We start from the raw sequence: 72089 nt of genomic DNA, 5'->3' as shown, positions 1-72089 counted from the left end.
CCTTGCCCCTGGCAGTCCTATGCGAAGTCGGGAGTGTTCTCACTGTCAGATAGTTGATACTGGTTCTGTCGGGGACGGTCAAATGTGTTCGATCTTCCTGGTCTGTCGCTGTAGGTGTCGTTTGTGTACCCCCGCCCCTGCCCTCTAGTCCTGGGGCCATTCGTCATGTCCCTCGTATCTTTATTTTTAATTAGTTCCAGAAGAGCCGGACATTGAGACTTCCAATGCCCGAATCCTCTGCAAAATGCACACTGATTATCTTCTATGTCCCTACGTCCAGAGTAGGGAGTGGACGTGCGGTCCTTTGTGGGTGGATTTCTAGGGGTAATTGATTGGTAGCTCCCCTTGTGTAGTTCTTTCCCGACTGCCACCCCTTGTATCTGGGCTATCATCACCCTTTCCTTCAAATCTTTCTTCTTTCTCTCGGTTGCCCTATCATTCTCATTCTTTTGGTGTTCGTAGTACTGAGCCATTTGGAGGATAGCAGTGGGTTTGGAGGCCCCCCAACTACTCTCGCTCGTTTGTAACTTTTGGGAAACCTCTTGTGACAGACCCTTTACGTAGTTTTGCACAAATAGGTGTTGTCCAGTTGCGGTGGTCATGTCTTGGCCACTGTAGTCGGAGAACACCGTTTCAAATCGGGAGAAGTATTCTGATACGTCTTCCTGGGGTTTCTGACGGCAAGCCGTGACTATTGACCAATCTACCTTTTTCTCTGGGATCAAGGTTTTTAACTTCTGAACTATTTTGTCCGGAAGTTCCAGTATGTCTTTTATCGGTTTCCTTCCGGGCTCTCGTCGTCTATCTAGCTCACTGAGTTGATTCCAGGTATGTCCGAACAGATCTGTGTGTTCGGCTTTCCGGATTTGCTTCCACACGTCAGCCGGCAGACATAACCCGAAGAACAAATCAATGTCTGCTAGAGTCATTATCGTTGAGCCCAAGGCTGTGCCTAATTCGGTGTAAAATGCTGTCGGGTTTTTCCTTAAATCAGGCAGGGTTTGCCTAAAGGTTAAAATATCTTGTCGATCCCATGGTTGGTAAACCCAATTGTACACAACCCTCCCTTTTACATCTGCGTGGTTGATATCATCGTTTGTTCCCTGACCTCTTGGGGGAACCCAGTAAGGGGCGGCTTCTCTGATAGGCATCATAGTGTTGGCTACTTCTAATGGGGACTCAGCCGTTTCAGGGACCGTGGTCTTAACTTCTGGTTTCTGTTCCGCGAGGTGGCGGAAGACTTCAAGCGTTTGCATGAAGAGGTCCGTCACATCGCGTTCAGTCCCATCTCCAACATCGACCCTTCTATATAGAGCCGTCAGCTTAGCAGGACCCTTATTTTGATACCTATCCTCATATGCGTTCAGGGTGTGGTAGCTGAACCGTAAAATGAAATGCCGTCTGTGGCTACCGGCATGTGAATTGTGCATATCCATCGTATATTCTTCGCTCTCTTTCCGTTCTACCAGTGTCTTTGCTATCTTGTCAATCCCATCCCGCTCATCTTTGCTCAACCTGTTTGGTCTAGCCGTTCACTGCTTGCTAGTCTCGAGTTCATCTGATGTTGTTACCAAGGTGGCTGGTGCGAAGGCCGTAAGAGCCGGGGCACTAGCGCCAGAGTCACCCTCGCCTGCACTCAGAACTGGTAGGTGCTGTGCCAGAGGCTGGCAGGGGGCATAAGGAGGGGGCATGTAGATAATCGGAGGACCTAGCAGTAACTCGTCGTTTGCCCGTTGTTTGGAGGGCATCTCCGGGTAGAGCGTAGAGGGGGTCCTAACAGGGCATTGGCCTGTCGACCCTGATTCTTGCTTTTGTCTAACTTCCTCTCTCCTTCTTATTTCTTTGTCTAGTTCCTTAGCGGCCAGGTGGGCTGCCTTTCGCAACTCTTTCCCTATTCTTGCTTCTTCTCTTTTCCTTCGTTGCTCTGCTTCTTTGCGCCACATGCCGATACTATCGAGCATGGTGGGTGTTGCCTTATTTATTCTTACAGCTGCTTCTAGCGCTTTTATTTTATGATCATCAAAGGAACCTATCAGTGGCCACTGACTTTCGGGATCCTTTTTTGTATATTTATGCCATAACTTACTATAAGCTATAGCGACTAGTCCTTGCTTAGTAAACATGTCCTTATTAGGGGTGCCTTCCAATGGAGCTGGATGGTTCATCTCTAATAAGCGGTCCGGGTTGAACCAACTACCAATTAGTGGGGAGAAGACAGGCATGACAGATTACAACGGGGGACAAAGGTCCGCACTACCTATCTTTCACTATTTGCAAAGACTAGACAGAATATTGCTATTCTACGTTGTTTGCAAACAGAGAACCTCGAAAGAACTATACTTCAAACAATCTATGTTCGGACAATCAATCAGTGGGGAGAAAAATAGGTACGGCAGATTACAATGGGGGACAAAAGTCTGCGTTACCTACCCTTCACTATCCGCAAAGGGAGATAGAATATTCCTATTCCTCCCCGTTTGCAGGCAGCGAATATCTCAAAGAGCGACAAAGCAAATACTAGTATTTCAATCAATCAAACAATCAATCAATTCGCAATTCGTCGTGTGTCACGACCTTACCCGGACCGCGTGGACAGTTTCTTGTCTTCCGCTTCCAGCGCCCAATCGTCCTCTATTCTCTGCTGCTACCGCGGCACTCCTGATGGTTCCCAGTCAGGACCATAGATCACTCGGGAGAGTTCTGCTTGGAACCAGTGAAGTTCGGATGATCGGCTGTCAGACGAGGGTCTATCGGACAGGAGCTCTCCCGATCGTTGCAGTCGTTCACTCTGTCGTCGGGACCTCTCCCACTGGATCCACGTGTCGCTGATGGGCCCCACACTTGGGACGCCAATTGTGGAAAGTCAGGAAAATGGTCAGGCAATTTAGTCGATATTTCTTAAGTAATTTTGCCCGGCGTTTAAACGCCTCTAATACCATACGAAGTTTATCAAATAAAGAGGCAGGCGCTGGAGACAGGAAGACAGGAAACAAGTTTTATTCCGACGGAGCAGAACACATCAGATCGGACAACAAGGTATCGTCTCGAGGTGCTCTCTAACAGCCTCTCTGAGGCTTGGCCTTTTATACACTGGTTTATGACATGTGACCACTCTTTATTACAATAAAGACATTGTGAAGTAATGGAAAAAGACATCCCCGGTACCCCCCCAGTTCCGACTCATTCCAACACGTGGCTACAGTAGAGGTCCTCACCCCCCATACAATAGGAGGGGGCTATCACGCAGCTGAGTGTTCCGCCGATTCCTTTGGAATGTGTGCGCCTGATCGGATCTCAGGGGGTGGGGAGGTCATGATCAATAGTAGCTCCTTTGAAGAGGGGCGAGTGCATACAGTAGTGGGCAATAAACTGTATCCTCAGGCTTAAGGGATGACCAGCGGTCCGTGCAGACAATCGGGCTCAGAGGAAGGGGTCATCAAAGGAGAGATATTCATGAAGGGATGACCAGCGGTCCGTGTGGACAATCGAGCGTAGAGGAAGGGTTTATCAACAGAGGGGTATTCATGGAAGGAAAGGAGGTGTTGGTCAGGCGCGGGGTGTGATTCCCAGCGACAGAGTCATGCGGAAGAGGAGGGTTCATGACCTGTGCATGTGAGCGCGGGGGCAGCCAGGGTGCATGGGGGATGCTTGCAGGGTCAGGGAAGTGCGCTGATGATCGATCGTGAACAGTGAGACCATGGTACCTAAAATGGCTGTTGTGTATGTTCATACGTGAGTCTGAGGAATGGGCAAGATGGCGCAGATGATGTTCAGTTTACGAACTAAAATTCCACAAACCTTCCTCCCTTTATGTGACGCACCAATTTTTTTTTTTTTTTTTTTTTATTTAATGTGATTTTATATAGCGCAAACTTTACCCGAAGGTGTCAGAGCGCTTTACATAAGAACCAGTTGCAAAACATAAGGACTTAGGATTACATGCGTTACATAAAAGATACAAACAGAAAAAATTGCAAATGTACAAGATGTAAAGTCACACAAGGAAGAGATGCAAACAGATAGAAAAATTGCAAATGTACAAAAAGTAGAGTCACTCAAGTAAGAGATACAAATGGATATACTCTAAGAGTCACTTTTGAACATCTTCTTGTGTTGACCCCCATACACTAGAGCAACCCCTGTCCCCACTAAGCAGGCCCTCTTGCCTCCCGACAACTTCTGGTGGCACTACTCACTCTGCACTCGAAAAGGCAACACCCATAGCCCTTGCCCCATTGATCTAAACCCACCCACTCGCCCACAGACCATGCCTGATTTGTAAAAGAATAAGTGCGGGGGCCCAAAGTCTTAATCAGAAACTCACAGTCAGTGCAATAGAAGGGTGAGGTACTGAACACGAAGGCCAGGGCTCGAGTCGGGGTATCACGTGCGTGGACGGCATCCCCCCACTTATTTTACTGGGTGGACGCCGTCCCCCCTGCCAAACAGCTGGACTTCACTCAGTCTTTGGCCTCTCTGGTAAGAGATCGGATCTCGTCCCAGAGAGGCCAAGCGCTTTATAAGTGATTTCAGAGTAAGCTAACACAACAGAGAACAGGCAGTGGAATCTGACCCTGTGACCCTGGGGCTGAGAGGCAGCATGAGCCACCGAGCGTTGAACAATCACATCTAAGGAGTGAGCGAGGGGAGGCAATGAACCCGCTGGTGCAAGCCACCTTTCGTGACGTTACTTCCTGTCGTGACGTCACGAAAGGTGACAGCATCCCCCCACTTCTTTTTTTAGGACTTGTGCCCTGACCAAGGCACTGTAGTCGATTGCACCTCATGCCTCTTTACTACACCACCAGATACTCCCTGCCCTTTTATCTCACTCTTTCAGGTTGTTTTTCATCCCAGTATTCTCCATTGTCACTGATCTTCGGTTTTTCTCTTCCTCCTTCTTCCACTCAAATGTTTATTTCTCTCTCTAGATGTGGCTCAAAGGCTGATGAGGACAAATAAGCTGCCAGTCCCTAAAATGAGCGTTGGTGGGTCACATCTGCAACCACCAGCTAAAATTAAGCTCTGGTTGTTTCTACCATAGACCTGGAAGTCCCTGTCCTCCCATGAGTTCTGAGCTCTTTTGGAAATAAACTAGTCAGCGACCAGCCACCCTTATCTCTACCTTCCTGCCAGGACCCCTGGGCTCTGGAGGTAAATATACCCTATAAAGGGAGGCTGCAGGAACTCCCTGTAGCCTTCCACTGTGGAGTTCTGGGTACACAAGAGAACTAGGATAAAGAATACACCAAGACATTTGGCGCTAATTACAATGGGACATGCACTATGTGTTATTTTGAGAAGAATGCAATAATTCACCCACACACAGTGAGACACAAAATATGTACATGAGTAGGCTTACTACCTTACTCAGAGTAAAACACCAGTGATTAGGTTTCATTTTTTTAAATTTATTCACAGTTTTCTATAACACAGACTTTATCCAATGGTATTTGAGCGCCTTACATGTGAACAATCTGTGTTCTAGATAACAAACATCATAAAACATCCAAAATTAAAGGAAGACACCTTTCATATCCATATAAGAACAGTGCCAGAAAAGAAGTACTGTAGAAAGCAGTCATAGTAAAAGGACCAAAGTCAACAGGAGAGAAGAGAGGCAACTGGTCCAATTGGGCTAGGCCGGTTGTTCTTAACCTGTGGTCCCGGGACCCCTCGAGGTCGCAAGAAGCCTACCCAGGGAGTCCGTGGCTGCTTAGAAAATGTATTAATATTCAAGCGATTAATGAAGTGTATACAAATAAAGACGCAAAATGTAAAATTGAAGTTGGTAGTCTCAGATTGAGTTGTGGGGGCAGTGCAAATGCATCAAACAGAATATAGTATGGTCGATCAGTAGCCTCAATTGAGGCTTCCCACTAAAATTTGTGATATCATTTTTTCATATTTGTGAACTACATAAAATATTTAATCATCTGTGTACTTGTTTTATGAAAGCTTGTTTCTGCATTTTTGTATATTGTTTTTATAGTTGAAATCCTCGAAATTGCCTAAAGCCAAGGTCGCCTAATTCCAATAATGCTTAAATGGGAGTTCACAGAAATCAAAAGGTTAAGAACCACTGGACTAGGTAGTTCGGATCAGCCAAGGCTATCATGTGACAAACCTCCTTTTAACCAAAGCTTTTGTTTTGACATTCTAGTGATGCTGTTGGTACTTGAACAAAAAGTTCCATATGCATGTGTTTTTAACAGAGCAATTCTGCCTCTGGTTGTTGTAATCAATATTTAAGATTAGTTTAGACAGCTCTAAAATAGTTTGGCCTCCATTTCTTGTTTGTATTTGCTGTTTTACATGTATACTTCAATGATTTTAGCAGATTTTCCGACTCTTTTAAAAGGCCTGGTAAAATACTGGCCTGGGGGCATCCATAATGGCATCTCCCACACTGGGACAAGGAGAGAGGACATGCAGGCCACTCAATAATTCAATGTAAATGCAACACTGTCACCCTCACCCTCTACCCCCTCCCGTGCCCCTGCTGAGAACGAACCACCGCCATTTCAGATGACAGTCAGAACAAAGAAACTCCCAAAAGTAATTGTAATTGCATTTATATAGCGCTAACTTCCCCTGACGAGGCGTCGAAGCGCTTTTTCAGCGAGTAGCACGCTACTCCGGGACCCAGAGAGGATTAGTGCTGAATTAGTATAGTGTAATATGAAATTAATTTTAAGTGGTTGATAGGTTAGTCAGTTATTTGGATTCGGGAGGATAGCAGAAGGATAGAAGAGGAAAAACGGTTTGTATTTATATAGCGCTTGTTCCCCCTGATGGGATGTTGAGCACTTTTTTTTGGGCGAGTAACACGCTACTCCGGAAATCCATAAAGAATTAGTGGTGAATTAGTATGGTGAAATATGAAAGTAATTTGAGTGGTGGATATTAGTCAGTTATTTGAGTAAGAAGGATAGCGGAGGGATAGAAGGGGAAGAAAGGTTTGCCTTCATACAGCACCTGTTACCCCTGATGGGTGTTGAAGCAGTTTTCTGGCGAGTAGCACGCTACTCTGGAACCCATAAAGGGTTAGTGTTGACAATTAGTATAGTGAAATATGAAGTAATTTGAGTGGTGGATATGTTATTCAGTTATTTGGATAGAGAAGGGTAGGTGGCGGGATAGAAGAGCGAAAGAGGTTTGTATTTATATATAACGCTTGCTACCCTGATGGGGTTTTGAAGCGCTTTTTTGGCGAGTAGCCCGCTACTATGGAACCCATAAGGATTAGTGTTGAATTAGTATGGTGAAACATGAAAGTAATTTGAGTGGTGGATATGTTAGTCAGTTATTTGAATTGATAAGGGTTGGGGAGGGGTAGAAATGGGAAAAGGTTAGCACTTGTAACCCTGATGGGGTGTTGAAACGCTTTATTGGCAAGTAGCATGCTATTCTGGAACCCATAAAGGAATTAGTATAGTGGAATATGGAATTTGAGAAGTGAACATGTTAGTTTGTTATTTTTATTAAAAAGGATAGTGGAGGAATAGAAGAGTGAAGGATTTGGATTTATTTGGGGGGGAGGTCATAGCAGTAGGAGGAGGCTTTTGGATGAGTAGAAAGGTGTTTTGGAGGTGAAGAGTGAGAGGGAAGAGTTTAGAAAGGTTTGTTTTGGGGATCGTATAGTAAAAGAGGTGTCAGATGGTGCAAGGTGGGGTAGAGTAGGGGAGAGTTTAGAAAGGGTTATTTGGGGGATCATAGTAGTGGTATGGGTTTAAGGATTAATGAGAGAGTGGATGTAGATGATATATTGATAGATGTATAGGGTGAGAAATAGGGTAGTGCATTGGAAAGAGTAGTAGAAAGAAGTTTGAGATGAGTTAGAAAGTAGGGCTCGAATATATATTGAGAGAAGTATAGGCTGAGAAATAGGGTAGTGCACTGGAAATGCTAAATTAGAAAAAAAGTGATATATATATAGATCCATAAGTACATTGAAAGTATATAGATGCATAAAGGAGGTAAGTATATGTAGATTTAAGATATTGATAGATGTACAGAATGAGAAATAAGGTAGTGCATTGGATATGCTTTTTCAGGAGAAAAGTAACAAACGCACAGATCCTAGTACATGGAAGGTACATGGATGCACAGTGGAAGCAAGTACATGTAGACCAAAGATGCACCAGATAAACTCCGGACGAGAACAAGCTTGGTATTGTAGTTTGTTCCTTTGTGTGGTTTGAAAGGTGGGTGCATGTTTGTATTTTGTGATGGTATTATGAGCTGTTGCGCTTTGACGATCTTGTTGTGCTGGTGTGTGTGATATGTTTTGGTTTTGAGGAGTAGTGAAAAGAGGTGCTGGTGTATTTGTTTCATGCAATGGATTTGGTTGTATAGTATTGTTTGTGAGAGGAGATTGTAAGGTAGAGGGGTGGTGATGTGTTTATGAGTAGAGTGTAAGTTGTGTGTAGGAGGGAATGAAATAGATTTAAGAGTGTTTGTCCTAGACTGGTTTGTTGCAAGAGTTAAAAAGTGTGGTGCCGTGCAGTGTATGTGTTGTGCGTTAGTGTTATTATGGTAGAAGGAAAAGGAGGGTTTGGTTGGACAAATGATGGAAGGCAGGTTATATGTTTGTTAGTGATAAAAAGTGGTCTGTTAGGAGTAATTAGAGCAGGGAGTGGGGAGTGTGTGTCTGGATGGGATGTAGTTATGTATGGTGTTGAATGGTATTGTCTTATAATATGGCACAGTATTCTTAAATGGTGTGCTGTGGAAAAACAGGGTAACATTTATTATAAGAGGTCACAATATTAGGGCAAATAGGGGAAGGGATTCCAAGAGAAAATAATCACTGTGTGAGACTGGTGAGAGTAATATGTTGCAACAGAAGGACTGATAGGGTGGGCTTAGGTATAAAAAAAGGATATGAACCTGAATTGTGAAGGCTCTGGGGACAGAGTTTATTAAATAAAAGTAGGTGTTTGGGATAGGGAGTGGGAAACAGAAAAGTTTAAAAAGTAGCTTATTGATTAAAATCCACTACACTAAAAACATAAAAATTCACTTTTTATTTAAATTACGATTTTTTTTAAATTAAACTATACATTGGCCGGTCCATTGTAAATAAAATAAACAAGTATTAGCATTAGCAAATTAGCCAAGAGAAATATATACAATTGGCAAATACATGAAAATATATAAATGTAAAGGCGGAGACAGTTCTTGGACTTTTACCTTTCTTGCAATCTTTTCTCTGAACTTTTCTCAAGGTTAGTCATTGGAAAGCTCAACAGTACCACACTAGATTAATAGCCTGGTTTATTTAATAGGGTTCTGATTATGATGAGTCAGGCTGGGCAAAAGACCATGTAGGATTCCTGTGTGACTAACACGGTACTCCCGCACCTAGTTTACCGGGTTTGGGAACACCGTACATTTTACCAACTCGTGATTACAGCTGGTGAAATCACCGGTGACTATCGCAGTCACTGAAGTCCAGCCTCGGGCCCCAGACCCGGAGACACATTCTCTTCTTCAAAAGGAGGAGCATGCATGCCAAATCTATTTTTCCTTTTCCACCCCCTTCACTCCCTGCCCCTTCCCCCCCCCCGAGTCAGCCCCACACGGAGGCCACTGCGCCCATTTCTATCCTACTCACAGCAGGTGGTATTTGGGAACATTAAACCGCTTGGAATAGAGATTAACTCTACAACACAAAATAGTCATAATTAACAGCAAACGTTGCCAGTATGCTCTCAATGGTATTCGTTTTTTCAAGCTTAGAATGATGACTGGCGAGTATGCCTCAGTGTGGTTGCAGGATGTGACGACCTGCGCAGCAGGTACGCGTGCCTACCGAGCAGTCCTACCTGCAGAAGTAATGAGTAATGGCAGAATTTACCAACTGCACGGGGTAGGCTGAGGGCAAGGAGATGCTACGGGTGGAGCGAGGCTCAACCCAAGAGCCCCCCTGACACTTTTCTCGGAGGGAAATGAGGGGCTGAGGGGGGAGGGGGGGGGCGATGATGGGGGTGGGGCCTTTACTTTAATGATGTCTGCAGGGCACAACAACGAGGGGGGTAAATCCATCTGAGCCTCCGAGAGCACGCTGTAGGGGGGAAAGGGGTCAGCGCTGACAGCCCCATCCCCACAACATCCCTTTGTTTTCTCACTGACCCAATTAAAAACGAAAACTGCCCCCGTCATCCTTCTCTGTTTCCAGTTTCTGTTCTTTGTGTTGAGAGCGTGTGTCAGGGTTGGAGACGGGCTGCAGGGGCCTGTGTGTAACTACCACGTCACAGGTTTCAATCCCGGCAGGCCTTTAAGGCTTTTCAGAGATCCGTCAAGTAAAGAACGCAGCCTAGAGGCAATGGGGCGAACGGAATTAATCATTTTTTTGTGTATTCTGATCTTCAAGTGGCGAAGCAAGTATAACCATTTAAGTGTCGTGCCTTCGTTCTCAATTCTGGAGGAAAAGATTCTGAGAAAAGTCTTGTGGTCGATTATTTTGAATGCGTATGATAAGTCCCTTCGCGGTGTCTTTGGTACGGGTCGGGTGTTATCAAGAGCTGAGGGAGGGGTGGGTTTCTGTACCTATGTTGCTTTAAGGACGGAATCAACAGTGGAAAGAGTTGAGCCGGTTATTGTTCGAAATATGAGAAAGAAGTAGTTTGGAGACAATTTTTTTGTATGACCTTTAGGTGGATGTCACGTGACGTCACAATGTGCGCATCTCAATGTGCCGATGCTTCTGGGGGTTGGAAGCAGTGGGCAGTGTATCCAATACATGTAACCTATCAACTGGATTTTTCCATGACGCAACCTACTGCCGTCACATAACTAGTCCTAATGCATCACTGCTTCTGGAAGGCAGGAAGAGGTGGGCCAGGGTGTGTCCCATGGCCAGCAGACCTGTCGTGTCTGAATTCTCGCCATCTTCGCAGGGCTTTCAAAGGCGGGAATGTCCCGAGTGCCCCTTGATTATTGGTGCAGCCCAGCAGAAAGGGCAGCTTTTTCCAGCTCAGTCGGGCCCCTCGTCAACACACGCATCCATTCTGTGCCCACCTCTGGGGTGGACTAGGGCGGAAAATGAAACATGTACTGATGTAAAGTGACAGGTGCGATGGAGAAAGCAGACCCTGTCTCCCACCCCTACTGGGCCGGGAGCCCTCCAGCTACCCCCACCCCCACTTAACGTACTAATGATTTTTATGCATGTCCTATTGATTCTGCCGAGAGGGCTTCCAGATCACGAGGTTTGCATTTATCGCTTCGTCTGGACAAGCTCTTAGGGAATCGGTTAGAAGCTCGCGGGACCGCTCACTCTAATTTGAGGGAAAACGTCTGCCTTTTGTAAAGTAGAAACTCTCCTCGTTTGTTTCCATATTTTATTTCATTTCTCCAAATCTTCATCTAGTGTAAGCAGCACGAGGGTCGTTTATTCATTCATATATTTATTTTCCCTCCATTCAGCAACTTGTATTGTGGCCTTGGATCATGGATGGAATCTTGCATATCCCATTAGAGTGTTGTTACCTTCTTATTGCGCACACCACAAGATGGGTATAGTGGTCAAACAGGGCAGGGCTCGAGTCGGGGGGTACACGCAGTACACGGCGTCCCCCCACTCTTTTCACAGGGTGGACACCATCCCCCCTGCCAAGAAGCTGGGCCCCACAGAAATATGCTGAACGTGTCCTGTTGTAATATTCAGACACCAGGATACGATCAGCATATGCCGTCATGGGGTCAATTGCATATTGTCAGTCCCCCCACTTCTTTTTATAGGACTTGTGCCCTGACACAGGGGGTTGGTTGTTGTACCTCCCTAGATCAGTAATTGTGTGTATCACGAGGGTGGGGTCTTCTAACCTCAGATGGTGTTTTGTGTACCTCTTGAGAGTGGGGTAATGTAGTCTCAGATGCAGTCTGTGTATAGGGTGTGCGTGGGCGTTGATGTCTCAGATTGAGTCTTGTGTGCTTCATGAGGGTGCGTGTCATTGCCTTAGAAGCAATCTTCGTGGGTTCCATTAGAGTGGGTGTTGTAATCTCAAACGGAGTCTTGTGTCCATCATGAGTTAGAGGGTGTGTTGTAGCTGGCCTCAGATGGAGTTTTGTGCGCACCCTGTGATGGTAATCTCAGAGTCTTGTGTACATAGTGAGCATAGTGTTTTAGCGTCAGATGGAGTCTTGTATAACTAGCTAGAGTGTAGTGTTGTAGCCTGTTTGGAGTCTGAGTGTAATATTTCAGTGAGTTGTTGTGGCCTGAGGTGGAGTATTGGGTATTTTGTGAGTATGTGTGTTGTTGCCTCCGATGGAGACTTGTGTATCTAGTGAGGGTGTAGTGTTGTAGCCTTATATGAAGTTCAATGCGCATTGTGAGGGTGGGTTCTTGTGACCTCAGAAGGTGTCTTGTATTCATCATGAGGGTGGGTGTTGTGTCCTCAGATGGAGTATTGTGAACATTGTGAGGGTGGGTGTTTCCGTCTTAGATGTTGTCCGTTGTACATCATGAGGGTGTAGTGGTCTAGGCTCCTTGGGGCTCATTTTGGTGGGTGTTTGTGTCTCAGTTGGAGTCACTAGTCTTGAGTGTAAGAATGACTGTTGAACGATTATATCTTTCCTCTTCAGTTTTTCTTGCTCAAAGGAATCAGCTTACGCATCTAAGTAGGTTTTTGTGTAGAATGTTTGATGTTCATGGTAGATGTATTAACATAGCTTGTGTGAGCGAGCAGACTGCGGTTAGCCAAAAAGGCAGTACTAAAGGTGACTGTAATTACATGAGACCTTTGGCCACTTTGCACCTAGGAGCAAATGTCTTCCCTGGAATAGTAGGAAAAACACTACGACGACTTGAGGGTTTTACTCCCACCAAGCTTCCGCCAGCCAAATTGGCCCATAGTATCATGCACATGCCTGCTGGCTGCTTTTTTTAAGCCATGGTACACGGTAGCTGTAGCATACCTACAAACATTGGCAAAGACAACAGGGCCTAGAGCCGCAACCTATTGGTTTTGGCAGTGTTTGTTTATTTTTGTGTTTGGGACTTCTAGGCTTTTACTACCGGTCACGACCACAAAATATAACAGATCAGACAGTCAGCTCTAAAGAAGGCAGACAGTTTGATGTATTCACACCAGTGTCCCCAATCCATTGGTTCATCGGTGTAAGGTTTTCACCAATGGAGCCAGTGGAGACACCGTCGGCAGAAATAAGAAGTCTTTCCCAACAGAGAGATAGAGTTCTCTACCACACTTTTGGCTGAGCACCCAGTCTGCCAGAACCAAAACCGTGCTCCTTTTATTCTCTCCCAGAGACACATTTTGTCCTCTAGGCAATCCCAACCTCTCATTCCCACTAGATTTCATTCGAATTTCCATACAGCACGCCCCACAAATGTCACTGTCTTTCCAAGTAAATCACTTTATTACCTCTTCAATGGTACGCATTTCATCGACCCCCCAAAAAAAGACAATATGCGTCCTCTTAACCTGTGATGCTTCAGTTTCACAAGAATTTCTCCAGCAGGCGCTCAGCCTATTGCAGTGTCTCCCACAGTTTCCTAGAGACGTCATCTTTGACAAACACTGCACAAACATGCAGTTGGTCACATATTTGCAGCAGTCATTGTCCTGCAGGGCAGAAGGTCACCACAGATTCCAGTTTCCTGTTAAGCAATCTGTCACTGACAGCTGAGGTTACCTTTGTACCACCTGTGATAAAAAAGAGTAGAAAACACACAAGCTACCCTGGTATTCTTGGAAGTGGGTAGTGACGAATGATGAGAAGGAGAAACACGAACACGCCCCAACCTTCCCGGAGGTAATGAATGTGGTGATGGAACCACATTATAAGAAACAAGTAATGATCAAGCCAATAGGCCTAGCTTTGTTGTTATAGTGAAGAGCCTCAGTTTATTGAGGGCAAAAGCTTTTTTGTGTGAGGTTAGGACTCTGTCTGCTCCTTGACTGCCATAGAAATAAGGCACATTATGAGTATAGTTATTGTAAATTAGTCGTCCGCTCAGTATTGTTAAAGAGCGGAGTGCGTACCGAAGGACTGGCGCAGATTATCAGAGTTATGCAAAGCCACAGTTTGTAAATTTGGTGATGGCAGTTCTGTTTAAGTTGGTTATGAGATGAAATCAGAGCTGAAGACCAAGGCCACGATTCTGATAGAGCCCCACTCTCACAGCCTGCCCAGTATAAAGTGTGCATCTGGCAAAGGCCGATTGCACAGGGTTCACTAAATACTGGTGCACCATTTGTGACCTACTCCGATTCATACACCCCGGAATGGGCAATAACATCCAAGAAGTGCATGTTAGTCCTCATTGCGAGATGCCCAAACATCACATGTACACTGTTTGTCCATGTGAATTGTGGCAGATTTGACGTGGCAAACATTTTGAGGCCAGAAAATCCCTGGTCTGCCAATTTGCGCCTGAGTTTGAATAATCCTGTTTTCTGTGCTAATTCACATTTGTAACTGAAATTGAATTAACTGAATATGCGTAGGCATGGCAGATAGTTGGCATGGACATTAGTGATGCATATGGATGTAGAGAAGTGGAATTGTATAAAGAAACAAAATGGTGAGCCTGCATGGCTTCCAGCTCTTTTTCTGCCGCAGTCGGTTTAGCAATGTGTCTTAAAATATAGACCACCCATGCTCAGATGGTCCTACAGTGGCGTCTGATAACCAAGGGATCTTAATGCACAAGGATCGCTGTAGTCACTTTGCTGGTACAACACCAAATTCTTTGAGTCCTACCACTCATACGAGTATCTGAGATCGTCCATCCAAACAGATATATACAATATAGGAAAGAATCCTGCACATCCATGCATTAACACTCTGGAATGTCCTAGGGCAGATCTCAGGCTTGATAGAGGCATCCTGATGTTCTAGACCAGTGTGCATTAAAGACACACTTGTGTGTGGCTATTCCTTGAGTAGTGTGTCCAAACTGGTTCTGTATTGCCATGTTATGAGCCTGTCCATCCTTCTCCAGGAGGATGCCACCTACAACTGGAAAATTGAAATGTACTAATGAAGGGGTGCAGAATGACAGCCGCTTTATCCTCAACAGGTAATATCCATTCAGCAGGACCCTAGTGGTGTAGCTGCCTTAGAGCACCACTGAATTCCCATGTATATTTTGCAATTTTCTAGGGTTTTAATTATTTGTATTTGCCTTTCGTACACATTACTTTTAATTTTATAAGTACCCAAACGTTCTTTTCTGAGCTTGCGCTTTGTTCCACAAAGTCTGCTTTTGAGTCAGCTCTTTACACTTCCTGTTTAGCTTCCACTTTCATCGCCACCAACATCCGACCACTCGCTTCACACTTCTCCATCTACGGGGACAAGGGCACAGTTGGGCCATGCTTCCTTGTATGTAGCAGAATAAATAGCACAACTATGACTTCATAACATCCTTCTTATCTAAAGTGACTGCATATACTCACCCAAACCCCTGTTGAATCTTTCCACAAGCCCATTTTTCTATGGGTTGTATAAGTCTGGTCTGTTTAAGAGTAAATTATACCATGACTTTTCAAGACGTGAGCCATTCCCTCCAATACAACCTGAAGACCATTGTCTGTCATTAGTTCTCCTCGGATACCTTCTCTAAAAAAAAATAAAAAAACTCCTTGAAAAATTCTGTGATAGTGTCAGTTTTTACATCTTTTACTCAGCCAGACATTGACTTCCTTCAATGAATCTCTTCCATGTGGTTAGAAAGATAATCTTTTAGAGAGAACAAGAATCCACCTAGTGGTTAATTTGCAAAAAAATAAAGTGCCGGGGCTCTTGTCAGGAGGCAGCTTGTAGCAGCCCATTTCTCCTGTTAGCGCCACCTAAAACAGAACCAACTGCTAACCATGAAAGTGGGGAGAGGATGTGGTGAAATGGCTAGTGCTGCAAATTCTGGAGCTGGAGAGCCAGGTTCGAGTCTCAGTGTCGGCTTAACATCCTGTGATTCTTGGTAAATCATTTAATTTCCCTGTAAATTAATGTGTCCTTAACTGGTGCTCATCAAAAGCACCAGTGTTGATATTTAAGTGCCGGTGCTGAGCACCAGAAACCACTGGCTCAAATTAAGCACTGATCCACCCACATATCAACTTTGACACCTGCATATCCCCCCACTTCCTGGAGAAGAATACTGTTCCACCACACTGAATAGATAATGTTCTCCTTAGACATTTTTACCTACGCTTGCTACTTCAGTTGCCTCATTTGAGATGTCACTGGATGTCACTGTCCTGTATTCTGACATTCCTTTTTGGAATTGTTCCTCATACTGTGACATCAACAACTGCTCTGTACTATAATGTCACTGCCTACTACTTTGTTCTGAAATTTTACATCACTACCCATCATTGTTCCTGCTGGCTGTGATGGTCCCTACACTCAGAAGTCACTGGCTCCCACAGTATTGTGAACTATAAGATTCCTACGTCATTGTTCCCTATGGTGTGACATCTTGGGTTGCCATTTTTCTGTGGACTGTGACATCATGGCTGCCATTGAAATGTTCAGGGTGGTATGACGGGCTGCCCTTGTGCTCTGTTATCCTAAGTATCTATACTTGAGGTGGGCAAACCAACAAATTAGCAGGGAGAGCTGAGCCAGGGCCAAGCCAGGTGTCTGGCTCGGCTCGTAGAGCCCATGCACAAGGCGAACCCTGAAAATGTTTGCTATGTAAATCATATAACAAACATCATTACAAATATAAAGTCTCTTCAAAATTCAAAAAAGTGTATTTCTTTAACATGTAGACGCATTAACATTAATACATCACATTATATAGCACTGCACTCAAAAGTACTTAATGAAAGTGACAGTTTTAAACACGAACCATTAGTGAACTAACTAAGAGGCAAGGCAGCTGTTATGTATATACTGTGTGTGGCCCAGGTTATTATAGAGCAACCTAATAGTCTATTAAATCAAACCCAATAGGTTTTTTATACAATTGGTATTCTGAGCTCACATATTAGAAAATGCTTTCTTTCACGATAATGAAGAAAAAGGAGTTCTGGTGAAACCGAATATTTGTCTAAGATCACAAATGTAAGCCGGGTAGCCACAATTTTTCCAGGGTTTCTGGTTTCCTTTGATTAAATCAGCCACTAAATGGGTATCTAATTGTCTTTTTTTATGCTAATGCTTTGTTTTTACCTCTTTGGGCATTTTGAATATAGGGCACACTGGATGTATGTCAGTACAACGCGATCTAAAAGATCGCGGTACTTGACAACGCGGGCATTACAACGCAAGTCGTTACAACGACTTGCGTTGGAGGGCGCGGATTTTGGAATATCATAATTTTATATTCCAATACCAGTCCACCTAACAGTAGGGAAGGTGTTGGAATATAAAATTACAACATTCCTTGCCCAACAGCGCCATCCAGCGCAAGTCGTAGTAATGACTTGCGTTGTAATGGCATCGTTGTAAAGGCACTGCGGTGTAAAGACCGCGTTGTAAACGATGTTTACCGGCACACTCGACCAGAAGATATTGGAGCACTTTGGATGAGCACGAGTTACACTACACAAGGACACTTTAATATTTTATAAGGACGGGGAGATTAAGTGATTTGCCCAGAACCACAGGATGTTGTTTATCTGTTAACGAGACTCGAACCCGGTTCCCTTGTTCCACAGTGTGCAGCTCTGGCCCTAACGCCACATGTTGGTAGAGGAATGGAAGCCATTTGAAAGCTCGGCTCGTTATGGGCTCGAACTTCCAACCGAACCTCGAGCTGAGCCGGAGCCAAGCTTCCGTTTTGAACCTGGTGCGAGCTTTCAGTGGCTCACCCACCTCTCGTCTATACTGGCTTGCGGTCAACCAAACATTGTGTGAGAGGTATCAGAGCAATACCGTTCTGCCGGATGATGCCTCAGTGTCCATCAGTAAGATGGAACTCAGCAGTGCATCAGCCATCCCCGGATCTTTCAGATATCCAGAAATCCAGCAGGACCAAAACAAAATCGGTAAGTCCCAATGGAGAAGGGAGCTCGGTCTAGTGTTTGAAATGTGGATTTATCAGGAGCTGAGTGAAAGCTTGTCTAAATCTATTATTTAATAGAAAGTCAACAAACACAGTGGTGGATGTATCCTCGATTAATATCAGCACGTTTGTGCATTTTATTGTTTTTCTACATCAGCTTGGTCTTGATTATTATTTCTACTTGAGCTTTGCTGTGACGCAGATTTAAAGGGCTACTTAAAGCCCGAATGTCAGTGGTGGGCAAAGGAGAATGGTGGTCGAGGCACGTCCTGAAGAGTAGCGCAGTGGGTCGTGTTGTTTTTTGCTTGGTGTTGGACTGCGACTCAGATTCTATGTTTGTCTTGGAACCTTCCGCTGGACATGAAGAACATCTGGAGAAGAGGACAAGGTTCGGCCTTGGGCCAGGAAAGTAGTTCGAGAGAAAACAGCTGGAATGAACTTACTGAGCTAATTCTGAGCCAGAGAGAGGTCGGGAAAGAACGTAAAGGAGCCCAGGATCCTCCTTGCTAGGGGTTTGATACAAGAAATGAACTTACACTTTTGAGTAATTTACACTTTGGAGTAAGTTTACTACTTTTTGGTATTTGCAAACTCCGAATGCACATTTACATCAAAAGTGTAATTACAAGTCTCCACCCCCAGAGCATACTAATTGCCCATCTCTTATGTGGGTGGGGGACGTCCCGCCCTAAACCCCTCTCTGCCTCTCCCTAAACTGTCCCTAAACTCCTCTCACTCCTCCCTCATCCCATCCCCTTTTAGCGTAAGTCGGTCCCTGCCCCACCCATTCCATCCAGATCCACCCATGTTTTCTACTAAAACGTATACTAAGGTGTGCGCAAACTGTGCAGTCAAGGGCGAAGAACTCTACATACACAAATATAGGTAATTGTGGAGGAGTAAATTCTGCATATAGTTTGTGTATGGCACTTTGTAGTACATTTTGTGGCACTACAAAACATACTACAAAGTGCAGTTTGTTATTCAGGCCTTTTGTTTCTAAATTTGATGCAAAAAACAGGTTATTCACTGGTTTCTCCATTTTGCATCATACATGGTTTTGACCCTGATGTTCTGATGGCATACCTGAGTAGTGGGAGAGCAGGACGATGAGTTCCAGAGGGCGAGTTGGAAGAGTAAGAAGTAACACTTGCTCTATTGTGTTACCCCAACAAGTTGGATCTAAAAGAATGTATCTTTATTAGTTTGTACCCGTTTTCTCCACAAGAACACTGTGTGGTTGAACAGTAAGTAAGCCCCCTCCTGCCCCTCCAAGGCGACAGTTTGCAGTACCATAACCCTACTTCCCACATCCCAGTAGAGGGTCCAAGAACGGGGTGACTGCGCGGGAGGTAACAGGTGTATGTGCCCTAACTGATAGGATTAATTGTTTTCCACGTTAAGTGATGTGGAACAAAATAACAAACCATGAACAGGAACAGCTCCTGTGTGACTCTTGCTGTTGAGGTCTTGAGTTTGCACACCCCTACTTTTGTTTGTTTCTTCCATAGTAAGGACTTGACCGCCAGCTGTCAGATGAGCAGAGCAGCTCCCACAGGGCAGCGTGGTAGCCCAACGCTTCACGCACAAGCACATACTGGACAGCACTTTGGCAGCGGCTGCTCAGAATTAGAAGTAACCATGACTAGTCCAGTCTGCCAACAAGCCTTTGCTCCTGTCCTTGCACTTGATCATGTTTGCTCACCCTGTTCTAGTTACTCATATAAAGCACCTTGGCCTTTGCTAGACTGTGGAAGAAGCTTGGTACAACAAAGTAAAACCATAATGGTGCTACATAGAACATCTTTTGTGCCTATGCACCATAAACATGACTCTGTGGTTTATGTTTAGAGAGAGCAAATGGATACACTCTGGACAGTTCATACACTTACCTCCAGCAAGACAAAAAGTACTAGACATCTACGTCATGGGAAACAGCGTTTCATACGAAGGCTGAACAGCGAACAGCCTTTACAACGAAGGCTGTACTACGCAAGCCCTACCGCGCATATGCTTTAACCACGTATGTGCACTTTTAAGGCATATGCGCGGTAGGGCTTGCAGACAGACGGAAGAAGGAAGAGATTGTGGTGAGGTAAGTGGGGTTGCTATTAGGGGGTGGGGGCTCGGGTATTTTTTAGTGGGTGGGGTAGTTTACAGGGCTTGGGGGGCCATTTTAGGGTTCAGGGCGGATCAGGGTCGTTTTTTAGGGCTTGGGGGTAGTTTAGTTTTCAGGATTTGGGGGGCCATTTTATGGTTCACGGTGGGGGCAGGGATCGTGATACCTCTTAGGACTTAGGGTGGCAGGGTGGTTTTTAGGTTTGAGGGGTAGTTTAATTTTCAAGGCTTGTGGGGCCATTTTAGGGTTGAGGGCGGGGGTCAGGGATTGTGATACCTCTTGGGAATTAGGGAGGCAGGGTCGTTTTTAGGGTTTAGGGGTAGTTTTTAGGGATATAGATAGGGCGGGGTGAAAACGTTACTAAGGCTGAGAGCAGTGGGGTAGTTTAGGAACTCAGGCCAGGGACAGGGGTAAGGGGGTTCAGACTTAACTGTGAATTCTTAACCACGGATATGTATTTACCAAATATGCCTTAACGCTGAATGATTCGTTGTATAGGCATGCGTGGTAAATGCATATTCGTGGAATTTGTGGAACCGGCATGCGTGGTAAACGCATTCGTGGTTCCATCATACAACCCTAAGTCATATCTCACTTTGGAACCAAGAAACGAATATCAGACTTACTGCATTTTGGTAACAATATAAAGCTCCTAAGGCTTGAAACTCCAAACAAAGACCATACAACATCTGAAACATACTATACTTATGGCATAGCATGAAAATGTAAGAAGGTCTGCACTTGAGATATAAGTAAAGTCCAACACTTGAAACATTAGCCAACATCTAAGCTATCGACTGATATAAACCGTACTTAAGAAGCTATACTACATTTGGTGGTGGCACTGCATTATTAATAGACTTCCCTGACTGCCTTCCATTTAGAGTCTGATATCTCAACTGGGAGAAGTTAGATGTGCGCATTCAACTTATGTTAGCCTGTCTTAAATATAAGCTCTAGTGATGTAAGAAGGATGCTCTGGCAGCAAGTCTTTAGTTAACTGGAGGCAGCGGTCTACTGTCAGTAAGTCCCTTGCCCGCTTTGCCCACCCGCTAGTTAAAAATCCCAAGTTTCAAACCAAGCGTTTCGCTTGCCATCTGTAAGCTTTGGAACTCTTTCCTCCCTCTCTCAGAATGGCTCCAATACTTCTAGTTTTCAGGACGGAGCTAAAGGCTTTTCTGTTTAAACATTATTTAAAGTTTTAGTTTACAGTATTACACTGTATTTATTATTCATGTGTAAACTGTAATGTAATCGCTGTTTTTATATAGTGATTTATCTTTTATTCAGAGCTCCACACTTTGGCAAAGATCATGCACTATAAAGTTGTAAATAAAATAAATACATTAAATATTTAAAAACAATTAAAGGAACATAAGATATCAGGTACAAGAAGCATGAAAATATAGAAATTATTGAATATTTTAACTTTTAGTGTTGCTAGTGAAAGATTTACAAAAAGTAGCTTACTGCAACAAATGTGGAGTGCTACCTAATTACGTACTTTATTTATATGTGTGAGGGCCTATTTTGTTCTCAGTAGCAGTGATGCTTCTCACAGTAGCTGTTGTTCTGCCTTTCAAGATGCCCACCAAACCACAAGGTGTGGCAGCCCGCATTCTCCTGGACCATTAAACAACGTCTCCCCCATCCTCATCAGGCACCTGCATGAGAGTCGAAGTCAAGGACCTGCTCTCTGCTGTCTCTGCTCCTTCTGAACGGATAGAACACAAGTTGTCAGCGGGGCACCTTACTCCTCGGAAGCCCACTAACTAATCAGCAGAGTGCCTCAAGGTTCATCACTCAGCCTCAACCTCTTCATTGCATACATGATCCCTCTGGTCAACGTCATATGCGCATAACATCAAAACTGTCTACTATGCCGATGACAACTCATACTCTCCTTTTTTCACAACACCCCCAACACCCACCCCCAGTTGCTAACTGGATGAAAGCAACTGTCTCAAGCTCAACACTGAAAAGAGAGAAGTAGTGATCTTCGACAATAACACCTCACCTTTGGACTACAACAGGAGGCTGGCTGAACTCAGACCAACATCCACACCTAGACCAGGAACCTCAGAATAATTAACAACAGCAAACTGGACATGACTGCACAAGTCAATCCCATCACTGCATCCTTCTTCCACACCCTGAAGATGATGAGGAACATCTTCAAATGACTCCCAAGCAACACTAGAAAAACTGTCACTCACAAACCAGTCACCAGCAAGTTGGACTACAGGAGCACACTTTATGTCAGGATCACCAAGCAGCTCACTAGAAGACCACAAGCCAGCCAGAATGCAGAAGTCAGACTCATCCTAAACTTCTCACTCAGAACTCACATCAAACCACACTTCAGGAAGTTCCACTGGCTTCCGATACACAACACAAATGTGTTAATTTCAAATTCCTCACATACACATTCAAGGCAATCAACAATTTAGGTGCCCCCTACCTTACCAGTTACATCTTTTTCAACCAACCACCAAGACACCTCCACTCTTCAAGAACCCTACTCGCACTCATCACACGCATGGTACAGAACCAGATTAAGAGGATGGGCATTCTCCTACATCGCTCCTATAGCATTGGAAAGGCCTCCCCCTCCATATCCGCACCTCCTCCTTTCTTCTACAATTCCATAGGAAGCTGAGGACCCGGCTTTTTAGTTAACCAACCTGCCATAAGCAGGCTATGAACACCTGCTCAGCACCAGGATATCCTTGTTGATGATAGTGATAACATAACGCAATATAACATGTAGATCATAAAATCTGTTGCAGGTTTTAAAAAAAATTGTAAACAGGACTATGAGGAATATGAAAAACACAACACTTAACAAAAGCTCTCCACTCAAATGTGGCAATGAACATGTATCCTAATGCAATAAGTGATGCCTGACATCACTACTTATTTGGCAAACAAAAGGAAAAGCATGGATTGGAAGAACATGTAGTTGGTCTTGAGATAGTGTATTCGGTGGGGGGGGCAGAGATTTCCCCTGCCACTAGAGGTTTACATTTTGAAAGCCAAAACAAACGTCTCTCAATACAATATTGGAGGTTCACTTAGTCTAACACTAAATCCATTATTTTTCCTGCCACAAGATCCTGTGTCCGACACTGACTGATGTCATTTCACCTAAACAACGCTCTTAGGTTTCTTGATCTCCTGATGACATCAAAGAAAGTGGCACTGTACCCAATGAAATCTCGAAGTGGTTAAACACGAACTGTGACCCCCTATGAGCTCTGAGGAGATACATTATCCTACTGTATGCATAAAACTAATATATAGCTTCAAAATCTTGCAAGAAAAGACACAACAACCATACAGGATCACTAAAGGTGTCACGGAAGACCTGATTGGAGCCCCTAGAAAGCGTAAGGATGCCCATAGCAGCAATTACTGCGTCACAGAATGCCAGGCCATCAGTTTGAGTGTAAAGGTGTGATGGTCAAAAGTGCTTTATTGGCTGCTGCAGACAGGGCCGGACTGGGAACACAAACCATCCCAGGCAATTCTGTCGGACCAACCTGGAGGGGGGGGGGTCGAGCAAGTGTGCAGCTGCGCTGCAGCTTTGTTACAGGGGGCTGATATTGCAGCACTGCTCCAAAACTGGTCCCCAGGAATAAAAAAACGGCCCGCACTGCTCCAAAACCAGACCCCACCTTTCCAGCCCACCTTGAAAATCCCTGTTGCCCTTTACGGCCAGTCCGGCCCTGGCAGCAGCCTCATCTGAAACCAGGTAACATAACTCCTGAGAACCCCAGACAACCACTAAATACCCCTGATAAGACTGGGCTGACATTAATTGAGAGTCACCAAGAGCCTCTTTAGAGCGATACACAGACCGACCAAGATGAAGTGGGCGATTGTGTGGAACCTAGACATAGACACTATTCAGTGAAAGGCTGTCATTTGGCTTTCAGTGTGTAGTCAGGACATGTGTGACATTTAGGGTTAGTCTCAGGGAACAGCTGTTATCCCAGGCTTTCCATTTGCTACCTCTTGCACTGACCTCACTACCCCTTTTCTCAAGGATCATGAAGGAAGCAGCAAGAAAATTAAATTAGCAAAAGCTGTGTTTATCTTCTGTAGTTCCCAGTTCCTACCCTAGTCGAGGCAGCAAGTAGAACGTTTTTGAGGAGTGAAAAGAAGTGCAGTGGTTCAAACCTGTAAAGGTGTGTGTGATGTTATGTCGGCTAAAAGTTGCATTTTGATATTCAGTAGTGTCCCAAAATACTGAACGACATTCTCACATCTCTGGATACTCACAAACATGGGCATTCAGAAAGCTTCAGTGTACGAAGGGGAGGATTGCTCTCTCCAGAGTTGGTCAAGTAGGAGCCATTGGGGTGTGAGGACCAGTTGTCTTCTTTGTCACACTTTGCAATGCACAAAAAAACCTTCCATAAAACAGAAAATCCAGTTTGATTTTTGTACCTTTATAATAAAGCATTTCTCAAGTATACCCACATCCCCTAGCACCAGCTCTGTTTATTCCCCAGAGTTTTAGCACAAAATAGACCCGAGACATCGGGTCGCAGAGCACTTTCCATGAGCACCAGTTTTGTTACAGACGGACACATTCATTTTTGTAAGGCACAGGGAGATTAAGCGTTTTCCCCAGAATCACAGGATGTTGAGCGTTGTTGCCGAGACACAAACCTGGTTCCCCAGATTTGATGTTGACAGCCCTATGTGCCTAAGTCCGCTCACTCCTGAGTCAAAGAGAGAGTGTGAGAGAGAGAAAAATTCGAAATTGAAATTTTGCAGTTTAAAATGGGTCCACGTTATCCGCCATGCAGTGTTAAATGTTAAATGTTAAAAGATTTCTAGAGCGCATGGCTGCCCGTAAGCGTCCCAGCGCTGACAGAAGTACAGGCGAGATCAAGGGAAAGAGTTTACGGGAACAGCCAGGTCTTCAGAGACTTTCGAAATGACAGCAGATTGGGTTGGGCTCGGAGATCAGGGGGAAGAGAGTTCCATAATTTGGAAGCGATATAGGAAAAACGCCGGCCTCCTGATCGCGCCTTCTTGATCCTAGTAGGCATTAGAGGCTCGGAGGGTTCTGGCGGTGGTGTAAGGGGTGACCAGGTCTTTGAGAATAGGGGGAGCTTTCCCATTAAGAATTTTGTGCGTTAGGCAAAGCGCCTTAAACTGCACTCTTTCCAGGACGGGCAATCAATGCAGTGCTCTGATGGCCGGTTTGGCCAGATCGCGACTCTTGGTGTTGGTGAGAATCCGTGCGGCGGCATTTTGCACTGTCTGGAGTTTGGTTGTTACTTTCCGTGGTGCGCCAAGGTACAGGGCGTTACCGTAGTCCAACCTGGACAGGATAAGGCCCTGGACAAGGAGTTTTCTCGACTGAAAAGGGAGCAGCGGAAGGATCTTCCGGGCCATGCGCAAGAGACCATAGCAGACTCCAGCCGTTTTCCTTGCTTGGGTGTCCATAGTAAGGTTTTGATCCAGCCACAGCCGAGGCTTTTAATCTCGGGTTTGGGAGTTGGAGGCAGACCCATGCATGGGGGCCAAAGAGAGTCCGGACGAAAGTAAGACTGATTCCCCATCACCAGTATCTCAGTTTTGTCACTGTTAAGTTTCAAATGAGACCTGTCCATCCAGCTGGCTATATCTTTCAGGCAGGAGTACAAATCGATGGTGGATGTTCCTGCTGACTAAGAGAGACAACCAGCTGGGTGTCATCCGCATATGTGAGAAGTTTAATTCCATATGGGGTGACAATCTTTTCAAGAGGGGACATTTATATGTTGAAGAGCGTAGGGCTCAAGGATGAGCCCTGTAGCACTCCGCAACGTATAGGGGTCTCTTTGGAGATGTAACTGCCCTCCATCACCTGGAATGAACGACAGTGAAGAAAGGACTTCACCCAAGACAGGGCTGTACCTGTAATTCCTAGGTCTCTAAGCCGCTGTGCCAGGATCTGGTGGTTGACCGTGTCGAAGGCCGCGCTTAGATCCAGGAGGATCACTGCCACTGATCCTCCTGCATCAACGATTTTCCTGGCCTCTTCGATCACCGTCACCATAGCTGTTTCAGTACCCGGGCCAGGGCGAAAGCCTGTCTGAGAGGGTTTAAGTAGATCATTAGATTCCAAGTAGTTGGACAATTGGCCATTGATACATTTTTCAGTCATCTTACTGATGCACGGGAGGAGAGAGATAGGCCTAAAGTTAGTTAAATTAAGAGGGTCTAAGTTAGGTTTTTTAAGTAGGGCCCTGACCCTCGCCTTCTTCCAGCTAGGGGGAACCATTCCAACTGCTAGCGAGGCATTGATCAAATTTACCATCGGCGCAAGAATGGTGGATGCTACCTGTTTTAAAATTTTAACTGGGGCAGGGTCAGACGGGGAACCGCTCTTGAATGATTGGAGGATAGGAGATAGGGTGTCCTCACTGATAGGAGTGAACACATCAAGTCCTGTATTGGGGTTCTGGACCTGACTCAGGGACAAAGAAGGGAGGTCGGTGCCGATAAACGGGGGCAGTTGCTGAAGGATGTTTTGAAACTTTTGGTCAAAGTAAGTGGCCAACTCATTGCAGTGATTGTCCGAAAGGTCATTCATGCATATGGGCTCCGAGGTTTTTAGGAGCTGTTTTACAATTTGAAAAGTCTCTCTAGACGAGCAAGAAGCAGCACTGATTTTTTTCTGAAAAAAAGTTGTTTGGGCAGTTTTAAGAGCTTTTTTAAAATTAAGAATAGCCAATCTATAATCCCTCTTGCTATTAGGGTCAAAGTCGTTCCGCCACACTCTTTCCGCCCTTTTACCAAGCTTTTTCAGAAGGCGGATCTCATGGGTGAACCATGGGGCACTAGGTTTTTTCCGAGGTTTCAGGTACGTTTTTTTTGGAAGGACAGTGTTCAGAGAGTTTTCAATCCAGAAAGCAAACTCGGCATCCGCTACTACCGGGTCAGTTTCATCATTAGGTTTGGAAAATTCCAGAACCTTCTTCCATTTACTAATATCTAATTTGGCCCAGGGACGAGCCGGTCTACCCGGGGCTTGATTGGGAGGAGAAGTGGTCGGGATCCCCCAACTAAAGGGGATGAGCAGGTGGTCCGAGCAAGGCAGAGAAATCGGTGCCCTTACTTTAAGATCGGAGATGTTACAAAAAATAGGATCAAGTAAGTGCCCGAAAGTGTGCGTGGGTTGGTTGCTCTGTAGATGGAGGTGATGAGTTGCCAGGTCTAGAAGCAATTCTGAAACTGTAGTATCATTGCAGTTATCAAAGTGGATGTTAAGATCCCCTAAAATTAGCAAGTTGGGCAAGGTGCTGGCCATAGCCGTGGAAAATTCCAATAGGGTGCCCGCCCATCCGGAGGTGACATAAAGTATTGACTTGCAGCATAGGGGTGTACCATCAGTGCATGGGGTAAGGTGTCAGATCGTGGTGTGAGATATGTAGGTTGTAGCCTAACGGCAAGAGTGGTCGACCTCAAAGCTGGGAAACTTTGTTCGAGTCTCGGCAAGGGATGCTCAATATCCTGTGATTCTGGGCAAATCACGTAATCTCCCCATGCCTAACAAAATGAATGTGTCCGTCTGTAATGCAGCTGGTGCTCATGTAAAGCACTCTGATACCTTTGGGTCGAATCTGCGCTATATAAAACTTTGCAAGGAAAAAAAATGATTCAGATAAAGTCCCACTTGGAATCACACAGGCGCCATCTTGGAGTGTGTACGGCCTTCGCTGAAATATTTTATATTTAAGCAAGGAAGAAATGGAGAATCCTATAAGTATAAATCCCAGCTGAGTATATAATGGCCATTCTCATAGATATACAGAGATCATTCTTGTAGACATAATGTGACTTGAGGTGAATGGATATGGTTATCATATATTCCCATAACAAACTGAACAGGCGCTATATTAAGATGTATTTTGGTATAGTTGTGTATTTATTAATATTAGCCTTGGTACAGTACCTATTCTTATGGACGTAGCGGGGACTATGAATGCCATATATGCTAAAAGTTGAGACTTGAAATTATATATCATAGCTGGTGTAAATGTTGGGTGATGATGACCTTTTCTTAATTGTAGTGGGTATTATGGATCTGGTACTTCAATTTAACAGAACTGTAATTTTATGCAATATTGTAAGATGCAATATGCGTCAGACAAATATGGTCATGGCGGGGTGGGGAAGTAGTAGGTGTATCTTATTCATCAACCTTAATATAGTAGAGGTAGATTACTTGATGTACAAGGGCTATCCTATAACCACAGAATGACACACATCAGCATCGTAAAGTTTAAAAACCCACCCATGCCTTTCTCCAACAGTCTTATCTATGTCGTTTTGTTGACTCTGTAAAGGTTTGAGGATAACCACACAAAATCATTAGCAGTGTGACCTTTTTCCAGGAAATGTGCTGTTAATTTAGCTGTGGTGGATTTACAGAAAACTGTGCTTCTGTGCTGGTGTTTTCTCTGTTTGACCTTCCATGTTGTCATTCCAATGTATCTAAGTCTGCATGGACATGTGATTACATAAATTACATTTACTGTGTTGAACTTGGTATGATTTCACAATTGCCATGTGCCTGGTAGGCCCAGATCTAATTGCTTCACGTGAATGGTCAAAGAGCAAACATTACTCTAGCCACAAAGAAACTGGCCTGTAATAAAGGTTATACTCCAACTGACTGTTATTGATTCAGCCGGGGCAATGATTTTTGGTCTTGTGTGGAACAAGACATCTCTTTGTTAATGGGCAATTGTGCAGGGGAATAGTGGTAATTTCAAGGGTAGTTTACCTGTATTAAGTATCTGCCAATTTCTTTGGATCACTCTCTGTATATTGCCTGACAAAGGAAAAATGCTGTTACCCAGGTGATCCTTCGTTTTGTGGTTTTTGTATTGGTTTCTAGAGGTGCATCATGGTGATTCTTTCTGGCACGTTTTTTAGCCTTGTTAATGACCGAATCAGGATATTGCTTATCCTTGCGTTTCCATGTTAGTTCCATATCTTGGCTAAGAAACGTGCCAACTTCTCTGCAATTTCTCCCTAGATTAAAAAATCGGCCATATGAGAGGTTAGCATTTTTATAGTTGCACAGAATTTATTTTCAAAATGCACTTTTCCCAAGCAACTCGTTTGAGTAAAGTACTGTTAAGTGTACAGTACGCTTACCTGTACTACAGAAATGGTTTCATCATGGAAAATGGGCATCTGGAATCCACATTGCAATTTTATCTTCTAGTTCTTTGGCCTCTCAAGATCGCGCAATACTCCTCCTCCCACCACCAAAATTGACACTTAGCCAGCACTGAATTATTCACAAAAAGCAAAAACACATGGAAGGCCGTTGCGCAAACAGGTTGGCTTGCGTTTCATTAGTAAAAGGCCGGCCAGACTGTGATTTTCACACGCATTTTTGGGCGAGCACGCCTCAGAAAGTTTGGGAACCTCTGCTGAAAAGGCAGAGAGGCAGATATACAGTCTAGGCCAGTGAGTTCACACAGAGTGAGTAGTTCATGGAATAAACACACGCAAGGTATTTTGGGCCAGTCCAAGTCACTCATTAAAATCCCCGTGGAGGGTCTGTATTTCCCAGCAGCAAGCTGATGGTTCTTAGTTTATTGATGCACATGATTTTTAGGTCTCACCTGCGCAGCGCGCATGCGTTGCATAGGAAAAAGACCTTTTGGAATCGGTTTGCTTTTCGCCCTAAAAAACGTGCGCGCGTTGCATTGCTTTCAATGGCAACGTGTGCACAGTTGGCGATTCCCTTGCAGAAGCGAGCTTTGGTGCCATGTGTTAGCAATTATCCCTCCTAGTGTTGCTCGCTCCCGCAAGGGAAACGCTTTCACTTTTGCCAACACTTTTTTGTTTTTACTTTCAGCGCGAGGCGCACGCGACCGCGGACAGTGATGGTCTTTCCTGCACAAACTGAACCTCCTGGCATTTGCTCATCTTGTGCACCCATGTTTTACTGTCGCTTCCCGCTCACTATAGATAGAGGGGTTGGGGATAGAAGGCGTGTGTGGTCAGATACAAGCGTCACTGACCATGCCTCCTACCTCCGCAGAATGGGATGGACGTAGGCCGCTGTGGACTCATCCCAGTGATTATCTTCTCTCCAGAACAAGGACCATTCTCAAAAGGTGGCACAGATGGTGTTACATGAATGACTTGTGTTTGGATGAGGATTTCATACAAACAAGAAGCTTGGAACTGATCAGGTGTGAGGTACCTAAACACAAAGCAAATACCTTTTAGAAACACATGAAGCAGATACCGTCTTAGCCTGAAGGTACAATTTCAACAGGAAATTACAAATTATTAATCAGTAAAAACAAAAAAAGACTGGAGCCTTTACGAGAAAGGGCGAATTTGGATACAACCTCCTTTGAATTAAGTAACACACTCACTTGCCAATACTTCTTAAAACAAGCATTGGCATAGCCAATAAGTCTCACCTTTGGGACCCTATAAATGTTTAACCATGCAACAGTTAATGTTGTTGCACCAAGGATATTGTGCTGCATAACTAAATACTTATAAGGTCCCAAAACAGAGACCTATTGGCTATGCCAATGCTTGTTTGGTCTTCTGCCTCCCTGGTAATAATGTGTGATTATGAGTCACACCCCAACACTACACACCTACTAAATTGAGATGTCTGGCAGTTCTACATGTTGGACTTACATCTGGAAGCTGTTACTAGTGTCACAGAGGTGTGTCTCGCTCTGAGGTTCTTTATGTGCCTACTAGGGGACATCACTAACTGGCAGAGGTGTAGTCCTCTCACCATCTCAAAAGCCCCCCTGTCTGTGGACTTCCATGCTCAGGGAAAGACCACAGACCACTGGTGGCACACACAAACACAGACAGAGACACTTGCTTCACACTGGCAGGAAGACTTGGACAACCAGTCTGTCTGTGATAAAGTTACCAGAAGGCTCAATGCCAGCCGAGAGTCGAGTTCTGCGTTTATTTCCACAAAGCATTATAGTATAAGAGTTCTTAGACTCAGAATTGAACTTAAAAGCTTTTTTAAAAAAGCAAACAAAACAACTAAGCAATGAAAATTGTACATTTTGAAACAAAACAATTTTACCCAAAACCATTTTGACTATATGCTATCACTAACATTTTCTAGATCCGAGATTAGAGCTCCTGGAGAACTACATTCAAAGGTAGCGTTGATGTAATCCTGCTTTGGACCACAGATTATATATCAGTTTTAGTGCACTTAATCATTCTAGGGTGGGTAGGGCCGCAGTAGCATCCCTTACTCTCTCTCCACTCAACAAATCTCCATATTTTTCCCATGTCTGTCTTCCCGAGGCCTCGTTCTCAGCCACATATTACACATTCGGAATGTGACAATACTAGAGACCAGTAAGCCCAGCAGAGGTAAAATGTGTGGGAGGCTTAGCTCTAGTCAAATGGGCTGAATAAGTATAAGGGCGTTTCTAGCACACACAAATTGTGATGCAGCCTCTAGGCACTAAGCAACAAGGCTTCCTAATGCAGGGAGGTAGAGAAACCAGAAATTTTTTGTCTGTCTTGAAGGTGACTACATTCTTGCGGCTCCTAATGTCAAGATGTAGTTAATTAGTGTTCTGCTACAGTATCAAAGTTGTAATATCCACTTGCCCTTATATCGACGCCTCAATATCGCTTGCCACTATATCATAAATGCAGGTAGATGTGGAGTCAAGAATAGCTTATCTGCTTATTACCATATATACTTACCATTTGTACATAACACAGTATTGCACAAAATCAGATCCTGCCTCATATGAGAGAGGCACTCATGGGACCACAATTGTAGTCCAAGAAAGCAAATTACTATAACTCGTCGACCTCACACATTCCCCGTATCCGCAAAAGCCAAACTGGAGGTCGCTCATTTTCCTACATCACACCCAAGACATGGAACGGCCTCCCTCAACACATCAGAGACACCTCCTCACTTCTTGAGTTCCGCAAGAAGCTGAAGACTTGGCTCTTCGTCTAGGCACCTTAGGGACCACACACCAACATACATGCTCAAGCGCCTAGATACCATCTCGGGTGATTAGTGCGTCATGCGAATCAATATAACATAACACCTTCCCACACAGTGTTGTCAAATCGCTAGCCAGACTACATTAATTATAACTCGCCACTCTACCATGCTCAGTGTTCTGACAGATTATGTGATATGCGACATCATAAGTGTTTTTAATAATGCTATTATTCCACATGGTATAAGTGATGTAATATGAAAGGGTATGAGCTGTGCATAGAGAAGGCATGAGTTAAAGTTTACATAGTGTTGCTAGCAGTGCTTAATGTGAGCCGGTGGTTTCCGCTGCTTGGCACTGGCACTTAATTGCCGGCCCTGTCACTAAATCGCCAGAACCTGCACTTATGACATTTGCCACATGGCGGCGCTGTTTGTGCAATTTAAAGATGAGCAGAAAAACAGTTGTTTGTTAATGCAATACACATTAAAAACAAATAAGACCTGCCACCCAAACCATTCTTAAAGCATTGGTGGCCTTGAACAGTCTGAATTGTCAACTTGTAGCAGTGTGATGGTTAATAGTTGTGTAAATACAGTGGCAAAGTGTGAGCAAATTGCGTTGGCCTCCTGACGAGGGCCCTGGTACTTATTTTTCTACAAATTAAGCACTGCTAGCGAGTTGGCAACTCTGTGTATGGAGGTGCATGAGTTATAGTAATTTTAAGGTGGTGCGTAAATTTAAATTATAACTATAACTTTAAAATCTCTAATGTTTGTGTAGTTTAAGTTTGTTTTGTATAGAAAGAATAAAGTTATAGTAATTAGAAGGTGGTGCATAAATTATACATTTCAGATATAACTATCACTTTAGAATTTCTAATGTTTGTGTAGTCTAAGATCGGCTTGTATAGAAATAATAACTTTTTTCTAACTATAACTAACATTTAACCTTAGTTTCTTCAATGAATTTGTATGTTTTTTTCATTTAGCAAAAACGATTTTGTAATATATTACAAAGTAAATCCATTATTGTTTTTCTTTTTATGAATTGGCTTGGAATTGTGTAGATGGAGTGGCATACGGTAGAGTACCATAGAATAGAGTGGTGTAGCGGAAAGTGGTATAGAGTAGAGGGGCGTAGATTGAAGTGGGGTACAGTAGAGTGGTGTAGAGGTGAGTTGTGTACAGTAGAGTGGTGCAGAGTGGAGTGGCATAGAGTGGAATAACTTAGAGTGGAGTACTGTAGAGTAGAGTGTTGTAGAGTGGACTAGTGTACAATGGAGTGGCGTAGAGGTGAGGGGCATAGAGTTAAGTGTCATGGGATGGAGTGGAGTGGATTAGAATGGAGTGGCATAGAATGGAGTGGCATAGAGTGGAGTGCCATCGAGTGGAGTGGCACAGAGTGGAGTGGGGAAGAGTGGAGTGGCAATGAGTGGAGTGGTGTAGAGTTGAATGGCATAGAGTGGAGGGAGGGGTACAGACTGGAATGGCGAAGAGTGGAGTAGCATAGAGTGGTTGTCATAGAGTAGAGTGGCTTTGAGTGGAATAGGATAGAGTGGAGTTGTGTACAGCTGAGTGTGTTGAGTGGAGTGGTGGAGAGTGGAGTGGGGTAGAGTGGAGTGACGTAGAGTTGAGTGGCATAGAGTTGAGTGGCATAGAATGGAGTGGCACAGACGGGAGTGGCATAGAGGGGAGTATCATAGAATGGGTGTCATAGAGTCGAGTGGCATAGAGTGGAATAACAGAGTGGAGTTGCGTACAGCTGAGTGGTGTAGAGTGCAGTGGCATAAAGTGGAATAACGTGGAGTGGCGTAGAATAGCATGGAGTGGAGTGGCATAGAGTGGAGAGTAGAGTACAGTGGAATGGCATAGTGTAGAGTGATGTAGATCAGAGTGGCGTACAGTGGAGTCGTGTAAAGTGGAGTGTCATAGAGTGGAATAGCATAGTGTGGAGTAGAATGGAGTGGCATAGAGTGGATAGGCATAGAATGGAGTAGAGTGAAGTGGCATGGAGAGGAGTGCCATAGAGTGGAATACTGTAGAGTAGAATGGAGTAGAGTGCAGTTTCAAAGAGTGGAATAGCATAGAGTCGAGTGGCATTTAGTCGAGTGGTTTAGAGTGGAAAAATATAGAGTGGAAAGGCATAAAGTGGGATGGTGTACAGTAAAGTGGTATAGTGTTGAGTAACCTAGAGGTGAATAGCAAAGAGTGGAGTGGTGTAGACTGGACTGGCATAGATTAGAGTTGCATAGAGTGGAATAGTGAGGAGTGGCGTACCGTTGAGTGGCATAGAGTTGAGTGGCTTAGAGTGGTGTGGCATAAAATGGAATAGCTTAGAACGGAGTGGCGGAAAGTGAAATTGCATGCTGTTAAGTGGCATAGCGTGGAGTGGCAAAGGGTTAAGTTGTGAAGAGTGGAAAAGCATAGAGTGGAGTTGCATAGATTGGAGTGGCATAGAGTGTTGTGGCATAGAGTGGATTAGGGTAGAAAAGAGTAGAAAAGAGTGGCTTTGAATGTAGTGGCGTAGAGTGGTGTGGCATAGAGTTGAGTAGTCTTGAGTGGAGTGACGTTAGAGTGGATTAGAGTAGAGTGGAGTGGCATAGACTGGACTGACATGGTGTGGAGTGGCATAGGTCTAGTGGTATAGAGTGGAGTGGCGTACAGTGGAATAACTTAAACTGGAGTGGAGTAGAGTGTTGTGCAGTATAGTGGGTGTGCTAGAGTGTAGTGGTGTAGAGTGCAGTGGCAAAAAGTGAAGTGTGCTAGAAAGGAGTGAGCTAGAGTCGAACAGCATAGAGTGGAGTGGATTAGAGTGAAGTAGGTTAGAGTGTAGTTGTGTTGGGTGAAATGCTTTTAAGTGTAGTGGTTCCAATGGAGTGGCATACACTCGCGTGGCAAAGAGTGGAGTGGAGTTGAGTGGGGTGGAGCAGAATGGAATGGCGTAGGGTAGATTGGCATAGACTGGAATAGGACAGAGTTTAGTGGTGTAGGGTGGAGTTGCATAGAGTAGAGTTGCATAGAGGGGAGTGACATAGAGAGGAGTGACATTGATTGGAACGGTGTAGAGTGGAATGGCATAGAAGGAGTGGAACAGAGTGGAGTGGTGTAAAGTGAAGTGGTGTATAATGGAAAAGCATAGAGTAGAGTGGTATACATTGGAGTGGCATAGAGTGGACTAGCATAGAGTGGAGTGGTGTAGATTGGAATAGCCTATAGTGGAATGTTGTAGAGTGGAATGGCACAGTGGAGTGGCATAGAGTGGAGTGGCGTACAGGCGAGTGGCATAGAGTTGGGTTACGTAGAGGCGAATGACATGGAGTGGAGTGGCATACTGTGGTGTGACATAGAGCAGAGCATCATAGAGTGGGATAACATAGAGCGGAATGAGGTAGAGTAGAGTGTCTTAGAGTTGAGTGACGTAGAGTGGAGTTGAATAGAGTGGAAAAGCGTAGAGTGGACTGGCATAGGGTGGAAAAGATTGGAATGGCATAGAGTGGAATAGCATGCAGTGAAGTAGCATAGAATGGAGTGGCATAGAGTTTAGTGGAGTAGAGTGAAATGGCGTAGAGTGAAGTGGCATAGAGTGCAATAGGGCAGACTGGAGTTGCGTAGACTTGAGTTACGTAGGATAGAGTGGCGCAGAGTGGAATAGCTTAAAGTGGATTGGCGTTGAGTGTAGTGGAATAGTGTAGAATTGAGTGGTGTAGAGTGGAGTGGCATAGAGTGTTGTTGCAAAGAGTGAAGTGACGTAGAATGGAGTGGCATAGAGTGGAATAGTGTAGAGTAGAGTGGCTTAGATTTGGGGTGAACAAAGCAAAACTAAAGGGGATGATGGATGGAGTGTTGAACATTGCAAGCACTCACCCCCAGTCAACTGATCTGGGTTTAATCCATCATAATTCTTTAATTCACTCTGCCACCCCAGTTCAGACATGGTTATATGTACATCAGTCTGGCCCTGTGCCTCATGGGAACAGTCCAGCCCTAATTGCCAAGCCTTGCCTTTCCTGGACCAGAAACAAGCATCCTGGGACCAGTTTCTGGCTCACAGCCCTCATCAGCCAGGCTATCTTGAATCCAGTTGTAAAGTGAGCAATGGACCCACGTCTGGACATAACCTGCCAAATCAGGGCGAACAAAGCAAAACCAAAGGGGATGATGGACGGAGTGTTGAATATTGCAAGCACTCACCCCCAGTGAACTAATCTGGGTTTAATCCATCATCATTCTTTCGCTCACTCCGCCACCCCAGTTCTGACATGGCTATATGCAAATCAGTCTGACTCTGTGCTTCATGGGAACAGTCCAGCCCGAACTGCCAAGCCATGTCTCCCCTGGACCGGAAACAAGCATCCTGGGACCGGTTTCGGGCTAACAGTGACATGGAGGGGTGTGGCATAGAGCTGAGTGGTGTCGAGTGGTGGGTTGTAGAGTGGAATGGCAAAGACTGGAGTGGCTTACACTAGAGTGGCATAAAGTCTAGTGTCGTAGAGCGGAGATGTGTAGAGTGATGTGGCGTGGAGTGACATACAGTGGAGTGCTGTACAGTGGAATACCATAGAATTCAGTGGTGTAGAGTGGAATGGCATAGAGCAGTGGTTCCCAAACTTTTGACTCCTGAGGACCCCCATTGAGTCACCACTGGAAGCCGGGGACCCCCAAGCAATTTGTATGAGTTAAATTTCAAATATTAAAACAGTAATTCGAAAAAAATATACACGTGTGCACACAAATCAAATACTCAAAGTACGTAGGGGCAGATTTACAATAAGTGACACATCCATGCATATCAGCAGGGATGCGCCACTTATTGTGCGCCATGCCTCCGCCACCATTGATGCGCCGCATTTACAATGCTGCGCCTCATGGGGCAAAAAAGCACAGATGCATGACGCATCTGTGCCGTAAAGGTGGCACATTGCTGGAGTTGCGTCGAAAGCGCTACACAGCTCCAGCAATGCTCTGGGGGGCTGAATCTTGTTAATGCTGCGTCAATCCTTACGCCTGCTTCAAGCAGGCGCAGGGTTTTTGACGCAGCATGGGCCCCAAAGTGACTGAGTGAAATCTTGTAGATTTCACTCAGCCACTTTTAGGAGGCGTTCCTGCTCCGGAATGCCTCCTTCTGGCGCAGGGCTTTACAACTTGGCGCATCTCCCAGATGCGTCACGTTGTAAATACCCTGTACCATGGCGCATCTTTTGCATCGCTGCTGCATCACGAAAGTGACACAACGGCGGCGTAAAAGAGGCGCAAGGGGCTTGTAAATCTGCCCCTAAGGATTTTGGGGCCAGATGTACGACCATTTCATTTAGCGCCTCGCAATTGGCGACACATTGCGAGTGGCAAATTCCGAGTCGCTAAATGAAATGTACAACAGTGTGTTTAACACTGTTTCGGATTCCCAATGGGGTCGCAAATTGCGAGGTTCATTAACATTAACGAGCCTCTCGCAATTTGCGAGCCTATTGAGAATGCCAGCCCTCCTAGGTATGGTGCCTGCTGGGCTCTGCAGGCCACCATATCTGGGACTGCTTTTAAATAAAGCAGTTTAAAAAAAATGCAGCCCATTTACCATGCATTTAAAAAAAAAAAAAAAATGAAACGTTTGTTTCATTTTCTAAGGTCAGGCAGAGGTCCCTGGGACCACTGCCTGCCCTTAAAAATAATTTTGCATGCATTTGCAAAGGGGAAGGGGTCCCCTGGGGACCCCTTCCCCTTTGCAAATGCATTACCATCTACTTGAAGGAAGTGGTAATTGCGAGTGTTTTGTGACCGCAAAACATTTGTACATGGTTTTAAGACTCTCTATTTGGAAGGGAATGCCCTTTCCAAATAGCAAGTTGCAAAACCTATTTAGCGAGTCGCAAACAAATTGCGCCTCGCGAAATAGGCAATGTACATGGCCCAATATGTTTTTGCATGTGAAAGCGGGTTCACGAACCCGTTCGCAAATATAAAAACGGATCGTACATTTGGCCCTTAGTATTTTATATTGAAGTAATAGCCCCTCTGTCACATGTATTTCATTTGTTTTATAGCATCTCTCATACCATTGTAGGATGTCAGAGCACTTTACATCACACACATATAGAGACATTGAATCGTATATGTAAATCAGTGTATATATAAAATGTTTAAAGAGTGCTTGGTCTGGAAAAGCACAAACTCAGGATTAAGAACATAACACAGTGGCTAGCACTGACTAACATTAAAAATGTATTTCCACCCAAATAAATCTTTTTAGCAGCATCAGGATAATGAATAACTGGGAAAAAACAAATGTTACTAACTGGTACCATGCAGTTTTCAAGCAGCTCTTTGATGACAGTTTATAGGTCCCTCTGCTACATTTCGATTGTCACTTATGAAGTGCACAGTAACAAAAGAATCTCTGTGACAAAAGCAGTAACCACGAACCTATGCACATAAAATGCTGCTTTTTAAAATGCATGTTACACGTTCTTTGCAGTAGACACATTAACCTTCTGTGCTACATTAGTCAAAGCTGCCACTAAACAAAACTCTCCTCATGCTCCAGCAGGTACATTAATCACTGGCTTTATCTTGACAATTTTATTGCTGCTGGAAAGCTGCTAATTATACAAGAAACTTTTCTGTGCTTTTAAAACTGTTGCCTGCGGACCCCCTGGGAATGTGTCACGGACCCCTGGGGGTCCGCGGACCCCAGTTTGGGAAACACTGGCATAGAGCATCATGGCTTAGAGGGATGTGCCTTACAGTAGAGTGTGCTAGAGTAGAGTGGCATAAAGTGGGGTGTGCTACAGTGGAATTTGCTAGAGTGAAGTGGCATAGAGGGGAGTGATGTAGAGTGGAGTGGTGTAGAGTGGAAAAGCTTCAAGTGGAGTGGCATACAGTGAAGTGGCATACAGTAGAGAGACAGAGAGTGCAGTGGCGCAGAGCGAAGTGACATAGAGTGGAATGGCATTGAGTGGAATGGTTTAGACTGTAGTAGCTTAGAGTGGAGTGGGGTAGAGTTGAGTTGCATAGATTGCCATAGTGTAGGGTAGAGTGGCATAAACTGGAATAACTTAGAGCGGAGTAGCATAGAGTGGAGTGTTTCAGAGTGCATTGGTGTACAGTGGAGTGGCGTACAGTGGAGGGGCATAGAGTTAAGTACCATAGAGTGGAGTGGCAAACAATGGAGTGGCGTACAGTGGAGTGCTAGAATGGAGGGTGCTAGTGCGGAACAGCGTAGATTGGAGTGTTGTAGAGTGGAGTGGCATAGAGTGGAATAGCTTTGAGTGGAGTGGTATACAGTGGAGTGGTAAATGTATTATTAATGTATTTTGTTAGTGCTGACTGCATGCCAAAGGTACATTTAATCCGTAAGGACACCGTTCGATAGCAAAGATTTCAGATACAGTCATCAGCAGAGCATAATGGAGAACCAGCAGTTCAGGATGATGAAGTTTAGCATTTAGTAGTTTTTTTTCTCTTCAGAAGGAGACAAAATTTGGGGAGTGCCTTAATGCAAGTTGAATATGATGTGGAGGTTTCAGGAAAGCAACTTGGAGAAACACCACCCGCATGAGATTACTCCATCATGGCTAACTGAATACTGAGACAAGCATCTCGAGGCACAACAGTAGCCCTCTCTTCTTCCACTGCAACAAAAAAGGCCCTTCATGTGAGGCCTTGTGTGAGGCATGTGAGGTCGAAAGGAAGCCTTAAGATCGGGAATAGTTTCAAAAAATTAAATTGCATTCGATATTTAATGAGAGAAGCCTTTATTAACTTCACAAAGGGTGCTTTCTTCGACGATTGACAAGGGGGCACTGCAGAAATCCTCGTTTGAGCAGGAAATGACGTAGATATGGCACACAGTAGGATGCCCATTTAATCAGGGGCAGGTTATTCTGTTGCGCCTGTAAAATTCGGCGAGTCTGTTTTATTTGTTCAGCATTTTGATTTAAGTCACCCCGACTCTAGAGAAGCCAGCATTATTTCCAAATGTGGTCCTTTGGACTATCAGTTGTCAGACTAGACAGTCCCCTGCTTGGTAGGTGGTGACTATGATATGAAAATCCATCATTGTGATAAAATGGCACAAATATGTGTTTAAAAAACATATTTTTGCCATTTTGTCACCCCTTCAGTGATGACAACCGGGGCGGCCCGCACCCATCGTACCCCCCTTCCTACACCACTATTTGTGAATGGACTCCGTGGTTGTCAGGTGCGATGTGGTGAGTAAGTCCTCTTTTACATTCAGCTCAAATTCTTTAAATGCCAATATTTGTGGCTCTGCATGTATAAGAGGAAATACTAAACAACAAAGTCACAGAATTCGAAGTGATGAAACTTTAAGAGCCCAGGTACAAACTAACACCTCACAGCTAGCATCAAACAGTTTAAGATCTTTGAACATTCTCACTAACTTTTGGCGCTGCACAATCTGGAGTAACCTTCCTAGTGAAAAAGACCAAAAACTTCAGAAGCTATGCTGCACTTTTTGGCGCTCTGCTACCAATCATTCAGGGTTACCTTCTGCTTGCGTTGCATAGATGTCTTGATAAATACCCAATTATCATTTTTTAATCCACGACACATGCCATTCTCATGGTGAGCACAAATTAAGGGGTGCAGGTAAAACGTTACCATATTTTAAATATGTTGGGAAATATACCTCGCATTCTAAAATGTAATGAGAAAATTAAGCAGAAGATAAACGGCAAAGAGTGCAAACATCACAAGGGGCCAATTAAAAGTTATATTTTCACTTTTAAGGTCGACAAGTAAATAAAGGAGTGACACCCATTAAAGCAAAATTCACAAAAACTATGGGGCATATTACCAGCAAGTAGCGATATTTATCGCTAAATAGGCTTAGCGACGATTTTTTTATCGCTGAGCATCGCCGGAATTTATCGCTGAGATAACGTGCTATTAGCAACGGTTATCTCCAAAGCGATATATTTTCCGGCGATAGCGGCGAAATGCGTGAATATCTCTGAGAATACAGCGATATTCACGCATTAGCGGCGAAATGCTCTTAGCCATGTTATCCACCTCCCATTGGATAACATTACTAAGAACTGGTCTGGGCAGGTGTTAGTATTTGGAGATATTCGCGATTAGCGCGAACATTTCCATCGCTACGCCTGCCTTGCTAATAGGCGATAGCGATGTTAGCGACTGTTTTCAGTCGCTAACAGTTTGGGTACGCCCACTTTGCATGACTAGCGATAAATATTGCTAACATGCAAAACGCGCCCCAAACCGCTCGCTGTCACCTAAAAGCTGTCGCTAACTGCTGTTAGCAACAGCTTGCTAATAGGGCGATAGAATTATCGGCGCTTAGCGGCCGAAAAAGGCCGCTAAAGCGGCAAAAACTCCCTATCGCCACCTTTGATAATATGCCCCCTAGTTCATAAATGTACAGAGGCTACATATCGAAGTCTAAGAAGTCCGCTGGTGAAATCTGTTCCAGATTGGGCCAGAACAAATCACAAAATCAAAATGTTGTCACTGGAATGTGGTATGGTATGAAATGTAGTTCTGTTAACATCTGAAGAAAATGGAAGCTAGATTGTGAAATTCACAGCAACTGATTTTTGAAAAACCTGATGTTAAGACATAGGTGGTATGTCAAGAAATGGACATATGTAAAATTCCGAAAATGACTGAGGAAATAAATTGACATTCTTAAAAGGTAATTTCAGCAACGGAAACGAAAAAAAACCTCACTGGAGATATGATTTTTGAACTTGTCAAGAACTACATTTTGAAAATTGATAGGACCTGAATATTAAATTAACAAGACGAAACTTTGATCTTGGCAGGGGCTAAATTCTGAAATTGTTGAGAACTAGGGGCCATATGTATCAAGCTAATTAGCATTCGCAAAGGTTTGCGAATGCTAATTTGACAAATGGCATGTATCAAACATGTTTGATGCAAAATAAGGAATAGCAACATTTGCAATTCCTTATTTTGCGATTGCACTTAAGAAATCGCAAATTTTGCGATTCCTTAAATGCAATGTATCAAACAAAAAATATTCAAAAAATGCCATTAAGGATTCGCAAATTACCACCAACTTCTAGTTGGTGGTAATTTGCGAATTCTTTTCAAAAAGCTTTTTTCCAAAAAACAAAAGGTGCCATATGACGCCCATACATGCCCTTAGGGCATGTATGTGCGCCATATGCCCCCAAATGTCTTTTTCAGGGGTGCAGCAGGGTGTTCTTGAGACACCCCTGCACCCTTGAAGAAATTCCTAATTTGCTATTAGCTAATTGCTAATCGCAAATTGCACCTTCATTCCTATGGGCCTCCTGGCCCATAGAAATGAATGGGTAATTTGCGATTAGCAATTTGCTAATCGCAAATTAGGAATGGTAAAGAATCGCTATTTAATAGCGATTTTGTACATACATACCGTTTTGCGAATTCCAAATAGCGATTCCTTAAAATTCGCTATTTGGAATTCGCAAAACGGTAGTATGATACATATGGCCCTAGATTTAAAAATTAACATGAGCTAAGCAATGCAGTTAATAAAGGCTAAATTCTAAAATTGGCTGCAGAATAACATTTATCCAGTTATCATCTTTATAACTATATTTGTGGATTTATTTTTCATAATTCTACTAATATCTATATTTTAATGTACGTTTCTCTCAATTATCTATTTGTAGTTGAGATTAACGAGTGCTTAAATTCTATACAGAGACATTTTGGGAGTCTTGTTAATATGGCTCCTTGTAACCAATAATTATCAAATTTTGCAAAAAGAAAATAAATATAATGAGCAGACCAAATTCAAATTCAGACTTCCAAAACACCACAAAAATGGGCCTCCCACCGTCTCGATGTCTGGCTCACAGTTCAGATGTTCCGGCCCATCACTGATGCCGCTGCGTAAGATGTGAGTTCTTCTAAATGTGAATTGTGAACAGTGTCTGTAATTAGTGGAGTGGTCCAGAAATCACACAGGGGATTTCCTTTTATAGAGTGGGTTTCGTGCACACTCTGATCGACTGATTCAGCTGCTGTTCACCTTTGATGGCGGCTGACAGTCCTTCTTTACCAATCTGACAAAGTCCTACAATTAGATTATGATAACCACAACCACACGTCCCAGAGAGAACAGGAAATATAGTTCCAACTTGGGCCTTTACAAGATTTTCCTAAAAAAGCAAGCCTCCAGAAAATGGCAGAGGTTAAACAAGGTATTATTGTTTTTTCACCATCAGAAGCAGGATAACATGGAGTTGGCCCCTTGGGTGCCAAGAAGGTGCAGCAATGCATTGCCTTAAGGAGGCAGTGCAAGATATTGGGGTGACCCAGCCTTGCAGGTAGCACGCAGAACTCTATATATGAATTAGAGAGAACCTTAAAGCGTGTCAGCTGTTTGGCATGGACCCAGTGGTTAGCTCCTCTCGAAGAATAAGAAACCTGTGGTTGACTGCTATGCATCACAATAAACTCGTGGGTTGTGGCTGCCTATTCGAAAATAAACCACTGGTTAGCTTCCTATGTACCACAATAAGTCAATGGTAGCTGCTCACTGCTGCACCAGACACAAGTGCGTAGCTGTTCATTGCCTTCCCTGTAGCACGCGTGAACCTATCTAATCTCCCTTTCATAACACCTTCCACAATTTGGGCTAGGAAGTCGGTTGATTGCATTATGTTCTTACTTACAATAGATGTAAAGGTTATTACACACACACACACATTTAAAAGAATTGATAACAAATTCCAAAACCCTCCCACACCTAGAGATACATGAATTAGATAATTTACATTGTATTGTGCTGTTGTTCCATTATGTAGAGTTTCATACAATTCGGGAGGCTTGAAAGTGCATTAGTAAAGAGGTGGCACTCTACACTATGGGGTAGCGCTTAGTTTGAAAAGTATTGGGTTATAGTGTAGCCTATGTGGGAAGACTTTTTGTAGCGTGCATCAACGTCCAGACTGGTACTCTTATTCTGTCTTACTTTGCAATACTTATGAATGTAATGGTCAGAAGAGTAGTAAGCATCAGAACATTTACTTTGCATTAACTTGATTTGGATACATGATTCAGTAGGTCTCTATTGGGTCCATTCAGGAGTGATACAGCAGAACAGCTATTAAATCCCCTCAAGCGACATGTGATTGCTCTCAGGTATGCATGGTGCTTAGCAGCCATTGTCGGTGATCTCAAGGTTTCAAACAGCAACTCACAAAGAAAAACTTGAAAAACACAACCATAGTAAATACCACTATAATGACCGACAGAGGAACAAGCAAAGGAGTGCACTGGTTCTAGATAGCCATTTAAACCTTTACAAGTTCCACCTAGAAATGAGAAGACACTCGTTATGTGAGCAGACTGATAACCGATAATCATGGAAGTGATATACACAGTCTGCTCTGGGGTGAATAGGGAACCGCCATGGCTTGCACTGTTTACAGACACCAAGTCTAAAATCCTAAGGTTCACTCAGGTGACGAAGGAAAGCGCTCAACTTGTACTGGAAAAAGGAAGCCATCACACATGATTAGAAGAGCCAGTTTGTAACTACTCTGTTGGGTTCTGATGGAGCAAGATTTCACTCATAAAGAGACTTGCTTGGATTCAACCCTCTCGAAATAAAACGTAATGCACTAATAAACATGTTTAGTCTTACTAACAATGCACCACACGATATTTCTAGTATCTAGGGGAAACTTACATATGTGCTTTTACTAACAGTAATTCGAATGCATTAAAATGGCTGCCGCAACGCGGGAACTTTTCTGCGCATGCATGTGTCACACTCATGTGACATGACATATTCTCTGCTTTGGTGGGAAATCTTTGCTTCTGCGCACTAGAACTAAAGATGGCTGCTCTATGTTCTCACATGCTAACACTTCCATTGCTGCTTTTACTAAATTGTTCGTTTTGCTTAACTCCTAATGCTGTAGTTAAAATAAAGTAATGGGAATAGAGTAGAGATAAGTGGTATACAGTGCATTCATTTATTCTTTGTTCTAAAACTGTTTCTCTTTGACTTTTCTATTAGCTCGTATTTAGGCCTGATGTAATCTTGCTGCACTCCATCTTGCAATCCTGCGACTGTGCAGAAGAAGCTCAAGAGTCCACAAGTCATGGCATTGAATCTGTGCCAGTGACTGTCTTGCCTGAAGATGCGCCTGGGAAACTCACCCTTCGACCTCTCGAGAGGAAGCTAAAATGAACATTTTTACATACAATGTATTTGTTATTGAAACATCCATTGTTAGGTGGAATAAAATGCATGGGGAAATAAAGATATGGGTGGGAAAGATAATTTGCATTATTGAATCAAGTGACCAAATAACTGATATGGTGTGATGTCCTCTCCTCGTCTTTTGACCAATCAAATTGAGGGAATACACACATTTGCAACATTGGGGGGTGGTTCACTGCCCTGGAAAATGGTATAACTAAGGTAGGCTTAGCTAGCTAATTTGTCCGAATAGCTGACCTGTCACTGACCCAACGCACTCAATAGTCGATCGAGAGCAGAGGTGCTGGCAGAGCACTCTGTCAGAAGATTCGATAACCCAATCTCTGGGAAGGAGTTCGATAACCCAATCGGGGTCCGGTGGGAGAATGTTCAATAACCCAATCGGGGTCAGACTGTTAGCTACAGAGAGGGGTGTGACGCTGGTGTTGCACTTTAGCTGTGGGCGCCAGTTCTGACCTGCGGTGGTCCTGTCCTGATCCAATTTGGTCCGAACTTATCCTGATTCTGATCTGCATCTATCCTGTCCTGTAGGTACTTGAACTATCGGGGTCCTGTCTTTTATCCCAGTCCGTGGCCAGGGTTGGTCTTCACACCATTCTAGGTAAATATAAAGTTTTGCATGGGTATGTCATTGCATTGTTTCCCTTTCTTTACCCTTCCTATATTTCAATGCTTAACGAAAGCCCCATAATATTTTCACATCATCTTGCTTTGATTATATTCTTCATAATTGAACGACCTTTGATTGAATTGGCATGGACTCTAACATTTAAGATTTTACATAGATAAAGTGTTTAAACCTTTCCAGAGTCTGTGGTTATTTTATAAATGCAAAGGTTTATTTTTACTGCCTATTATGCTAACAACCTTGATCCCTTAGGACTCTAGGTACAGGTGACTAGGATTGGTAAGTCAATTGGTATAGGTCCTAAACGGTTAAAATAAATTGTTGATTAGCGTAGGTTTACCTGTTCAAAGTGTATATTATTTTATGGGCCAGGTGAGTATGGTAAAACTAGCAGGTGAGCCCGTGCTCTATCAGTATTCTTTTGGGTGCAGAGCAGTGGTTAGGGTTTAGTTAAGATAGGTAGTTAGTTGCGAATTGATTATTTTTGAAATTGTATTGATTTTATGTATTAACCAAAACCCGTTTGTATTGTTCTATGTTTGTTTTGGAATCCCCGGGGGCTGAATAGAGGGTGGTAAATGAAAGCCACACTGCAGTGAGGTCACTTGCCTAATGAAGTAGGTGCATGGTTAGGTGAAACTGGAAGCACTGATTAGGGATTGTCTGTATAAATGTGCGAATAAATGATAGCCTAAGGAGTTCGCTGGTGAAACTTTGGCCTTATATCATCTAGAAAGGGTAAGCCCGAGGGAGTAGCAGGTTCTCTGATGCTTGTATGAAGAGTAAGCGGTAAGCAATTTACTCGCAGTATATGAAGAGTAAACGGAAGGGATTTACTCGCAGTGAGAGTAATTATTCTTTCCATTGAATTTAGTCACTTAGGCACAGTGGCAAATGTTTTTACGTTGTTAATTAATGAATATGGCATTTAAAAGTGAAACGAAATAAGTTTTCGTATTACCATGCAAAGAGGGGAGTCAGTTGCGGAGCTGCACTGACGTCACCAAGAGCCACTCTAATATTGGTTGAAACAGTGGGTGTGTAGCTGAGGTAATAATTGTAAAGGAGGGGTGAGTGCAGGAGCATGGGAACTTGTCTCACGAGAAAAGCAATGCAATTATTGGTCGAAATTTATTTGAATTCAAATCACTGATTGGTTCTGGAAAATAAGAAACGCGCTGTTATTGGTGAAGTATTTAGTAAACAATTGAGTGTAGCTGGGTATTAAAATCCTCAGTATATGTGGCATTTAGATCCAGCAGTTATAGGAAATAAACCCGAAAGGAGGTACTTAGGTTTTGCGCAAGAGCAATACATAAGAGGAAGTCCTTATATCATGTATGGAGGAGAGAGAAAAATGTCGCTTTTAAAGAAAATTAAACATTTCTTTAAGAAAGATAAAACGATTAAAACAAGAGAAGGGATTATTATTCCACCACCAAATACGCCAGCATCATACATGATGGTAGAAAGGGGCTACCACACTTGTGTGTGGTTAGAGAACTGGATGGAGTACACAAAAGATGACGGTGTTTTGGCATTTCCAGAACATGGTACTTTTAATGGTAGAATTTTGAACAATTTGAGAACACGCATGAATGAATTAGGGTGTGTATCACTTACAACGCAACTTTTACGTCGTAATGCTGTTACAACGCAGCTATTACAACGCAGGATCCATTACAACGCATGGCATTACAACGCATGGCATTACATCGCAGATACTATTACAACGCATACCATTACATCGTAAGTATTGGTAAGTATATAATTTATTTTAATTTTATTTAATATTATATAAATGATTTAATTAATATTAATTATAAATAAAAATAAATACAAATATTTATTTATGTTTTTAAATATTATAAATTAATATTTATTATTTTAAGTATTATAAATTAATATTTATTATTTTAAGTAATTTTTTTAATAAATATGAGTATAGGAGTATATGTATAGGTGTTTGGGGGTACAGGGTGTTTTTAGGTTTCAAGGTAAGGTTTGGGTTTTGGGGTACAGGGGTGTTTTTAGGTTTCAGGGCAGGGTTTGGGTTTTGGGGTACAGGGGTGTTTTTAGTTTTCAGGGTAGGGTTTGGGTTTTGGGGTACAGGGGTGTTTTTAGGTTTCAGGGTAGGGTTTGGGTTTTGGGATACAGGGGTGTTTTTAGGTTTCAGGGCAGGGTTTGGGTTTTGGGGTACAGGGGTCTTTTTAGGTTTCAGGGCAGGGTTTGTGTTTTGGGGTACAGGGGTGTTTTTAGGTTTCAGGGCAGGGTTTGGGTTTTGGGGTACAGGGGTGTTTTTAGGTTTCAGGGCAGGGTTTGGGTTTTGGGGTACAGGGGTGTTTTTAGGTTTCAGGGCAGGGTTTGGGTTTTGGGGTACAGGGGTGTTTTTAGGTTTCAGGGCAGGGTTTGTGTTTTGGGGTACAGGGGTGTTTTTAGGTTTCAGGGCAGGGTTTGGGTTTTGGGGTACAGGGGTGTTTTTAGGTTTCAGGGCAGGGTTTGGGTTTTGGGGTACAGGGGTGTTTTTAGGTTTCAGGGCAGGGTTTGGGTTTTGGGGTACAGGGGTGTTTTTAGGTTTTAGGACAAGGTTTGGGTTTTGGGGTACAGGGGTGTTTTTAGGTTTTAGGGCAGGGTTTGGCTTTAGGGATAATTAAATTATATTTACCATTTTTAAATTAAATGAAATATATTTAATAAATTAAATTAATTATTTTACATTAATTACATTTTTTAATTAAATTAAATTAATTACAATTTTTATTATATTTACATTTATTAAATAGATATTATTTTATTAAATTAAATTAATGACAATTTTTAAATGTCTTTTAATTAAATTATTTAAAAAAATTTAATTACAATAAACTAAATAACATTTTTAAAAAAAAGTCAACTTACCTATATTTACGATGTAATGCCATGCGTTGTAATAGCACCTGCGATGTAATGCCATGCATTGTAATGACATCCGTTGTAATGGATCCCGCGTTGTAAAATCTGCGTTGTAACGGAACGCGTTGTAAAATAACGCGTTGTAACATCATAGATCCATGAATTAGATCCCAGACCTAGATTAACCCGGTACGAAGCATTAGAAGAATGGGAGACTGAGGCTTTTGAGCGCGATAGACCCAGAAGCGACAGAAATTAAAGTACATTTTATCCTAGATTTCCTAAAGAAACAAGAGATAAGCAAATGAAGAAATGGAGACAGTCCATGTTAGTGAAAGGATTATATCCTGTACTGACTTTGGAAGAACCATCAGGAAGCAAATGCACAGAGAAAACGAGAAATGTAATGAATAGTGGTGAATCAGATGACGATTACTTAGAGGATTTGTTAATGAAAAGTCCGCCACCTTACCATGAGGAAGCAAATAGAGGTCACCCTAACGCCCTGTTCTTAAAGCCACCTTTGGTTCCGTAAGTTGTACATGAAACCTCATTAGAAAAAGCATTACAGGATATCGAACGAGAAGCAATAAATAAACAGAGGAATGAATTAATTCAGAAAATTTCACCGTTGAATACGAGTCCTGAAGCCTTGACCATTCCCGTAACCATAGGTCCCATTGTTCCATTATATGGAGAAAAGCAGTCCTGTCCTAAACCTCCCGTTCTGACTACACCTGTAGTGCAAAAAAGAAAGGAACCCTTGATAGTTGATGATCAAGCAAGTGAATGCGAGTCAGTGATTTCCCAGATGGATTTTCCTATAAGAGAACCGGTGGGTGACTCGATCAGGAAAAACACTCCCGGAAGCTCTAGAGAGGTACGGATGGAAACATCCTCAGGTACAAGAAGCGCTACTGTAGTATCCCCGGAAGAGATAGTGAGATGGTCCCAAGAAATAGAAAAGTCAAAATCACAGCCGAAGGTATTGGATATTTTTAAATTAAGAGTTGAATTAGAAGAAATGATTGCTGGAAATGTGGGATTGGAAAGGTTAAACACTTTTAGTGAAGACGAATTGTTGTCTATATGTCGAAGTATCACTCGAAATACTAAAGCATTTCATGAAAAGTTAATGAGTATGGCTTCTGATATGGGAATTGATATTGGTAAATCTAAAGTGTTACAGAAACCTTACCAAGCTGAATTTTCTGACAAAGATTTAGAGAACATAAATGTGTCAGGACGTAAAGTGCATATCAAGGAGTTACTATCATTGTTGCAGAAGTGGGTTGATTTAGATAGGTGGAAAGCTAGATGGGCAAAGAAAAAGAAGGAAGCCCAAGCGAAAAATACTGCAAATGAATATTTATTAAAAGAACCAGAAAAAGGTGGAAAGATTATGCCCAATGAGAGAAGTGCCAGAAGGAGGTTATGTACATGTCCCATGGTCCAGACAGGATATTTTATCATTTACGAATGATTTCCCGAAACTCAGAGAGAAACCTGTAGAGTGGTACAGACAGGTCGAGAGATTTGTAAAAGTATCGAAAGTGTTGTTAAAAGATTTAGATGGATTGTTTGACATTGTAGTACCGCAGATTTATAGAAAGAATGTAAAATTACTATTGACTGGCCTAATGACGAGTAACCAAGAGACCCAAAGAAAGGAGCACTATCAGATGACGTGATGAAAAAGTATCATCAAGTCATAACCTTCCTGAAAGCAAAAGTGCCCCCAAAAGAAACAGATTCGGCTAGAATAGATAGAACTACCCAAAATAAGGATGAATCAGTACATGCATATTATGAGCGCCTTTTACAGGTATTCAAGCAGTACAGTGGGTCGGAAAGTATTGATACGAAAGACATGACACATTTTATTTATCGATTTGTGTCAGGGTTAAAGCCAGAAATTTCACACATGATTAAAGATCATAAAATCTGCTGGCAGGCCAAGCCTGTTGATGAAATACTTAAGTATGCAAAATATTGTAGGGATGAAATTGACAATAAACGAAAGAATTTAGAAGAAAAGGTAATGTGGGCACAAGTAAAATTAGCGGAACAACAAGAACTCCAGTTGAATCAATTGAAAAATAATCAGAATCAAGGAGACTGAAATGGGGGTAAACTGAGAAATAGAATGAACAGAGAGGAGGCAAAGAAATAGTTCCTTTGTCATGGGTGCGGAAAATGGGGCATTGGAGAATCGAGTGTAAGGCTGTATTGAGTTACAATGTGCAAACTGACAATTTGAATCCACAGACGCAGAATGGGGTGTCAAGGAAACCACAGCAACAGGTAATACAGAACCAGTTACCACTTGCACCTATCGGTACAAAAGGGGGTGGTGATGGACGGAGCATCTGAACCAATCAAACACTCACACCCAGTCAACAGATCTGGGTTAAATCCATCACCGTTCTTTAGCCCACTCTGCCACCCCAGTTCAGACATGGCCATATGCAAATCAGTCTGACCCTGTGCCTCATGGGAACAGTCCAGACCGAACTGCCAAGCCATGCCTTCCCTGGACCGGAAACAAGCTTCCTAGGACCGGTTTCTAGCATTTCAGCTGTCTTCAGCCAGGCTTGCTTGAATCCAGTGGCAAAGTGAGCAAGGGACTCAAGTCTGAGCATACCCTGCCAACTTATGGCGAACAAAGCGGTACAAAAGGGGGTGGTGATGGACGGAGCATCTGAACCAATCAAACACTCACACCCAGTCAACAGATCTGGGTTAAATCCATCACCGTTCTTTAGCCCACTCTGCCACCCCAGTTCAGACATGGCCATATGCAAATCAGTCTGCCCCTGTGCCTCATGGGAACTGTCCAGCCCGAACTGCCAAGCCATGCCTTCCCTGGACCGGAAACAAGCTTCCCAGGACCGGTTTCTGGCATTTCAGCCGTCTTCAGCCAGGCATGCTTGAATCCAGTGGCAAAGTGAGCAAGGGACTCAAGTCTGAGCATACCCTGCCAACTTATGGCGAACAAAGCGGTACAAAAGGGGGTGGTGATGGACGGAGCATCTGAACCAATCGAACACACACACCCAGTCAACAGCTCTGGGTTAAATCCATCACCGTTCTTTAGACCACTTGCACCTATGCCAGATTACGGGAGCCAAGTAAAATATTGTGTGGATACCACAAATTGGGAGGGAAGTGGAAGGAGAGATGCAGTGACATCACAATTACTTTAGAGTGACGCATTTTTCGCGGAAGATAGTTACTGACGGTGCCTGAGAGGGGAGGACGAGGAGTGCGTGCTAAGCGCATCCTTGCCGGTAAATCAGTCAGGTCCATACATTGAGGGAAAAGTTGAGGGAAATGATGTTACCTTTTTGTTGGATACTGGCGCTACCCATTCTACTGTGAGAACAGCAGACATTCCAAACCTACCCCTCTTGGGAGAAGCGATCCAAGTAGTGGGCGTTTCTAATAAACAAATTAGTACCCCTGTTACAGAACATATGGAAATCAGAATAGGTAATTTTAAAGAAATGCACAAATGTGTGGTGTGTGACTCCAGTCCAGTGAACCTATTAGGTAGGGACTTACAATCTTTTGTACCCCAAGTGGTGTTGAAATTCAAACCCCAGACGAAGATGGAGTTTATAAATTAATGTTAGCCAAACAAGAAACTGAAAATAAAAAGATGATAGTGGAAGACCTCCCAAAAGAATTGCAGCATACGGTGAATCCTGAAGTGTGGGATTTCACTGGGAAAGATGTAGGATTAATGGCAAATGTTGACCAGGCAAAAGTGACAGTGAAAAAAGGTGCAGTTTACCCAAATATCCGACAATACAAAATGAGCCTAGAAATAAAAGCAGGTGTTGCAGCAGAAATAAAGCGTTTGGATTAGCAAGGCATTTTACAAAAAATCATGAGCAATCAATGTTATTCAGCTATAATTGGCATAACGAAACCGAGCGGAAAATATAGGGTCGTACAAGAACTCCGCAAAGTTAATAAAATTGTCGTTCCATGTTGTCCAGTTGCATCAAATCCTGCAGTGATTCTGTATCAGATACCATGGGGAGCCGGATGGTTCACGGTAATCGATTTGTGCCATGCATTTTTCTCCATACCATTACATCCAGATAGCAAATTTCTTTTTTGTTCAAATTCGACGACCATGTTTATGTTTGGAATCGTGTCCCTTGGGGGTACACAGAGAGTCCATCAATTTTCGATCAGATATTGAAAACATTTCTTGAATGTCTGGCTTTGCCCAGGCAGTCTGTCCTGGTGCAGTATATAGACGACCTGTTGGTGGCATCTAAAACTTGAAATAACTGTGTTGTTGATACCATTGCATTGCTGAATCATTTGGCTGAAGGAGGGCATAAAGTGTCACCTGCAAAATTACAATTTTGCACCACATCAGTAAAATATCTGGGGCACCAGATAGAGGTGTCAGACGAGTTATCTCTGAAAGAATTAAAATAATCAGAAACATGAATCTACCTCAAACACAGGAAGAAAACTGAATGTTTCTTGGAGTTGTAGGTTACTGCAGGCAGTGGATTGTGGTATTTGCAGTCCTAGCTAAACCCCTGATACAAATGACAACTAAAAGAGCAAAAGACCCAGTAGAGTGGGATGATGAAAGCATGACTGCCTTCTTAAAGCTGCGAGACTGTCTTTGTTCAGCTCCAGACTTAGGGATGCCTGATTATACAAAGGAATTTGCATTGTTCTGTGATGCACGCGACAACTGTGCATTGTCTGTTCTGACCCAAACTCATGGTTTAATGAGACGTCCTGTGGCATATTTTTCATCCACACTAGTTCCAGTGGCATCTGCATTGCCAGGATATCTGAAAACAGTAGCTGTAACCTGCATGAGTCTTGAGCAAAGTGAATCCATTATTATGGGACACCCTGTAACAGTGTATGTCCCACACTCAGTGGTGATTCTGTTAACCAGAACAAATACTCAGTATTTGACTCCTAGTCGGCTGACTAAGTATGAGCGAATTCTTCTACGTGCAGGAAATGTGACCATTGCTAGATGCACTGTCTTAAATTCAGCCACACTGTTACCTGATTCCCCCTTCGAAGAAGTGAAAGGGGAAGTCGAGCATGATTGCTTCGGCCTCACAGAATACAGTACTAAGCCCCGTCCAGACATAAAAGAAGAGCCATTGTTAACTTTTGAATATGAGCTGTTTGTGGACGGCTTATGCATGAGACATGACGAAGGAGGATTAAGTGCTGCTTATGCTGCGTGTACTTTGTGGGGTCCAGTTGAAGCATCCTATTTACCTGGAGTCCAGTCTGCACAAGTAGCCGAATTAGTTGTATTGACAAGAGCCTGCAAATTTGGGAAAAATTTGAAAGTAACCATATACACTGACAGTCAGTATGGTTACGGGGTTGGGCATGACTTTGGCCAACTCTGGATGCAAAGGGAGTTTCTGACTTCTTCGGGTACTCTTATTAAGAATGGACATCATGTAAAAGACTTGCTGGAAGCAATTCAATTACCAAAAGAAGTGGTTGTGGTCAAGTGTGCTGCTCACCAATCTGGAAATGACAAAGTGACAGCAGGTAATCGATATGCTGACCAACTAGCCCAGCACTGTGCCAAACATAAGATGGCAATAAATAAGAAAATCAATGCATATGGAAACAGCTGCCAACTTATGTTGCTTGAAAGAGTGAAAACATGGGAAGAAGTGAGATTTTCAAAATAAGGCAGAAATAAAGGAAAAGGAAGAGTTGGAAAAAATAGGATGTCGGAGAAGGGTTGAGGATGGTGTTATTGTTTACCTTGATGGGAGACCTGTGTTACCAGATTGTATGCTTGCTCCTATGGCTAGGATGTATCATGGAAGTACACACATAGGTAGGGACGCGATGATACAGTTGTTCAGACAGAGTTGGTTCAATGTGAGATTCAGGAATGTAGCAGAGAGTCTTTGCCAGAGGTGCATAACCTGCCAACGAATGAATCCTGGTAAGAGAACTGTAGTGTTGCCAGGAAATATTGGAAAGGCTGTAGGTCCCTTCATATGACTCCAGATTGATTTCATCGAGTTACCCCCTTGCAGGGGACTGAATTACGTCCTTGTCATTGTCTGCCTGTTTTCAAAATGGGTGGAAGCCTACCCTACCCGCATCACTGTAGCTAAACTACTACTGAGGGAACTCATACCACATTTCGGTTTTCCAGTAACAATTGAATCAGACTAAGGGTCTCATTTTAATAATGAAATAATTCATCTGATCTGTGAAGCATCTGAGGAAAGTCAAAGCACAGGGCCAGCTAAAAGACTCAGAAAGGGAGGTACGTGGCCTGGTTTTGTTAAAAGACTGACATTTCGCCTTAAAACAATAAATGAAGAACCAGAGCAAGTATATGAAATAACGAGCCAAGCTGGACCATCCACAGAGCAACCCAGAAGGAGAAGTCCATGTTTGAAAAGACTGAATAACAAGTTCAAGGGACCTGAGTGGACCTATGTCATACTTGAAGATTTCGAAAATCTAGAACTGAGTGATGATGAACTGATTGTTGATCAGACTGACGAAGAAGTGAGACCAACTTGAGAAAAGATCCACGGGTTAACTTCTGTGGAACAGTTACAAAGAGGGGATAAAATCTCCTTAGTCAGAAATGGCTGTTTATAATGTTAACGGAACACCGAAAAGAAATTGTCTAAAGACATGTTGTAGAATATGCACATGTAGTATATTAATAGTAGTTATAGTATGGTTTGGATTGGCATTAGCTATACCTTACCTAATGAGCAAAGAAATGCAGAATAACACTAATTTACCTGAGCAAGTAGATTCACCTAAGAAGGTAGATACACATACACATGAGAAAGCAGTTAGTCTTAAGCAACTTGGAGTAGGTTTAGAAGCACGAGATGAGGGAGACTTACATTATAAAAGAGCTAGAAATAGAAATCATTTAAGTGTATTTGCTAATTTGTTAGTACATTATGTAGAAGCTATGAAAATCAGTGACTGCTACGTGTGCATGAAGTTGCCCATATCAGTTGCTGAAGGGGTCACTTACCATCACTTACCTCTGACCTATGGTATTTCATGTAGCATTTTAGCTCGTTTATTTTATAGAACTGGAAAATTACAGTATTATTATTTTAATTTTGATGTAGTCTTTTCTGAAGTTCAGTTACGTAGAAGTTTGAATCATATTTCAAGCACTAGAGATTCTACACACTTTATGGGAGATTATTTAATAACAATAGGATCAATAGACATATCCTAAGCACACAAAAACAATCTAACATGTACATTACAGGAAAAAGAAAAGATATTTTTAGATTTAGTCGAGAAAAGGAGACAGGATTTCCATAAGAAAGCATCTGACCATAAACGAAAGATTCCTAAATGGGCTGAAAATAAAGAGTTTACCTCTAATAGCAAGACTCAGCTGCTATGTTGTTGGATTTTGAAAAGAAAGGGAAACTCTGTCTCCATAGAGAGAAAACAGATTATTATAACAATATATTCATTGGTTTCAGTGAATGCGGACATAATTTCAAAGTTACCGGGGGTTGGGGTTTCAAAGATGGAACTGAACCAGTTTATCCTGGAATTTTTTACATTTGTGGGAACAAGGCCTATTTTAAATTGCCTGATCATTGGTATGGGAGTTGCTATTTTGGAATAGTATTCCCAAAGGTGTACCTTGTTGAGAAAATCACTGGAAGCAATGAAGAAACTAATGGATTAACTCATAGTGAAAGAGCATCATTTGCTGAAATAGTGGGTGACATATTTAGTGCAATAATACCTTCAGTGGGAGTGGTTCTGAACACTCAAAGAATTTGGAAATTGTCAACAGTGGTGGATCGCTTATCGACTGACACTGCTAGTGGATTTCTAATGATCAATACGGAACTAGTTGCGGTAAGATCAATGGTTTTACAAAATCGAGTTGCTCTTGATATATTATTGGCAAAAGAGGGCGGAGTCTGTAGAATGTTGAAGACGCAACATTGTTGCACTTACATTCCACACGAAAGCATACAAATTAAGAAGTATGCGAGAAATATTACACATTTGAGAGAAGAATTAAAACCACTGGAGGTTGTCAGTGCATGGAAGAGACTAATTAGTGGTCTCTCTTCAATAGGTAGTTGGTGCTCTAACGTAGGAAAGAGTTTTGTAGGTAAAATACGATGCCAATGGTGGGAGTAGCACTATTGACTTTAGGGATAATAATTTGTTGCAAATGTCGCAAACATAAAAAGACATATACAGTAAATAAGAAAGGGAAGAAAAGACATTTCAGTGAAATTGAGCTTGAAGAATTAAATGGACATTTGTATAAAAAAGATGAAAAAATAGCCACATAAATAATGGTGAAAAACCTAAAAGAGTGATTGGAGAAATAGAAATGAGTAAATGTTGAAAAGTTGACATCTGTTTCTGTAATTGGTGATGATATAAAATATCATCAAAGAGGGGATTGATGGAGCAAGGTTTCACTCGTAAAGAGACTTGCTTGGATTCAACCCTCTTGAAATAAAATGTAATGCACTAATAAACATGTATCGTCTTACTAACAATGCACCACACGACATTTCTAGAATCTATGGGAAACTTACATATGTGCTTCTACTAACAGTAACTCGAATGCATTAAAATGGTCGCCGCAACACGGGAACTTTTCTGCGCATGCCTATGTCACACTCACGTGACAAGACGTATTCTCTGCTTTGGTGGAAAATCTTTGCTTCTGCGCACTAGAACTAAAGATGGCTGCACTATGTTCTCACATGCTAACACTTGCATTGCTGCTTTTACTAAATTATTTGTTTTGCTTAACTCCTAAGGCTGTAGTTAAAATAAAGTAATGGGAATAGAGTAGAGATAAGTGGTATACAGTGCATTAATGTATTCTTTGTTCTAAAACTGTTTCTCTTTGACTTTGCTATTAGCTTGTATTTGGGCCTGAGGTAATCTTGCTGCACTTCATCTTGCAATCCTGCGACTGCGCAGAAGAAGCTCAAGATTCCACTAGTCATGGCATTGAATCTGTGCCAGTGACTGTCTTGCCTGAAGATGTGCCTGGGAAACTCACCCTTCGACCTCTCGAGAGGAAGCTAAAATAGACATTTTTACATACAATGTATTTGTTATTGAAACATCCTTTGTTGGGTGGAATAAAATGCATGGGAAAATAAAGTTATGGGCGGGAAAGATAATTTGCATTATTGAATCAAGTGACCTCATAACTGGCACGGTGTGATGACCTCTCCTCGTCTTTTGACAAATCAAATTGAGGGAATACACACATTTGCAACATTGGGGGGGTGGTACACTGCCCTGGAAAATGGTATAACTAAGGTAGGCTTAGCTAGCTAATTTGTCCGACTTGTCCGAATAGCTGACCTGTCACTGACCCAACGCACTCAATAGGCGATCGAGAGCAGAGGTGCTGGCGGAGCACTCTGTCAGAAGATTCGCTAACCCAATCGGGGTTCTGGGAAGGAGTTCGATAACCCAATCGGGGTCCGGTGGGAGAAGGTTCGATAACCCAATCGGGGTCTGACTGTTAGCTGCAGAGAGGGGTGTGACGCTGGCGTTGCACTTTAGCTGTGGGTGCTGGTACTGACCTGCAGTGGTCCTGTCCTGATCCAATTTGGTCCATACTTATCCTGATTCTGATCTGCATCTATCCTGTCCTGTTGGCACCTGAACTATCGGGAGCCCTGTCTTTTATCCCAGCCCGTGGCCAGGGTTGGTCTTCACACCATTCTAGGTAAATATAAAGTTTTGCGTGGGTATGTCATTGTATTGTTTCCCTTTCTTTACCCTTCCTATATTTCAATGCTTAACGAAAGCCTCATAATATTTTCACATCATCTTGCTTTGATTATATTCTTCATAATTGAACGAGCTTTGATTGAATTGGTATGGACTCTAACATTTAAGAATTTACATAGATAAAGTGTTTAAACCTTTCCTGAGTCTGTGGTTATTTTATAAATGCAAAGGTTTATTTTTACTGCCTATTATGCTAACACCCTTGATCCCTTAGGACTCTAGGTACCGGTGACCAGGATTGGTAAGTCAATTGGTATAGGTCCTAAATGGTTAAAATAAATTGCTGATTAGCGTAGGTTTACCTGTTCGAAGTGTATATTATTTTATGGGCCCAGGTGAGTATGGTAAAACGAGCAGGTGAGTCTGCGCTCTATCAGTTCATACAGAAGCAAAATAGGAGAATTACTCTAAATTCTCCATACAGGAAAGACAGAGCAGCATCCACCAGGATGCACTAGTTACAAGCAACTAGGATAAATCCTCTATCGGTCCATTCAGGAAAAAACAGTGGAGAGCCTTCTCCTTGTACTGGTTGCAAGCCGCCAGGCTAAATAGCAAATAGTGTACATCAGGGGTGACAGAGGAGTCAGCCAATACATGCACTGGCTACAGGCAGCCAAAGTAAATGCCTTATGGTTCCTATCCAGGAGCAGTTCAGGGACAGCCAAGGGTGGAGAACTCCATAAGGTAAAGTTTAGGGAAAATCTTTAAAGTTTATTAAACATGAAAAAATTACTTCAAATAGGTGTATGTTAAATATTATTTAAATTCATTTTATACATTTCTTTTTATTGTAGAACAAAATAAAAAATACTACACTATTAACTTAATATCGAATTACATAATTAATTTAAAACATACTATTATATTCCAATTGAATCCACAAAGCAAAGTGTGCTACAAAGAATTTGATAAAATATTAATAGAATTCCACAAGTCAAAATAATTCAAAGAGGCTACCTACCCCATTCTCAAGAATTTTGTAACAAACTGGTAGATCATTACAGAACTAAAGCAAACATGCTGAATTTGTATTTAAACAACAAACAAAAAAACAGCCCAACCTTTTCCTACAAAACCCTTCAGGGAAAGGCAAGCACAGCCTCTTAGGGCCAGATGTAGCTCGCCAAATACCGGTTGGTAACGGCCGATTTCAGCCATTACCGACCGGTATTTGGGATTTGTAATGTAGGGGGCCATTGACTTACAGAATCGGTAATTTTACCGATTCGGTAAATATACAGAGTCGGTAAAATACCGAATCGGTAAATTTACAGATTCTGTAAATCAATATGTAGGTGGCACTGTAATCAGTGCCACAGGCCCTTACCGATTCGTTATTTACCATGGAATACTATTCCATGGTAAATAACGAATTCCTGTGTACATGCACATCTGTGCAAGTACACCTGTGCCATGTGTCACACAGACATGCCCTAAGGGCATGTATGTGTGTCGCATGGCACACAAGCCAGAAACAGGGGTGCAACAGGGTGTCAAAGTGACACCGTGTTCCCCTTGTAAATTCGGTATTTTTACCGGATCGGTAATTAACGATTCGGTATCTGCCATTGAATCCTATGGGCTTCAAGGCCCATAGGAATCAATGACAAATACCGATTCATGAATACCGAATCTGTAAAACTCGGTATTTATGAATCGGTAATTCACATTTACCTACATCTAGGCCTAAGTTCCTTCAAAGAGCTAACATCCACTGAATTTCTGGATCTTGTCAAAACAAACAAGCTAACAGGCTGCCCTTCTGACCCTTGTACACCTCAAAACTTCCAAAACATTTTATTACCAGTGTCTGTGGCCATCCCAGTCAGAGCACTCATCAACAACTCCTTAACAAAAGGTGTTAAAAAAGACATGCATACACTCATTAAAAAAAACTTTCCTGGACAATCAAGACCCTGACAACTACAGATGCATGGCAAACAGAACATCCCTTGGCAAACTTATAGAAAGAGATGCTTTTGCCCAGATGTTACAATTCATTGAAGACAATTGTATACTTTCTGGCTTCTAAACTGGATTCTGCACAGTGAAGAGCCACTGAATCGGCCCTTATCTCTTTTTTAAATGACCTTAAAAACACTGTAGACCAGAACGTGGTTGCTGCCTGTCTTCTCTTAGATCTTTCAGCAGCCTTTGACATAGTCGATCATAACGCACTAATTCAAAGGCTTGAGGAAGCTGGAATAGAAGGCACAGTTTTTGCTTGGATGACATTGTACCTACACAATCGTACAAATATCATACATAGCTGCTGGTAGGGAACGGTGGCAGGGGGGCAGGAGAGGGTGGTGGGGGTAGAAAGAAAAACAGAAAAGAGAAAAGAAACCTACCTGTTCATCGCGCCGGTTGTCAGCCATCGCCTTTCTTCCACACAGGAACCAGGAAACAAGCACCCAGGCTCCCAGCCAATCACAAAGCTGAAATGCAGCATTGTAATTGGTCTGAGTGCCGTGGTTCGGTGCTTAGACAGGGAGTGGGAGCCTGGGCATGTTCTCTACCCAGACTGTAATGCAGCCTGGGTGGAGAAAATGGCAAATGTGCATGTAGGGTTGGCCGGCCCAAGAGGGCCTGCCGAACCTACATGCGCACTAAAGGTGCAGCCACCATTCCTCCCTGTGACGCTGGGAGCCCAGCTCCACCCTGCCGCTTCAACTGAAAGCTCAATACAAAAAAGAAAATGATAATAACAGAGTGTTATTATCATTTTATTTGTTGTATTGAGCTCGCAGTTGAAGCAGTGGGCCGATGCTTCTCTGCCTTAGTGGAGGAGCCGCCGCTGCATACTCCTCCTTTCTCTTATAAATCAAACAGCATTAAAGCAGGAGTTCCTCAAGGCTCAAATATCTCACCCATGCTTTTCAAGATTTATATAAAATCATTACAGAATCTGATCAATTGTTTTGACTTCACCTGCTGTAACTACGCAGATGACACGCAAATACTTCTGAAATTGGAAAACCCAACGAATATTGGAAAATCATGAATCTTCAAGTCCCTCTGAGACGTTGATTAATGGATGACATGGAACCATCTCAAAGTGAAAGCCTCCAAAACCAAAATACTCATGTGTGGCGACTGGAAAACCTATGACCCTCTTTGCTCCTGGCTTAATGATCTAAGACCATCACCAAAAATATTGAAGGAGGTAAGAAACCTTTAAATTACCATGGATGCCAAGCTGTCAATGAATGCACATTAGGACAAGATAGACAAATTAAGCTTCCTCACAATAAAAACACTGCAACACATCTTCCTGCAGCTAGAATTCCTGCAAAAGTTTGAAGCTGCCATCTTGCTTGTCTTATCAAAACTGGATTACACTACAGGCCTGTATAACGGCTCACCTCTGTTAACTATGAGAACATTACAGCGAATTCAGAATGCTGCTGCTAGATTCCTCCTACGTGTAAAGCCACAAGCACACATCTCCCCTGCCTTGCAGGCCTTACTCTGGAAACCACTTGCCAGAAGATGCCCCTTCAACCTGCTTTGTTTAACTCACATAGCAATTCATGGTAAAGGACCATTCTTCATCAGGAAGAAAATCAATAAATACATACAACAAAGGAAGCTTTGCTCAAGAATGGCTCCCCACCTCAACGTTCCTACATACAAGAAAAAAACAATGGGTGGAACATCTTTCTCTGTTCAAGCAGCCAAACTATGTAATTCACTTCACACACACATAAGATCCATTGACAACCATTTTACCTTCAGAATATAACTCAAGAGCTGACTCTTCCCCACATGACAACTACACTCACTACACAACAGTGCACAGCAATAGTACATTCCAACATGACAAACTATGATGTTCACAGTATAGAGGTGAAGTTGTTGTTATACATGTGTCATTTTACATTGAATATGTCTCATGTTGTAATTAGATACATTCATAGAAGGAGAAAATGTCTATTACACCACAAGATATATGTGTATATGTCACAAAATGTCATAATTTCTAATTCTATGCACATAATGGTGTATATATCGAAGTGTTTATGCCTGTAACAAAAACTTTAAGAAATGTCATAAAAACATTTGCATACTTCACCACAAAATAAATGTGCACATCAGACGATGTAAATATTACTGCGCACATTTGGGTATTTATATAGAGGAATTTTCTCCAGACAATACAACCTTACTAAGTGTTATGTACAGATGTGTATATATATAAGTTAATTTCAATTTTTTCATATTAAAATAAAGAAAAGAAAATCCTCTGTTCAACTTTTCTCTGATCCCTCCTTTCTAGGACTCATCCCAAACCTTTCTGACTACTATGAACCCTCAAACATCCTTCTCAAACATTCCCCTCCTTTTCTAGGATTGAGCCTGCAATAGCATGGGCAAGCGTGTGCATATCATGAGCGAGACGCTGTTGTTTACAAAAAGAGCTTGGAGCCTATCCTTTTGCTTACAATTTGTTGGCTTGCATGACACTCTTCATTACAGCCTTGTAACCGGTCACTGCAGGTCTAACATCATTTCAGTTCCTTTGTGTGGAGCAAGGACCAAGCACTGATTGATTCAACTTATCAGTGCCTGTCCACTACTCCCGATGTGATTGATGTGACACAGTGCCTGTAGGAGCGTTGTGGCAGCCAGCTCCAGCCAATCCTGGTGCTGCTCTCATACTGTTGAACATAATCAGCAGCATGAGAGGATTGTCTGAATTGATGAGGAGAATCCAACTGCTTCTAGCTTCCAGCGCAGAGGGACTGAAGCAGAGGAGAAGTCAAGCCAGCGGAGTGGGTAAGTACTGTCTCTGCCCTTTATTTTGCCTCTTTCTGCTTGTTTCTTACCTTTATTTTGCCTCTTTCTTCTCGGTTCTGACTGTTATTTGTCCATTTCTGCTCATTTCTGACCTTTATTTTTTCTTTTTCTGACCTTTATTTTGCCTCTTTCTTCTCATTTCTGAACTCTGTTTTGCCTCTTTCTGCTTGTTACTGCCTGTTATTTGTCTTCGCTCTGCTTTATTTATTTATTTATTTATTTATTTATTTAAGTTTATATAACAGCGCACAGCTACCCCACGGGGTTTCCCGGCGCTTACAGTGAACAACAGGAGGAAAAGGAACTATTGGCTGAAAAGCCAAGTTTTTATAGATCTGCGAAAAGACAGAAGGTCAGATTGTAGATGGAGGGGCAATGGAAGCGAATTCCACAAAGAAGGGCCAAGGTAGGAGAAAGAACGCCCTCCCATACGAGACAGTTTGACTCTGGGGACTTGGAATTTCTCTTGAGAAGAGGATCTGAGAGTGCGGGAGGGGGCATAAGGGATGGCAATCTGTTGTACATAGTCGGGAGCCTTTGCATGCTTAATGCGGAACATGCACGTGAGGGCCTTGAACTTGACTCGATTTTCCACTGAAAGCCAGTGGAGATTGATCAATGACTTGGATGCTGAGACAGTTTTGGAAATTCGACAGAGTAGTCGCGCGGCAGAGTTTTGTACTCGCTGCAGGTTGCGTGTAATTTCCTTGTTAATACCCAGATAGAGAATATTCCCGTAATCCAGCCTGGACGTCACCAAGGCTTGGACCACGGTACGCTGGGTGTGAGCTGGGAGCATCCACACAATCTTTCTTAACAGTTTCAGAATGGTAAAGCCCCCCTGCGCCAGGATTGGCTGGTCCACCGGCGCAGCATCCCATTGGATGCCGCGCGTGGGGGTGGCCCTGCAAGGTTTCTTTCATCTTATCGGCGGGAAGTCCAAGGAAGGGGGAAGGAGAGCTGCCTGGACCAGCCCGGTGCACCTTCGGAAGGGGCGGGAGCTGCCACGCAACACCTCCCTCCTGTGGGAACCTCTGCAGAGGCCTCGTGACGTCAAGAGTGCCCTTGGTGAGTACTGTACTGGGGTTTCTTCCCTTTTGCTTTTTGTTTTATTGCCGGTTCTGCAAGTTGTAGTCTATGTTTGGAGCCAGCCGCGAGTTCTGGGGATCATCCGCTCGCCTGTAAAACATCTTCATGTTTATCGAATGTTTTTCTAAAAACGCCGCCTTTCTGTGTGGGGTGATGTTGGGTGTATATATAATTCTACCCAGAATGCACTAGCGCCCACGGACACCTGGCGTGCAACAGAGCGGCATCCTTCTCATTGGAGGATGAAAGCCTGGCGCGGCCCACCAACCCGCAGTGTGCACTTTAGAGTGAAAGTGCCGGCACTGATTATACTCGGGGGTTGCTAGACTTCAGCTGCCTGTGTTTATTTCCAGGTATTGTTTGTGCTCCTTGTTAAGGGGTTCATCGCACAGGCACGCACAGGACTCCCTCCACAGGTATGCACAGGGCCCCCATCCACAGACACGCACAGGGGCCCCCTCTACAGGCACGCACAGGGCCCCCACTGACAGTCACGCACAGGGGGCCCCCTCTACAGTCAAGTGCAGGGCCCCCCTCCACAGTCAAGCGCAGGGCTCTCTCAACAGGCACGCACAGGGATCTCTCTACATTCACGCACAGGGCCCCCATTAACAGTCACGCACATGCCCCCCAACCACAGTCACGCATGGGGCCCCCAACCACAGTCACGCATGGGGCCCCCAACCACAGGCACGCACGGGGCTCTCTCCACAGGCACGCACGGGCCCCCTCAACAGGCACAAATACGTTTTATGATACCTTTGCGTCACTGGGAAAATGCATGTTCGATCAATTGCCCCCAGGTTTGTTTACATCGACTGCACAATGTACTGTTTCTTGTTCAGAGTTAAATGTGAACAGGATGGCGAGTCTGGTGGGCGAAGGAAGAAGAAAGAATGGGAACTAAAATAACGCTGTCAGGGGAGACCATCTGAGGGGGTGGTTGTAAAGAAGCTAAGACAGATCTCATGTTCATTATTTCAAACTTTAAATCCCCCAAATAAGTATCACAGCACACAAGCCCTGTCAAATATACTTCTGCAAAAGAATGTTATTTGTATAGTGACTTTGTGGTTCCCCGTGATATGATCTATCTATAAAGCCACGCATCTGAACCTACAGCTCTCAAGTGGCACATTAGTTGGGGGGTATATGGTCTGACATTAACGCTCCAGCCACTATTCCTGTAGGGCTGCTCGCAGTGATAAAGAAAAGTGGCTGTGGAAGAAAGGCCTGCGGGTGTGGGGGCCTACTGTGATCAGGAAACACTTTAGGGCGTTTTAAAGGCAAATAAAACATAATCTTTTTTACAGACCCTGCATCCCTCAGATGATACCCATTTATTGGCCCTAGGCCATTACTGCTTTTTTATGGCGGCAACCTGTATGCATCACACTGATGTGTGCAGCAGGCACGCAACCCACTCAGACACCTAACTGTAACTGGGCCTGATGCAGGATGCCCTGATCTGTTGGGGACGGGGGAGCTGTGCTTTTGGTGTCGTAAGTGATGGAAGTAACAGGTTTCCTCTGAGGATACTCGGTTTTGGGGAGGAAGGGTGTGCGGGGGTCGGTAGGAGGGACTCTGCATTGGGCGCATCATGCACAGGAGTGAAGAGTAACACGTTGCTGAGTGTTTGCGTCAACGTGGGTAGGTCATCCCTCAACGCGTCTGTTGTTTCATGTACGCGTCCTGGCATAAGCAGGTCCCGTCATGTTATCACACTGACAGGTGTCACTGTGTGAGGAGGGCGCCCTGCAGCAGGCACTGATTTGGGTCAGATAGAAGAGCACGGAACATGTTGGCACTTTAGGCCTACTGCGAAACGTTTAACTCCAAAAGAGCACTTTAAACATAGGTTTATGTGCTTTATCAGAAATGTGTCAGAAAAGCATTGTCTACCCTATCAGTCCCTGATTACTGACGGGGTTAATTCCTCACTTTCCACTTGAAAAATCATAATGGGATTATGTAAGGTATTTCTCACACATGGCAAATAAAGCAGCCCATCTCGGCCCACTAGTAATCAGGACTTAACACAACAGCCGGCGCTGTCATCCTATGGCTTTGTGAAATGCCACAAAAGCTGCTCTGCAGTTTCAATATTCCTGTTGCAGAAATGGCACCGCCAGGAGTCTGCACTGCACTGCGTTTGGAATCAAAACGCTCCTAACACTAACAGTAAGAGAGCATGACATTCCTATTGGTGTATTTTTTTTTTAAACCTTGTACCGTTTGTTCTCAGCTCTAAAGGGCCAAGCCTCTGCAGGTGTTTTTTTTTTTGCCAACGGCAGAAGCACGCAGGGCCGGCAAACTTGAAATGGGGTTTCAGTTAAAGTAAACGGATTCCAAGATGGCTAGGGAGTTCATGCGTGCTTTATGGCAAGCGCGCCTCCTGATGCTTGAGTGGCCATGAGTCATGAAGCATAGAGGCTATTTTAAACTTGCCAATCCAAAATGGTGGAAGGCCATGCTGGGATGGCAAATTAAAATGTTGAACAAGTGAAAGAATGTAAGCAAAGAGGTAAAAAATGGACGCAAGCAGTCCGGCCGCACTTGGCACTTTATTGCGTGCCTGCCGTCTGAAGAAAAATAACATGCATAAATAAAATAACTCAAACAAGGGGAGGGGGAGTGATGTGAGAGCATGCAGAGTGCGGGGTGGGAGTGGGACGAATGGGGTGGGAGGAGAAAGCAATGAATAACAAGCCCTTCCATTGAGTGAGTGCTTAAAACAAAATGAAAGAAGAATCTCCTCAGGTTTTGAGTGGAAGCATACAACTCATCCAGTTAGAACAGGGCAAGACCTAAACGCCCCTGAGCGAGGTAAACACAAGAATAACGAAGTTGGAAGTCTTGCGCTACAGTAACAGAATCTCCAGCGAGGCCCATAAAGAGGTTATGAAAGCGGCTAAACTGGGGATGAAAGAGTATGAATTGGAAAGCCTGTTCCTGCATTATTGCTATATATGTGGAGGCATGCGGCACACGTCATACACTTGCATATGTGTCAGTGGAGACAACTCATCCATATTGCATTACGGGCATGCTGGAGCCCCAAATGACAAGACCGTTGTTGATGGCGATTTGTGCTTGTTTGATATGGGAGGAGAATATCACTGCTATGGGTCAGACATCACCTGCACGTTCCCTGCGAATGGAAAATTCACTCCTGATCAGAAGGCCATCTATGAAGCTGTGCTTCATTCATCACGTGCTGTCATGAAGGCAGTAAAACCAGGTGTTGCCTGGCCAGATATGCATCGTCTAGCAGACAGAGTTCATCTGGAAGAACTGACCAAAATTGGCATTTTGAAAGGCAACGTGGATGAAATGGTGAAAGTTCATCTGGGTGCAATATTTATGCCACATGGTCTGGGACATTTTCTTGGCATTGACGTGCATGATGTTGGAGGCTACCGAGAGGGAGTTGAACTGAGTACGGAGCCTGGTCTCAAAAGCTTGCGTACTGGACGGATTCTTCAGGAAGGCATGGTGCTAACAATTGAACCAGGAATTTACTTTATTGATCACTTGCTCGACCAAGCACTGGTAGACCCCGCACAATCCCATTGCCAGTGTAAAGTTCTAAACTTGCTAGATTGATTCAGACATTGGCTCTGAGCAGCCGTCTGTGTCTGGCGTTTCTTGCAGAGCTACAGTATTGTGATGAAAACTTCTACTATGCACAGCCTTTCAGCAACCTCTGAAATGCAAGAGCGCATGAATTGGTGAAATGCAAATGCTGATTTTTACAATGTGAACATTACTGAATATCTGTTTTTATAAGATGATCATCCCTCTAAGGTGATTCAGATATAAACTATGCATTCTGTGTAACTGCTTTCTTTGATTAACTGTCGATAATCACGTTCATCTGGATAGGCTGCTTCTGCTGATAGCACTCATAACGTTGTTGGAGGAGTTATTGCTGTGTGGGTTATGTGACGCGTTTGCAAAAAGGCATGAATTGTTATTTGTTATTATTATCATGTATGTTGTGACTTTGAGAGACGGCGTCCAGTGTAGTTCACATGAAAGCTGAGTTTGATAGCTGCGCCGATGGTAGCAGAGGGATCAATTTTGCATTTTTTACAGGTTTCTCAAAATGTAGATCACTTGAATATTAGGATCATGGCGGTTCTGCAACTTTTCAACTAACTTATTTCTAGTCCACCTCTGTAGCCAGATCTTCCACTTTTAAATAACGTTGCTTGATTTCTGCCACTGCCAAGCCTATGCGTCACTGTCAGAGGCTTAATGCGCTGGACGTCTCTGGCAAAGTTCAAGTGACACTGCGAGCTCTGAAGGTTAGAGGTCACTTGCAACGTTCAGACAAGGTCTCTGCATAACTATAGGTGTTTCACACCTATAGGCAAGACCACCAGAATTATGCGATTCTGTTGCCGCAGCGTTTTCCCACATAATCGGGGATTAGTAAGGTTAAATATTTGCCATAACGCCGTTACCATGTGTAAAACTGTCAAAGTTATGAAGTAATACTATCACAGAGTGTGGCACATTACACTGCACAATTTGACTTTTCTTGATGCATAATCTAGCCAACTCTGCCACATACTTTGGTCCTTCCCTGCCGCATAATTCCAGTGGCCTTGTCTCTAGGTATTGCAGTATTACTTAGATTTAAGACATGCAAAACTATCCAGTAGTAATCTGTGGCCATGCCCTCTCTGCCCCTCCCACCAACACATCTCCAAAACAGCGATGGTCTGTGGTCTAAAGCATTTATGTCATATCTCTCTGTTGGACTCCATGATCACATGTTCCAATCCTAGCTTGCCCACTTAGCCTTTCATTTTTCTACGGTCGATAAAATAAATACCGTTGAGTTGGATAACAATAGCATCCGCTTTTCCGCGTTAAGATAGCCATCGGTGAAAGTATGTTTTACCTAAGCATGCGTTATATACCTTGTTTTATTGACGGGTACATCACAACTTTAGGTACACATGTATGCATGTCATTCAGGAACACTAAGCTTCCCGGCTTATAGGAAGAGTAACGCTGCCTTTGTCGCAGGACCTCACAGCTCCATCAAGTTTCTTGCCCACGTTTATGAAGCGACGTGTTTCAGAGTGTTGAAGTTATGCAAAGGGTGATGGGGCAGGAAATATGTTTTAGAACTCCCTCAGGGGGAGCTCCCCTCTAAGCCTGTCTGGTGCATATTTTCTTTTTCTGGCTACTCCCTTGTTTACATCAAATATTTTTACTCTGTAATAATATCCCTGTACGTGCTTAATGTACTTAAAAAGGCAGCCTAGTGCATGACTTGTAACATTTTAGAATGCATCATGTGTGATGTTTCAGAGGATTTTCTATGCCTTTAGAGAGGCAAGCTGCCGCGCATAACTATTAGAAGATATCCATGAGCTGAATAATGGTGTTTAAATTACCAACAATGTAAATGAAGTCTTCCTACACACTCCTTTCACATTTCCATTTTATATTTAAAATGCATTACCTTAATCAGTCCAGTTTGCGCCTTAGGCAAGACATCATGGCTCACATTAGAGGCTTTTACAAGTGTGAATGTATGAAGCTCTGTGGTTATACTGAATAAGCAGCTACCTATGTTATGCCATCTATTAATGTAATAACTGCACTTTCACAATTGCTTTATTAACCTTCCTGCTTTTCTCAAATTTGCTTGAAAATGCACGATTTTTCTTCTTTCTTCTCGCTGCGCTCGCTCGCTACGGTGCTGTATGCAAATCAATTTGCGCCCACCACTTTCAAATGTCACCCACCGCCCCTGCACCTGGGTAGGCGGTTGAGGTAGCGTACCCATTTCTGGGTGCCAGAGTTGAGGGCCCCAGAGACCGCGGTCCTTACCAAGAATCAGAACCTCAGTTTTGTCGCCATTGAGTTTCAGAAAATTGGCGTTCATCCAGGCCATCACTTTACTGAGGCCGGTTCTGAGTACCGAGGGCTCGGATTGTTTGTCAGATGACAGAGAGAAAAGGATCTGGGTGTCATCAGCGTATGAAAAAAGCGACAACCCAGATTCCTCCACTAATACTACCAGCGGTCAGATGTAAATATTGAACAGCAGAGGGCTGAGAATTGAGCCCTGGGGAACACCGAATGGCAGGGGATGAGATTTGGATTTAGAGGTAGATGAAAAAACCTGAAATGCGCGATCAGAAAGGAACAACCTAAGCCAGCTCAGGCAGCACCTGTGACACCCGAGCGCTGGAGGGCCTTAATGAGTACGGTATGAGAGACCGTGTCAAAGGCCGCGCTCAGGTCAAAAATCACCAAGGCCATGGTCTTACCCTTGTCGATGTTGTGACGGAGAGCTTCTGTAACTCCGAGCAAAGTGGACTCGGTAGAATAACAGGTCCTGAAGCCGGACTGGGTGGGTTGAAGCAGCCCATTTGTTTCAATACATTTGGACAAATGACCATTAGTGTGTCTTTCAAGAATCTTAGAGAGAGCAGGTAAAAGAGAGATAGGGCGAAAGTTAGAAGGAAGAGCAGGGTCCGCATTGCTTTTTTTTAACAATGGGACCACCATTGCATGCTTCCAGCTTAGAGGAACGGTGGAAGTCATTAAAGAGGTGTAAAGCACTCTGAGAAAATAGGTAAGAGAGGATGGGTCAATTTGTCGCAAAACTGAGATGGGCAGTGTGTCGCAGGGAGATCCCGATTAATGTGGCCAAGGTGATGCGTAAGTGTCTTCATGTCCAAAAGTGGCCAAGATTCAAGGGTGGGCACCGTTTCCAAATCGGTGCAATTATCAGGATCAGGGCAATCAGCGGGTACAGTGGGAGGGATCAGGGAGACAGGGGTAGAGCTAGCCAGGGAAGAATAGATATTCTCTACTTTACTCATGAAGAATTGTGCAAGATCTTCGCATTAAGTAGAGTTAAGTGTGGGAGAAGGTTGTATTGTGGTTGAGCCGGATAAGTCCTTGACCATATTGAATAGAGTTTTGGGACAGTTTTTTGCCTGTAGAATGGAAGCGGAAACATAGTTGACTCGCGCAACTCGACAAAGGGAATGATAGGCCCGTTTACAAGTATTGTAGGCCAGCTTCGCTTCAGCAGAATAGTTCTTGCGCCACCGACGCTCCAAATTTTTGCATTTGGTTTTCTCTATCCTAAGTTCATCGGAGAACCAGGGGGCCGGGGGCGGTGGTTATTAAACTTTCTAACAGTGGTGGGGAGACAGATATCGAGGGCCATTTGGATCCATCTTTGAAAAGCTACTAAATCCGAAGTGACATTATTGTGATATGTGGGGGGTTAAGGGATAACAATGAATTAAATTTAATGATGTCCAGCTTCGTCCAATTCCTGGAAGGTGTAGCAGAGATGTTGCAGTTAGTGAGTGCAAGGCAAGGGATTTCCAAGCTGAAGCCTACCAGGAAGTGGTCCGTCCCACAAAGGGGGGTGGACATACTACAGTGTAATGAAGATAAATTGGAAAAAATGGGGTCTAGAAGATGTCCTGCGTTTTGTGTGGGCCCACTATTTAAGAGAAGAATATTCATAGCTGCCAAATCAGA

The 72089-nt window shown here is 43.4% G+C and overlaps 1 pseudogene; it reads left to right on the top strand.

Moving 5' to 3' along the window:
- Positions 1 to 17707: 17707 nt before the first annotated feature.
- On the top strand, positions 17708 to 68165 carry LOC144765326 (xaa-Pro dipeptidase pseudogene; annotated as a pseudogene).
- The last annotated feature ends 3924 nt before the right edge of the window (positions 68166 to 72089 follow it).

This window comes from Lissotriton helveticus, chromosome 1_1 (genome assembly GCF_964261635.1).
Source record: "Lissotriton helveticus chromosome 1_1, aLisHel1.1, whole genome shotgun sequence".
Taxonomy (NCBI): Eukaryota; Metazoa; Chordata; class Amphibia; order Caudata; family Salamandridae; genus Lissotriton; species Lissotriton helveticus.
The sequence above is the reverse complement of the archived record's forward strand: the minus strand, read 5'-3'. Positions and strand labels throughout refer to the sequence as shown.